The sequence below is a fragment of the Chaetodon trifascialis genome, chromosome 1 (genome assembly GCF_039877785.1).
Source record: "Chaetodon trifascialis isolate fChaTrf1 chromosome 1, fChaTrf1.hap1, whole genome shotgun sequence".
Lineage (NCBI taxonomy): Eukaryota > Metazoa > Chordata > Actinopteri > Chaetodontiformes > Chaetodontidae > Chaetodon > Chaetodon trifascialis.
In genome coordinates, this window is record NC_092056.1 from 30,666,610 (window position 1) to 30,738,698 (window position 72,089).

Genomic DNA, 72,089 nt, shown 5'->3' on the forward strand with positions numbered 1-72,089 from the left:
TGGACAGATCTCCTCTTTATCAAACAGTCAAGCACACTCACACCTACAGGGCAATGTAGATTTTCCAATTCACCTGAGCTGCATGTGTTTGAGCTGTGTTAGGACACAGAGTCCCTGAGGACTGCACCGTGCTGACCAGGGACTCTGCCCACGTGGACAAACTGCAGACCTTAAAGAGGTTTTAACTGCACCTCATGGTTGTGAGATGAACTAGAAGTTATATTGTCATGATTATTCAGAATGGATATTTTGGAGGGAGGTTAGTGCTACAAGTCTGTTTCTCTCATGATCATCATTTTTATATTTGAAAATGTTTCAATTGGCTGGATCCACTTAATTAATTCATCTTCTTAGCATCTTAACCACTTACCATATCCACAAAGCTACCCACCTCACTACCTGTACCCTCTCCCTCCACCATTAATGGTCAAACCATACACAAACATGATGTTGTTGTTATTATTAGTTGTTATTGTTGCTCCTTATTAGTGCTGCAACAAAGTTTTTAATTAGTGATTATTCCAAGTGACCTTTTTTTGTTCCTTTTCAATTCTCTCTGTGAAATGTCACAGATTAGTGAAAAGCCATTACAGTATTTCTGCGTCCTCAATGAAAGCTTCATGTTGTAGTTTGTACTGGCTTTGCCCTGTAACGGCTGTCACTATTGGGTTTATCCTCATGTGTATGTGCGGGCACTGTACAGTTGCCTCTCTGTAGTCCCCATATACAGTATAATACTATCAGGAACTGAGATGTGCTCCCAGATTTCAGACAGTTAACAAGATGGAGAAGTTCAGCCTTCTTGAAGCTCTCCGCTTGTGCCCAGACTGTCAAAATGGCTACAGACCTTCACCCACGCTGTGCGGCTTGCCTGAGTGTTGCTAACTCTGCAGGCCGCCTGTCAGTACTGCACATTCTTGCATGTGGAGGAGCTCCTCAGTGAGCAGACGCCCTCATGGTGCTCTAGGTGGAGGGCGGCTGTGACAGAGGGTGGGCTGACCAGGGCGGCATCCCTCTGGAAGACAAGGCAGTCAAGCTAAGGCAGCACATGTGAGGGGCAATGCAATGCCAGCAGAACAACCTACGAGAAGCCTCTTGGGCAGAGCCCCCCACTGTGGTCTCCCTTCGCAGAGCTCCAGCCCTTCAGGGAGGCAGCATGTTCTGGGCCTGGACGACTAAAAATGCCAGTGTCCAGGTACAAGCCTTTCACCAGAGTCCACAAAGACATGCAAAAATCTTTTCCCTTGTCCAGCCACTTGAGCAGAGCCTAGCTACCATACTTACACCTAAGGCAGCATTCTTCAGTAACAGTAAGCCGTCACCGCCAAGTCCTTGAGATCAAGTTTACGCTCTCTTTGACCGTTTGCATCAGTGTGCTGCTCAGATTACTGCAGATCAGAACAATGTAGCCCTGCAGTCCTCAGCTGTCTCCGCTATGGCCACTCAGCCCAGGACGTTTTTCCTGGAGCAAGCAACTGACATCAGGAAGGCTTTGACAGCTGCATCCAGGATTATGGGGTGGCAGACTGTGATGCAGAGAAATATTTGACTGCACTTATCTGGGCTTCCCCCTCTCTTCCAAAGCATCATACTGTAGCTCAACTGCATGACGCAACCGAGGACGCAGCCACAGCGTTGTCAGCAGCGCCAAAATGCCGCTCCAGGAAGAGGCGCCCTGCAGCTGCTCCTACAGCTGCGTCTCCACATGCACTTACTGAACATAAAAAACAAGGTGTGGCACCACCTCCTTCACCCTCATGACTCAGCAGGCAAAACCTGTGGCTAGCGTGCACCTGGTCTAACCCACCTGCCGAACCACCCCCCAGGCAAAGCCTGCGTCAGTGGCATTGACAGGATGCAGGGAGCATCGGCCTCAATCCATCTGAGCAAAGGAAACACAATGGCAGTTTTAAGGGGCAAACACATACTTTTATTGGTATTGTTTATGTTTTGTTTTGTTTATGTTTTGTACACACACACACACACACACACACACATACACACACACACACACACACACACACACACACACGCGCGCACACACACACACACACACACACACGCACACACACACACAGTTTGTGGATCTTGGTGTCACAGTAGTCATTGACTAAATCCATTTACTGAAGTACTGTACTTGAAAACAAATTCAAGGTACTTGAATAAACTTAGAGGCAACATTGCACTTCATACTTTACTGCATTTGCCTGACAGCTTGTTACTAGTTACTTTTCAGACTTCAATTTGACCCTTTCTATCCAGTGAAAACCACCAAACACCATGTGGTTCAACTAAATGAACTATTTAAACCTCTTGAATTAGCCTTCTATGACGTATTCTTATTGTGGGGGTTTATTGGCATAAAATGTCCAACATAAAACATATAAGCAACATATAAATGACATTGTGTGGCTGTGTGTGTGTACCCTCCCTCACCCACTGACGCATTCAGACTAACACACATACTCATCCACACACACACACACAGACACACACAGACACACACACACACCCCTGACTGACCCCTGACCTCCTAACTGTCTCTCAGCTCTGATTTGGGGATCCACTCTTCCGGACAGAGAGAGTGAGCTGAATTGCTCCATCGTGTTTCAGAAAAGGTTCTGTTGTCCATTTCCTGTAAGTAATAATAGACAGTAAAGTAAAAACATTGATTGTGGTCATAATTATGCATCTGAGCCCATCTCCCAAACTTTAGCATGATATTGCCTGAACCAAAGTGGTCAAACTACTCAATGTTGTCCTGAGGCAACAAGTCTTTAACAATCAAACATACTTCTTTGCCTAAATTTCTATGTAAAGATGTTTTATTAGTATGATCATTGTTGGAATTTTGTATAAAATGAACATTTGCACAGAATAGAGCTGACTATCATGACTATTGGAAACAGAAATAACTCCTTGCTGTTCATTCATTCATGTGGGCCAGCAGTAATCCAGGCAGAGCTAAAGAAATATCAAGGCTGTTTGCCCTCTTAGTGACAGTTTTCACATGCTGTTGAAACCTCTAAGGTTCCATGTTGTAATGTTTTACACTGCTACTGCACTATATGGGCAATGACAGTGAAGTTTCACTGCGGTGGATCATGAAGTTGTATTGTTCTGTATTTGCTGGTTGCAGCATCGTTTTACCCTTTACACCATTTTGTCTCCTACTGTCAGTGCTGTCTCTTAATTGGGGACTTTGAACTCACTGAAGGACCCTTGAAGTGTGTGAAGGTGCCAACTAGCACTCCCAGGTCAGTGTGTTCATAGATCCTGCAGATTTGTTTGCTCATGCATGAATAGCAGGTGTAGAGATGTGACAGGATGACGTCATCATGTTAAATAATACAGTGAGTGTGGAAGGGACAGCGGGAATAACTGATATTTCCTCATTGTCTAACGAAGGTGTAGTTACGTCATTCTGGGTGCAAACAAAGAACTGCATCGCTCACACAGAATCAAGCACGCTTTGACCGGAAGTGAGACGCATTGTCTTCACAATAAAAGCGCAAACCTAAAATGATTTTTTTTTTTTAATGAAAGAGCATTGAAATTCATAATATAACAAATGTGGTTGCTATCAGAATTGCCAATGAAATTATTATGGCACTGTCTATTGTGATGAGGCAACAGAAATAATTCTGATAATAATACATATTTTGCAGCTCAGAATGTAGCTTCATGATTTTCCCAATTTCTCTGTGATGTTCTCCATATTCACAGTATGTGTGTCTGTATGTACAATTTCCTACTGGATCTCTGCATGTATCTCACCTATTTTTGTCTCCTTTCAGCCAACTTTCATTTCATTGTTACAGCTCACATGCAACATTTGATTAAGAATTATTATTCTTATTATTTTTAGAAATTACATCCACAGTTTATACACTGAGGTTTCTCTTGAAAATGATTGAATGATTAATGATGATTAAATAGATATTGGAATTACAACTTTCTAAGCCTTTGCTCCGTGTTTTTGATTATTTTAACAGTTGTTTTCTATGACTGTACATTTGCCAAGTAGGGTTTAACTGCAAATCAACACCAAAAAATAATTTAATTTTGTGTCTGTGTGAGGTTATGGTAGTCTAGGGCATGTATGTAATTACAGCCTACTTTAAGTCAATTAAAATATAATAAAATATTGTGTGAGTGTTTTTCAACAAAATCCTTCAAATTGTTCTCAAAATCCACTTTAAAACTCTTACAATTCTCTCATGAATATGTCTAACATTAGAGCATTTTGCTTTACCTGATTGTTTGCACAGATCCATAAACCGGGTGACAAGGAAAGGAGAAGAAAGACTAGAAGACTGAGGTTTAGAAGAAGCAGTCTGTAATATTACTGGAAACTAACAACAGGGTATTTCAATTCTATAGGCTTCAATTTGATATCTATGCTAACTTAATTTTTTGGCAAATATTCAGCCTCATATTTTACCCACTATATCATGTCTACTATTATAGTTATACTATAGTCATTTTACAGATTAATATTCTTTACAAAGTGTACTGATCTCATAATATTCAATTGAATTCAATTCAATTTTATCTACATTGCGCCAAATCACAGCAGAAGTTGTCTCAGGACACTTTCCATTTAGAGCTAGTCACAGATCGATAGATAGAACTTTACTGATCCCACACTGGGGAAATTTAGTCAGGACCATGCTCTTGATCTACAGAGACCCAACAATTCCCCCATGGGCAGTTAAAGGAGCTCCACTCAGACCAGGTACAACATTTTATGATTAATGAATTACATATACAATTCAATACCATAATGTAAACTGATTTTGGTCTAAGAAGGACTATTCTGCATAATGAGCACCTTTATACTTACTTCTGTACCTTTACTTCAGTAACAGTGTGACATCAGTATTCCTACTTTTAGCAAAGTCATGACTACCACTTTCATCATTTCTAGTCGGGGGAAAAAAAAAAGAAAAAAAAAAGATGATTCTCAGGGGCGCCCCACTAAGGCTCTTATTTTGAAAGCGGAAACCGGGAGTGTTACTGTGTATTCTTTTTAGTTTGACATAAATTGGATTTCAGCACAGCTTGTAATATCAATTCACGGACAGCTCCTTCAGCACAGCAGCACAGCTGTGATCGGCGGGAGGCCGGGAGGAGAGGAAAACATCGGACAATGGAGGCAGTCCAGCCGGCTGGGACTCACCGGAAACATCAAAACCAACCGTGACACTAAATGTTATTTAATCAGCATTTACCTGTGCGCGTGCACGTGAGAATGCGCCGTGCTTTTGCGTTTTTGTTTTTTCTTGTGTAAATTGTCGGATGATTGGAAGGGTTAAAGTTTGTCTCTGTGAACCTTTTTTGGATGCTTGTGTTGGAGGGCTGCGCGCTGCGGATTCAGAGCCAGATGATGTTGATTCCTCTGAGTTCATTCTCCCTTTTGCTGGTTCTCTGATGAGAGACGTGCTGTGCTGCACCGATCAGATGATTCTCCGCTCTGATCTCAACAACTCAGGGTGAGTGGTGTGTGCGGATACAGGTGAAATCAGACTGATAGCTCCCTGTGCACGCGCCTGCTCTGTCAGGGGCTCTGCAGCTGCTGTGACTGAGGGAATGCAGGTGGGCTCAGTGTCAGCTGGTCCAGTCTGGAGGAGCAGGATGGATTCTGCTAGAAAGGTTTAACCTCCATTCTAGTCCTCGTTTTGACTTGTGCCATACAAACAGCAATCAGTTTGAACTGATCTGTATCTACAGTGTGACAGCCCCCTCCTGGTCTTTGTAAGTGAGCATCTCTGATTTAATGATGCTTTATTTGTCTCCTGTCAGGGCAAAAAACAACACATGAGCATTGAATTGGCATTTAGATATGTGTTGTTTCGATGTGCCAAGCATTTTCTGAGTTAGGACCCTTTCTGTAGGCCTGCTCTTGTCAGCCAGCAGCTATGGACCCCCTCCCTGAGTACTCAATGTTCCTGGTCCGGATCCTGGAGGAGCTGGACACTAAGCACAATACCATGTCCTACCAGGACCTGTGCAAGTCCCTGTGTGCTCGCTTTGACCTGGTGCACCTGGCCAAGCTCCGCAGTCTGCTCTTCTACACGGCCTGCCTCGACCCCGCCTTCCCGGCCACCCTCTTCAAGGACAAGATGCGCTGCTCCATGGAGGACCCGCAGTCCAAGAAGCTCATGGTGGCAGCAGACATTGTCACCATGTTCAACTTAATCCAGATGAACGGAGGCATAGCCAAAGACAAGCTCCCCATAGTGCACAGAGCCAAGTTCCACAAGAACCAGTCAGTAGAGCTGTGCAGGTCTGACAATGATGCCTATAAGTTTCAGGACCGTGACATTGGGGTTAGTTATGAGCACGTGGATCACCTCAGAGAAGGACACCATCACCACCATCATCACCACCGCCCCCAGCAGCACACTGTGGCTCAGAGTGCCCCTCCTTGTCCTAAATCATCTGAGTGCAACAACTGCCAGCAGTTTATTCCCACCTCAGACCCTAACTTCCTTCTGGGTGTCAGCAAGGACCTGAAATGTAGAGCAGCCTCTCTGGACAAACTTCACCATCTGCCCCAGTACTCAAGCGGCAGTCCGCCCTCTCCACCCTGCGAAATGCAGAGTACCTACTTTCCTATGGATATCGACAGTGAGTCTACTACTGACCAAGAGTCATTACGGCACATTGGCCATCCAGAGCCCTACACTGTCCACCCCTGCATCCAGAAGAGGAACATTTTTAAGGAGGACTTCCACAACTTAGCGGCCTTCTCACCACAGGTTTGTGTTTTTAGGATGCTGCTGAAGGACGTTAGAGAGGGAGGGCTGCGTTGATTCAGTGTTAATGTCAGTCTGCTGTTGTCAGGATTTGGATAAAAAGATGAGTGAAAAAGTATTTTGTTGTGTTGAAAAGTAATACAACAGTGTGTTGTCCTAAAGAAGAGATTAGACATTATTTGGAGAGTCTGAGAAATAAATTAATTAACATTAATTAATCATTTAGTATATAAGCCCAACATAATATTATATAACATTTTTCAAATTACATATTTTGTCTGACCAACTGTCGAACCCCCCCCCAAAAATATTCAATTTACAAAATAAGAAACAAAATCAAGCCATTCATACAGCATATTTGCAAAACTGTAAGCAACAAATATTTCCACTCAATCAGTGGCTTAATAATCAAAATAATCATTGATTCATTTTAAATGACTATTTTCAGCGCTCTTTGTTTTGCCAGTTTACCAGAACTGACAGACGTTAGTACAGTTAGTCTGTACAGTGGACCTCTGATGCTGGTTATCACTTAATTTGAATACGTAATGATGTGAAATGTTGCGTGACCTGATTTTACATTTCAAACAAAGAGTAGTTGTTTAAGGATGTACATCTGGCATTCTGGCTAGACTCATTCTGTTAAACACTGTTCAAATGTAAGTTCTTATTATGCTGAATGGCCCCATTCAGAATATTATAATATTAAACATATTAGATTAGTGGAATATTAATATTGATGCATCAACATCTAAGCATTGTTTTAATGTACATTATATGTGTATGTACTGTATTTTGATACATGAATCATTGTGTTTAAAACTAGCATCTAACAGCTATCAGATAATGTAGTAGAGTATAGTAAGTACATTTCCTTGTGAAATGTACTGAAGTAGTACAAAAAATGGAAAACTCAAGTGAAAAATAAGTACATGAAAATATGTTTTGGCACAGTAATTAAGTGTTTTGTTAGTTTCCACCACTGCAGAAAAAAGAAATTAATAAAATGTATGTAATAGACTGAATACAAGGGAGTGGCAACATATTTGTTAATGTGCAACTTTGAGTGTTAAAGGATATCTCAAAATATATCCCCTAACCCATATTTTATTCTAAAAAGTATTCATTAACAGTCAACAGCCTCTCACACAGTGTCTAATTTATTCATAGCTTACAGGAAAGAACGTGTGTTATACTATTTTGTTTTCCTGAAATGTATTATTAGTTCCTGCTACAGTGTATCAATTGTTTGCTCAGTTTAATCATCAATTTGTATTTTGTTTCTAACATATGATGCATGGCAGGCGCCACAGTTTTGTGATATTTTGTAGTTTGTAAGTAATGTTTGTTTAGGATTATTATGAATGATAATTGGTACCATTATTGCACTGTGTCTGCTGTGGTTACCATTGTAGGTCATCACCACTGAGTGCAAACAGGGCAGTAAAGGTGCTGACGCCTACCCCAGGAGGGAGCTGCACAAGCCTGCCACCTTCTTCAACCACAGCTTTGAACTGCCCTACAGTAACCCCTACTTTGAGCCGACACTCAACTCCCCTCTTCAGGACAGACGAAGGGTGAAGCATGAGAGCCTGGACGACTTACAGGCATCGACATACTTCGGTCCGACTACTGTCTCTGAGAGTGTTAGCAGCAGGAAGCACTGTAGCAGAGCGGGGAAGCAGCCACCATGGCCAGTGAAGAGCCTTAGTCTCAACACAGATGAGGGCCCTCCAGACTTTGAGAGGTCGTTTCTGAACAGCCGACCTCTCAAAGAAAACCACCATTGCAATATCAGCATCATCAGCACTGACAATGAGCAGCATTTTCAGAGTCCAAAGGAAAAGGTAGTAGCATCTCCATCTGGCTTTGCAAAGAAAACTAATGGAATAAAAACAAAGGATGCAGCACTGATGGCAAGTGGACCTACAGGTTTGGACAAAAGAGAAGTAGCCAAAAGGTTTAGAGACAAAAACATGAACAGTCCATCCTTTCAGGGAGGGGACAGCTCCTCTAGTGTTGGGACTCAAACGGAGCAGGCTGAGCAGAAGAAGATGAAGGAATACTCAGCTAAGTACAGTGAGAGAGAAAGACACACCTTCAAACACTCTGACGAGGACTCTGAGATCATTAGTGATGACATAAGTGACATTTTTCGTTTTCTGGATGACATGAGTGTTTGTGACTCTCTGGGTGTTGTCCAGCAGTCCTGCTACAACAGTAATGGGTCTCTCTCTCAGGTAACGCTGAAGTCTGAAGGAGACAGCTCCCCTGAGCACAACACGGTCAAACTAGCCAAGTCCAAGCTGGACCGTCTCTTCCATTCGCTGGAAAACACAGATGATGAGCTCAAATCGAGTGTGTGCAAGTTGGTGATGAGGATCGGTGAGATTGAGAAGAAGCTGGAGTCTCTGTCAGGGGTTCGCAGTGAGATCTCCCAGGTGCTCTCCAAACTCAACAAGCTGGATGAAAAGATCCAGGAGCCCGAGGCCAATGGGAGGCACGTGGAGACGGTGTCTGCGTCTGGGTCCAATGCCACCCCTGACAAGCCGCAACCCCATCCCCGTCCACATCCTAACAACACCCTCTCACCTCGTGTTTTCCAGTGCCACACCACTGGCCACAATGCCAAAATGGACAATGGCTCTTCAGTGGAGTGGTGCTGCTCAGATGAGAGTAACAGCGATAGCCTCAGGGTGAAAGCTCTGAAGAAGAGCATGTTCACCAGGAGGTCGTCCCGCTCACTCAATGAGGAGAACAGTGCCACTGAGTCAAAGGTCTCCAGCATCACCAACTCTCCGCGAGACTGGAGGACAGTGTCCTACTCCTGCCACCCAGGAGACGAGGGCAAGGACAAGGACAGAGACAGCAAGGACAGACACCGGAAAGCCAAAGAGGTACAGCTGCTATTATTGAATTCCCTTTTAGATTACACAGAAATACAGTATGTGACATTAAGTCTGGATTCAGTAATGGAATACTTAAAAACGAGTAGATGCAGTGCACCACATAACAGAGACATCAAATGTACAACCCCAAGTTCAAAAAAGTTAGGATGCAGTGTAAAACATTAATAAAAACAGGCAAACAAACTGTGTTTAGCAACATTAATGTTGTACTACCCTTTTTAAAATCATGTGTTCACAAAGTGGTGAACTTTGCTCCATCCTTGCTTGTGAATGACATTTTCGAGGATGGCCCTTTCATACCCAATCAAATTTCATACACAGACATAATGTCACCTTTTACCAATGAACCTGTTCACACCTTTAACAGTTTTTTAAACATGTCTTTCCCAGTCTTCTGTTGCTCGTGTCCCAACTTGCGCTTCTTCTTATGGTCTTTTGTTAAACTTGAGCTCTGTTCAGTTCTACACCAACTCCGGAGGAAAAATGTCTATCCCTTAAGCTGCTAAATGTTCACCAGGTAGTTGCTAATTGTGTCTGCTGTGTGGTGCTGGTCAGCTAATGGTGTGTTTATCAGAGCTCTGTCACTGAAAGCTGCTGTCTGTATGCTAATGGAAACTAGGCTGATGAGGGCATTGAGTCTGAAGCGAACAGTGACGTTTTGGCAATAGAAAAAATAACTATGAACTGAAAGATGCTAAAATGCTCTGTGCAGCCAAGGGTAAGTGTAGAGTTGGTGATTAATTTTATGAGTCAGCCTTCATGTTACACACAGTCATTTCATTCATTGTTAATACAAGAATACTAGAGCAACTTTGAAGCTGCTGGTATTGATCATTTAACTATAACTCTAAATTCCACATTAAAAAAACATCATTACCATTAAATAATCCTGCACATTGATTTGTAACAGCTGACACTCATTGGCTGTTTTAGGCTGTGGACATGACACGGAAGATCCTAATTGGTTAAGTGAGGTGTCAGTCGAATTGCCTACACATGAATACTTACTGGAGTTATAGCAGAAGCTTAGAACATCTGCCGGCAACTTTGATAACTGATGAATCAATCAGGTAGTGTTGTCAGCTTATCTGATTAGAAGATTTTCTGCTTTTATGTTGTTTGTAATAGTTGAATATTTGGGTCTCGGACTCTTGGTTGGACAAAACAACACATTTCGAGATGTCATCAAGGGTTCTGGAAGCTGTAACACTTGTTTTTCACTATTTTTGACATTTTATCAACTTCATGATCAATCCAGAAAAGAATCAACAACATAATTGATGATGACAGTCGTTGTCTTCTATTTCCACATAGGTTTGTATAATATAAGTTGAGTAACCCTTCACATGTTGAAGTTCCACAGCAGCTTTGTAAAAAGATGCCAGTAGATTCCAGTGTTACATCAGAGCTGAGATGTAAAAGATGCTGTGTTATTGCTGTGCCCCTTTGGCCCACATGGCATCTCTCACAGCCCAGAACATGTACTTTACTAAGAATGCAATAGTTTGGCTCCAAAAATGGAAACATTGATCGAAAACTACAGTTTATGATGCAGATATACCTTCAGTAAAATAAAAATGAACAAGTTGGAGAGTATTCTTACAGCTTCATATATTTATTTATTTTCAAATGGAAAGCTCAACATTTGGGAAAATGCTTATTTGCTTTCTTTCAGTGGCTGAGATGTTCAGGTTGATATCATTCTCATGTCTTTGTGTTTCAAGTATGACTACAGTCAGGGTGTGGTTAGCCTGGCCTAGCTTAGGAAAGGGACTGAAGGCAGGGCGAAACTGCTGGTCTGGTTCTCGCCAATGCTCGGAAATAATGCTAGCAACACCGCTGTTATCTTATTACCACATTGGTTCATGTATGTTTAGCCCAGATTATGAAAATATTTGCACATCCAGACAATTGATGACAACTTCTGTTACATATATAAAGAAGAAGAAGAAGAAGAAGAAGAAGAAGAAGAAGAAGTATACTTTATTAATCACGACACAACATGCACACGCCATGCTTCCGTGAAATTACTTCTCTGCATTTAACCCATCCTGGTAACCCTCCACCGTGCCACCAATTGATTTGAAATGATAATTACAAAGAAGCACAAAGTAATATAAATATAATTACAAATATTACAAAATTTACACATTGGCTTGTTTAGTCAAGACACTGTGAGACGCAAAGGAGCCTGGCTGAACATGAGAGCTCTCACAGGCCTTAAGCAGCACAATATTCAGCATTCAGGGAGGCCGAGTCGCATGCTAAATCTACCAGATGCTGCTGCTTGATTTAGCTCATAATGAGGGCCAGGAGGAAAGGCAGCATGGCATTAAGCCAAGAGTTCAAAGTTAAAAGAGAAGAGCAAAGCGGCATCAGAGATCAGACAAAACTAGTTAATGTTTGAGGTTGAAGGGGTGGTGACTGCGGGAGTTGACCCTTGTCACCACTTAAACCGGGGGTGAGGAACCTTTTTCTTACGAGGGCCATTTCAATTTTTAGAACATCCTTTGAGGGCCATACTGTATTACTGAATACACATATCACGCTATCCTCTACAGTGGCTGGAACTCCTTCTCTTTGGCAAGATGTCTGACGTCAGATGGTAGTGATGATGATGATGATGATGATGTAGTAGTATGTCGTTGCTTTGCAGCTCAGTGATTTCATGCTGTAGGTTGTCAGGCACATCAACTGGTTTCACATGAAATGGGAAATATGTGTAATTCCTTTTGTGTACTTTTCATGTCCTGAAACTCTCACCAAATGCCTGAGGGACTTTTCACACTCAGCATATTCAGATGTCACAGCAGACTTTTGTTCTTGCAGAGGAGGAAAATGTTTAGTGTTTCCTCTTTTCAGTTTAACTTGCCACAGCTTTGATTTCACTTCAGATGATTTCACATCAGAGAGCCGAGAAGCTGCTGCAGCTTGAGCAACAAGGCACTCCACAAATTTTTAAATAAGGTTTCAGCTTCTTAGCTATTAGCTCGCAACAAAACTTGCCTGCATAGGAGAGTCTCAACTCACCCATTTGAGCATATCTGAAGCTGTTTCAAGTGAGATTTGTCTTTTCCATCCCTGCAAATTTGTCCACACAAACTTGATTTGTTGTTTACTTCAACAAAAATAAATAACGCACCGCATCTGCTTTTGCTATCTTGACAGCCACCACGATGCGTTGATGCGAGATCAATGCTGTGCATGTGTTGGATTTAAGTATTATGTTGCAGGCGTGGTGCCAGGATTTCAATTTTGGGGGGGCCACAGTTACTTTGGGTGGGCCTCTTAATTACAAAAGTTAACAGTGTTTCCGACTGGTAGTCTCACTTATGATACCAGTCAAAAATGACTGTACTGGGAGAGCTACAATGACTTTTAACAGGAGAGAGCGTGGTGCACTGCGCTGTTCATTCATGACCTCAACTGTCCGTGAAGGTCATCTGAAGACAGTCAAGTCAGGCAGGAGTATTTAGCTCTGCCTCCTGTATTGTCTACAGTTTCTACAAGTTCTAGTTTTGATGGGAAATGCATTTGCAGGTTTTTTAAAAAGCAATATGATTTCCTAAATACACCGCTTCTACATAGTTGGAAAATGATGTGTTACTGTATTCAACATAAAACAGAGGCCAGAGAAAGCCAGACTAAAAACGAATGAAACCGTTGTTTAAGTGTTGTGTTTTTTCAAATGGAAACTTTTTTGTTTTAAGGGTTGTATTAAAATGCTGATACTAATCTTTAAAAATAAATGTTAAGAAAATTCTCCAAGTCATTTAGGGTGGGCCAGTTGTACACGTGGGTGGTCCCAGGCCTGTCAGGCCCACCCCTAACACCGCACCTGTTGTCTTCTTTATCACTGAAAAAAGTAGTTGCTTTTTTGCATTTATGAATTAATTTATTACTGGATCAAAGTCTCCCACTCCTGGCAAAACCCTTAAGGTTACACCTCCATCAACAGATTCTCTTATAGTCAAATTTGGCTATATGTAGTGTGTTGTTCCAGGTATAAATTAGAGAGTAGTTTTCCCCAAACCATCACAGGTGACTACACCCTCACATCCTCCTCAAAATCATCCTCCTCATATGAGGAGAGGGCCAGAGGTGAAGAGCTTAGTGATCTGGTTTTGGGGAAGCAGGGAAAACCAGGTCATATGCTGGAGACAATATGTATCAGTGTCTTGTATTAAGATATGTGTACCATGATATCAATGTAGCACAGTCCTAGTTCCAGCACCTCCTGACTCCACCTCCTTTTAGATACATTTTCAGCTTAATTGTTTTGTTCCCCACACAGCTCTGCTGCCTGGAGACAGGCTTTTAACATACCATGTTGAAATGTCAGAATGCCTCAGCAGGTGTTAAACATGCCAGTCATTCTCTGTGACCTTTCTGCAGGGAGCTCAATGGAGCAGATGTTAATTGAAATTCATCCTGACCCTGAACTGTCGTTATGCAGCCTTCTGCTGTGTCAGCACATCTCTTCAGCAGCTGTATACCATGTCACTGCTATGTAATAAAAGTGACCTGGGAGTAGTATTTATCACTTCATTTTCCCATGTTTTTGCATCACTTAATCGTCCTTTATCTCTTGTAGATTCCTTATACATTCAATGAAATAACATAGAATCCAAGTACTCACATGCAATTTAATAATTTGAACAGGCACATGACACTGTAAATCATAGTTCCTTATTTTAGTAATATCTTCTTATCCAAGATGAATAATCTCATCAAGCCTCATTTGCATTTCTGTTTTCCAGCTGGAGTTGACAGGGAACAAGCCTGACAAGTGACTTGCATGTTTGCAGTCTCTCATTAGACTCTCCATGGCTGGTAAACCCCCACCTCTTTCAAAGATAACACTTTGTAACACAGCTCTACCGCAACCTGAGATAACCCTAATTATGAAACATCATTAGGGTTATTTCGTTACTTCACAAAACTCCTCCAGAGCCACGGAAGTCATTATGACAACATTTTCACAGATAGAGTCCCTCTGAAGGTGAGCTCTGTGCTAGTTTAAAGAAAAAAATGACATTTTTCAAAGTTACTGCGACAAGTGAACCTGATTTTAAGATGAGCTGTTTTCAGGTTAAGTGTTCCAGTGTGTTGGAACACTTTAGTCAGTTCACTGCTAACACCTGCACAGAGTGTGTGGCCCTCCACCCTCCTCACCATCAGGTGACAAGAGGCAGAGGATAACCAATAGAAGAATTTGAGCTTTATTTAGTATATAAGGATATTTTAAGTAGTTTTCAGAACTTTCTGTGTTGTCCTGTTTTCTGTTCTATTTCAGGCTGTCTTGAATTAAAAGACACATAATCTTGTTTTAAGAACATCTCTATTGAATCTTGTTGAATGATGAACTGTCTGTCTGGTGACTTGTTGGTCATGATAGCGATGTGAGCTCATCTTGTGCAGGATTTTTGGGTAGTGAAGCGCATTGCTGTTGAGCATTGATGACTTTGCTTTCAAAGTCTGACACTGTGGGTCCCCCCTCAACTGCGATCATGTTCCATCCATCCATCCATTTTCTATGCCGCTTATCCCTTTCGGGGTCGCGGGGGGGCCAGAACCTATCTCAGCTGTCAACGGGCGGGAGTCGGGGTACACCCTGGACCAGTCGGCGGTCATGTTCATTTCACTAAACTTCTCCACTACTCTCTTGTCTTTGTTTTAAAAAATCTGGGGGATTTACATGCTAACCTACTGTAAGTCAGTGTGCCTGGTAGAGACGTTTTGCAGGTTGATTGCTTTCATTATGTCACCCTTCACTATGAATCACACACTGAGGATGAGCTGAGTCACTTGAGCCACTTTAAGTAAGCCCAGCTTGAGGTATTGTTAATCATATTTCTGATAAAACAAAACATTGTAGTTTCTACCTCAGGTACCTTAATGTGCTCCATGAGCTGTGTGTCACAGGCACTGCTGATTGTGTTGATGAGCAGGACAAACTGCAATAACTGACCTGCTGTTTTTATGTTCATGCAACTGTCCATGTCACCGAGTATCTTTGCTCACACCCCCTTTATCCTCCTTAGCTATCACTGGACAGTTTCCAAGACAGAGGCCATCTCCACTTTGGGATCCACCTTGCCTGTACACACAGCCATACATTTTTTTTTTTTACCCTCTGATTACAGTGCTCATACCTTGGTTCTCCTGCAGCTGGAAGTAAATATCCTAGTTGCATCATTGTTCCTGCTTGGGATTTGTTGACCATAACAAAATACAGTATGACATCAAGCACCATCTATCAAACAAACCTTTGAAGGTTATATAAATAACAAGATGATGTTAAAGACGCTGCACGGTGGCGCAGCAGGTAGTGCGCGTGCCTCACAGCACGAAGGTTGCCGGTTCGATCCCCGGGTCAGGCGGGGCCTTTCTGTGTGAAGTTTGCATGTTCTTCCCGTGCATGCGTGGGTTCTCTCCGGGTACTCCGGCTTCCTCCCACAGACCAAAAACATGCTCATTAGGTTAATTGATGACTCTAAATTGTCCGTAGGTGTGAGTGTGAGCGTGAATGTTTGTCTGTCCTTGCATGTGGCCCTGCAATCGGCTGGCGACCGGTTCAGGGTGTACCCCGCCTCTCGCCCATTGTAGCTGGGACAGGCTCCAGCCCCCCGCAACCCCGAAAGGGATAGGCGGTATAGATAATGGATGGATGGATGTTAAAGACAACAAACGCTGGTATGGTTTTTTCAGATACATCAATACAGCAATCAACCAAGCTCTGGTATGAGACACCACATCACAAACACAAGACTGTGATGTAATAAGGGCTTTTCAGTTCAACATCAACTCACATGAGCACGATACTTACACATTGTGATGATACATGACGTGATACCAGAGACATATCCAACTCCTAATTTCATAAAACGATGGAGCTGGCAGCTATCAGAAACTACTCATGTGGTCTAGGACTTTTGTTATTCACATCTGTCTCAACATTGCAGGTCATCAAATCAACATCTACTCGTCATCAGAATGTCTGTGGTTCAGTTGGCTGATATAACATAGAGTTGGTTAAAGGTCAGCTTTGTAGATGAGCAGGCTTTGAAGCTCAGGCAGGCCTCCGTCTGACATACATCAGTGGTCACAGATATAGGGCCAGGCTATCCCTTATGATGGCTCATGTCCTGGTTGTTCAGGAGCATCTTTTTATGGCTACCTTTGATGCCATTTTCCAGTATTCTAGCATTAATATGCTTGTGTGCTATTGTTAGACACATTTCAGTTTCATAGCATGTTATAGTTTTTTCGATCGTATTAAGATAAGCATACAAACTCACAAGGCTGTAGTTATTTTGACTAGACTTAGACTCAGACTAAGTCTAAGAGCTCTATTTTCGATTCTGATAACATTTGTATTTGGCGCACAGAGTTGACCAGGTCTGGGGTGGCGAGCTTTCAGCACACTTTTACGCCACCGGTGCAGACCAAAATGGACGAAAATCCAAATCCGCTGGCTGATTATGCCGACACTTCCCCCTACTGGGCCACAACGCCCATCCTGGCGCATGTCTGTGCGCCTCGGTTTACCAAAATACCAAGTGGGCTGCGTGCCTGCTTGCGCTGCATGAAAATACCACTGCGCGGGGTGCGCACCCTGCGTGTTGTGCTCATGTCAAGTCTGAGACAAATCCAGTTTTGAGATTTGAGAGTTAAAATAATTGCCAATTTTCACAAATTGCCAATTTTCACTGTTAGAAGCCAAATTTCCCTTTGCAATGTTAGATGCAAATCATGAAAGATATCTTTCCATGCATTTGGACATGAAACTATGTTGGAACTGAGGATGCTTTGTTGTGACCTGGCGAAGGTTTTGTTTGTAAAACAACAACAGCCAATAATTCCGCAGCAGTATTGAAATCACCTATTTGAATTGTCTTACTCTGATGAGCTGGGTTTGTTGATCTACTTGCAGGTGTGTTATAAATATTAATTCTGTACATTACTGAATATACTGTATTACCTGGGAAACCTTGATACAGAACGCACAGACTAATAGAAACAGAAATGACACCAGAAAAAACATCATATGTTTACCAGAGGAACGTAAATGTAAAAATTGTTAAACATGCCAGATATGTTAAGTCACATCAGGGTATTATACGAATCTTATCAGGACCAGAAATAGAGTTGTAATCCTGAAATGTTTCACACAGTCTTGCCAAATAATAACACATCTCCAGCTGCCTTCATTACATGACATTCACATTAAGGCTTGTTATTTTTATGCACACTTAATGAAATGAGCAGCTCATTCATGAGTGTCCTCAGATTTGCGTGAGCAGCTGGAGGTAAATATTTGTGATGAGGCTGATGGATGGATGAATTTTTGGAGACAAAGTCCAGTTAAACTGTGATTAGGTTCATGATAATCACTAGCTGAGATGGCTGCCAGAGGAATAACCCACACAGCTCATTATTTTTAATTAAACCCCCCCATGCAAAGCATTACCTGCCCTCTTATATGACACTTGATATTGAAACATGTCCGTGGTGCAGAGCAGCCTTTCCAGTATTGCAAGAGAGATGCCAAAAAATAAAATAAAATAAAATAAAATAAAATAAAATAAAATAAAATAAAATAAAATAAAATAAAATAAAATAAAATAAAAAATTAAACAGTGCAATGAAAACTGAGACAAGTCAAAAATGAGATTGGGATAACAGACTGGAGCTGAGTAAAATGATTTATCATATTCAGGAGTCAGTCTGTCTTTTCATAAAGCATCTCATGAATCGAGAAACGAAGTCATAATAATGCTTAACTGGCAAATATCAGTTATGTTAAGTGTGCCTACAAAGACGTCATCACAGTTAATAACTTAATGTGTTTATGTGCACTGAAGTGATATGATTATTTTCCACTTTCCACTGCAGAAAACTAAGTTAATAATGAAGTTATATAGACACACAGATAAAATTTGATTATGACTCATGCTGAAAATCTGGTAATGCATCTGTATCCTGAACAGTGCAGTTTGCATGCTGTTGGTCAGTAATTAGATTCTCATCCCACTCTGTGCTATGTACTGGGAATTTTGATCCAATATTTTATGTATGTATTACAAGGAATCTGGTGCTGACATTGCTGCTTTCAGAAAATATTTTCTTAATTAAATAATTAATTGATATGAGGCACACAGCCTTTTTTAGTACATGCATGTGTAGGAATTTTTCCTCAAGCCTTGTGTTTATTGGTGAAAACCTAATCATTCAGTGGTTTAGCAGTTCAGTTTGGAACTGGACGATCAATATAGTGAAGATCAGTTTTAGTCAGACATACATCTGAATTATTTTGCACTCACTCTCTGAGGATGCAATAGAGCTGTCTCTAGTCTGCTTCACTGTGCTGAACCAGAACCATTTTTCCTGACAAAGAGAAGACATTTTCTCCATTTTATTAGCGTTGTTGATGTTGCCAGTTGGCTGAGAAGCTACAAATCAGTAGTGCACTGAACACAATAAAAATAATCACCAAGTGAATGTACTCATTACACTCCGAAAGGGCCATTCATGAGTCTGTGATCTCAATCTGAACCTCTCCAAATCTGATGACAATCACAGAATTTGGACCTATAATGTCACAAACATGCTGACAGATGTGATACATCCTTTACAAAACACCTGTCATTCACAAGCAGGTAGCCGTATTATTGTGTAGACCAGGGGCTCTCACCCTTGTCCACATTGTTCTCTCTCATTGGAAAATCCAATATGAATTTGCAAATGTATTGGACATGAGATGTCTCCTATTTCAGTGGAGAATGTGTTCTCAATGTATGTGCACTGAAGGCTTCAGGTTACCCCATTGTATATGTGTCATTTGCATACTGGACCATGATTAGCTCCCAAACTAGTTGTGATATCACCAAATAATGCTTTTATGTACACCTGAAATTCAAGGTGATCTCAGAGAATTTCCCACTTCAGAAGGTGATTGTGAAAACAACCATCCAATGTCAAACTTTGCACATCCATCATTTTACTGAGGGAAGCTCAAACATCCAAATGAAAGAATAGTAAGAAAAACACAGCCTGGACTGGAGAGAGACTTTAACAACCAAATGCATCCAGTCAAAACTAAGTAAAAAAATAAGATTTTATATTTACGTCATTAAAAATCACAGCTGTCCTGACGAATGTGCCAAAGCCACTGATCATCATGAGGAGACAGAGAGAAACAGAAAGTACGCTGGTGTGGCTGAGTGAGAGCGAGGCAGCATGTATTTGACAGAAGGAAATAAGTGACAAACTGCAGATGCCTCGCAAAATCAAACTCAGGACTTGATGAGAAATTTAGGTGCATTCACAACAGCTTGGATGAAAAGTATGAAAAATCAGTGTGTCTTTTTTCAGTTTCATCCCGACTCATTTTTTTGAGTAGCACTTACATGGAAATATAGGATTGGGAGGGGCAGTGAGGTTTTCACTGCTGATTGAAGGTGGAGTCTCAGCTTTGCAATACATACAGTATGAATGCACATTTACACTCACTGTCATTCCTAATCATCAGGCCTTTATTGCTTCCACTGGCAGGAAGAGTTTGGGGCAGTGGAGAGTCACTGGTTTAGATGAGAGGCATGAAGGAAACTTGCAAGATCTAACAAGATTATTCATCTGTGTGCTGATTACCAAAGGATTAATTCTTGTCTGGAGGGGATTGTGGGTAAACACTAATGCCAAAGCTAATTTTGAGGAGGTGCACTACATGGAGGCTGCAATAACTGACTTGTCATTTTAGTAGTGAAGAACTGGAAACTTTCCAAACTTTGGCTTTGACTCTGTCTGCTGCATGTTAACTACAACTGGAGTACAGATTTTCTGTGTAATAGTTGGCTTTAATATTACAATGAAGTATGTCCACTTGGGGAAACCTGGCTTTTGCACCCTTACGTGTAATAATTTGCATTGGCAGATACATTTTGGAGGAAACTTAATTGCTGGTTGGATTACATTCACTGGGAATACATTGGTACAATGCAGTAACTATAACATCCTTATTCACTAACAACCTTGCATAGCTTCAGCCAAGCTAGAAGCTACAGAACTAAAAAAAACCTTAGTGATTGTGTAATTGCCAATAGCAGATACTGTAGAGAAACAGGTGAAATACATTGACAGTGAACACTGTGCAAATACCTCCACAATAAACATTTTTTTTATTTTCTCGAAACCAAAACATAACAATCAATACATATTAGTTTTCTATAAACAGACTTGGGAGACGGGGTTGGACAGCAATACCTTGCAGCCTGCACTCAGCTGGTGCACTTCTTCTCTGCAAATTCTCTGCTTTTTTTTGTACTTTGTTTCAGCTTCTGTTGTTCCCAGCTCCCCTATTTTTGGTTTGCCCCTCATGTATCTTCAAGTCTCTTGCTCACCTTCATCCTCTCTGCAGCTGCCCTTTCTTTTTATCTGTATGGACTGTCAGTGACAAAGCAAAGCTTTTTCTCTACAGCTCAGGCCATATCCACACCAATACAGATCAATTGGAAAATGTAGTTTACATGTCAAACAAATCCGCTACTGAATCTATTTTACTTCCTTAATGATTCAAATTAAGTTTAATCTTCAGAATTTGTACGTCACAAAGGTTGTGAATAACTTAAATAACAGATTCTTTCTAGAGCACTAATAGACCAGCAACAAACAAACAACAGAGAAGTGGTTCAATTAAGATACATTTCAATTAAAAAGAAAAGAAAAGAAAAGAAAAGAAAAGAAAAGAAAAGAAAAGAAAAGAAAAGAAAAGAAATCCCCCTCTGTTGGCAAATAACAAACATATTTCTTGCTGCCATCTGGAGAGAATTATTCATGGGTGAAAATGTGTGTTTTATCTTCATGTATGTGCAGGAGGTGGTGTGAGTGCTACATTACTACCCTACAACCACACAAGAACATTGATATTGGACAATTCTGCAAAACCAAGGATAACATCCAATGACAGCAATAACATTTTTTAAATGATTTCTTTTTACAATATCATTGTAAGGCAACAGTGGTGTGGTAAAGAAAAGTTTGTGTTTGGTCTGGATTAGAGGCGTGTGAAAGTTAAAGAGGCTGCAAAACATGCACCAACACATTACCAAACAAAAAAATAAAAATAAAAATACTACTGTGGCACTGCAGTTTGGCATTGGATGAATTGTACATTGTTAATAGCAATCCAAAGGGCTGCAATATTCATTTGTATCTTGGTGAAGCACATGGTTTATCCTGCGATATTGTAGGGGTGCTAACTTATCTTACCGGCTCAGAACTTCTCTCAAGCTTTGTCAGGGTGAAAGAAAATGGCTAAAAAAGGGAAAAAGCTTAGATAACAATGGTTGGGACTCAGCTGCCACAGTTAGTTCCTCTGCCAATGGACTGTAGCATCAACAAGCCCACCAGCTGTAACTCCAAGATGAGCCTGCTATTTAGGGCATTTTCAGAACCACAGCCTGGCATGTTGTCTTTGTTCTGAATCAGAGGATACACTCCTTGTTTTCTTGCATTTACACCTAAATTTGGTTAGAATTTAGGCAAACTCCAAATTGAAATATACCCCCCCAAAAAACACCATGCTTGCTGTGATGGATAACTGTTCCAATTAAGGTATCAAAACACCCTAAGACTCATCAGAAAGCCATCAGTGCCATTTCTAGCTCCAATAAGGCAATGCCAACATTAATTCAATAAGGCCACTGCTTTGGTGCAGTGGGTCATGACACAGAGAGCTTGAATAAAACTAGAAGTAATAAAAATAAGTGACAATCATGAGTTTTAAATGATATTATGACTGTGACAGTCTGCAGTGTTGTTGATGAACACATTTAGGACAACATTGAATTTTTAGAGTCGACTGGGTGAAATCACAATATGTGCTCTTCTTTGGCAGCCCTCCAGCTGGTGGTGTCCTGGGTAACTGCCAAGGTCACCTATACCTAATGGCCCCACGATAAGTGAAGTAGTTTCGGTCTGAATTCTTGTAATACTTCCTAATTGCTTTTTGGTTTTAATGGAATGGATTGTTGTGAATGTGTTCGTGAATGTGTTGCAGACTGTAGAAACAAAAAAGTCACGAATGTTCTGCTTTGAAACCACTTTATCCCTCTGCAGTATCTCTTAAAACTCCACTGCACAGCCGTCCAATTAACACAGGCTGCCGGCTGCTACCTGAGAGCCACTTTAGCTTTCCTGCTTAATAAAGACAAACACACACACACACACACACACACACACACACATTTATATCACCTTCATTGACTCTGGAGACAGATGTTTCTCATTGTGCTTGGTATTAATGGCAGTTGCTTGTAGGATCAATGCAATCAATACTCTTCCTTCAGGAATGCTTTATTCTTCATTAGGATTCAAACCCTATTGAGCTTGTGCTGGTTTATTATTATTATTTGTTGTCTTTTGCCATCGCTCCATATGCCATGAGCTGGAATGAGCTCGAAACATGAAGCTGTGGCACAGTATTTGCAAATGATATGCAAATGCTTCACAAGAATGCAAATGCTTAAAGCGCCACCTTATGGTGGCAGCCATAAAGTGGAAACTTTCAAATACCAAGTCCTTCACACCATGAGTCTGATTGACTTGACAGTTTCATATTTATTCGGGCATGTGGATGTGGTCTATCACATACTGGCTCATAACTCAAGGTGTCTTGGTTTGTCATAGAAACCAAGTTTCAGGAGTAGAGAAGGGGAGTTGCACTTTGAGTGAGCAATTATTGAAACACTGCATATATTGTAATGGTGAAAAAAGTATGTGAATGGTGTTAACTCCTTTAAAAGTCACTGGAGTGACTTTGCTGAGCTTTGTGAAGTCTGAAACCAGGTAGTGCTGCTTGTGGTTTGAATGTTCGGTCACAAATTGCTTCTGTTGACCACAGAAAGGTCTGTACATGGAATTGCCATTTGTGACTATATTTTTGTGTTTGAGGCTCAAATGAGGGAATGAGAATTCATGAGAATAAGTGAAAAACTGCTCTGTGAAAGTGAATTAAGTCTGTTTTGGGTAAGTAATGTTATTTGTGTCAGATAGATACTGTATATTGAAGTGCAAAAGTATTTTTCTTTGTGGTAGATTCTCTTTCTATGCTATGAAGGGAACAATTAGAATGCATTTTTAAGCTACACTGAAAAAAATTTGGAGTGACATTTACTCAAAAAAAGCTAGGCAAGTTTTTCCACACAGAAATCCCTTGTAATTTTTACTCAGGATAATTCTAAGTAGCATTTACTTCCTAAAAACACCTTTTCTTTACAAAAAATACTCAAGTAAATCTCACAAGCGGTACACACCTATTGGAAGTAAATTTTACTCAATTACCATTGCATTTTAATTGCAAAATCCAATTAAATATTTCTGGTGGTTCTTACTCTTATTTAACTAAGATTTTCATTGTTTAATTCTATGAAATGATTAAGTAATATTTACTTGAATTAAATTTAATTTATGACTTCACATTACCACAATAAATTTGTTGCCATTTCTGTGAAGTGAATAAATAAACATTTTGAATTTTTCAAATGGACATTTTATTTTCCCATTTGCATATGTATGTCTACATAACATAACCTTCCTTTGGTGTACATGAACAAGGATTGAAACACACACCTCACACACACCTCTGTCTCATTACAGACACCCACTCACGCACGCATGTGCATGCACGCACACACACACTCCTGTCCACAAACAATAGGGCTGAGAAACAGTGAACATCTTTTAAAATCTAATAAACACAGCCTTTATATTGCAGGTGAGGAATCCCACATACTAAATGGAGAATTAGTGTGAATATCCTCTTTAAAAAAAAACATGACCTGCTGCTGACACTTTCTTCCAAATGTTCACAGATTTCTAAAAATCGGGGAAGAAGTGTCCGTCACAGAATAATAGTTTTTTACACTTTCAGAAACGACACACACATGCATGCACACACACTGTGGCAATTTCACATATGTAGGGTATTCCTTTCTTTTAAACCTCAGAACAATGAAGAGGTGTCACTGCAACAACAGCAACTTAATCAACTGTGTACTAACACTGGATCGCTGTGATCACAGAAGGAAATGTGAGAAGAACAAGAACTAAAAACCTTTCCTTTCCACATGGATTCAAAACACTGCACCACTGTACACACTCATGCTAGTAATTTCCTGTGGAGAGCCTGGACTTTTGAAGACATTTTGAGAGCATCAAGCTCAAGAAGCATTTTCTGAAATACCTCAAATGTGTATTTGAGTTTCAGTGGGTAACTCAGATTGACTGCATAAATGACACCCATGAGGAGCAGGCAAGCATTTGCCACACTCCTGCAGTCCTCCAACACCTCTTTCCCCTCTATGACTACAGACACGTAGCTGGGGTCTTGGCGTTCCTGTTCCAGGTTCTGACGGATGACGATGATTTTCATCAAGTGTTGACTGCAGTCCTCCTTCACTGCCTCTTGGCTGACATCCTGTGAAAACATGTACAACTAGAATTAGAAATCAATGGCTGAGTCTAGATTTCAAACAGTTTATGAAAGGAAGGTTGAATAACATGGCCCAACAATGGCCCCCTCTTCTCCGATTCAAACCTGCATATCTTACACACCCATCTCATGTTGTTGCACCTGAAAAATACAAATTCAAAACATAAAAACTTAACCTGTGTTCTCTGTTCCTAATCATTACGAATTTGATCTTACCTTATCTCAGCTGTGGACTGGAAGTTGCCAAGTGATGAGCAAATGACCTTCTAGGTTCTGTAAAAGGGAAAAAAGTGTTATCTATGAACTTTTTAAATACATTTCTATTAACACAGCCACAGTCGACCCAGACAGACAGACAGACACAGACAACACGTTTGTACTTCTATCTCCATGGGGACTCTCATTGACAAAATGCATTACCTAGCTCCTTACCCTAAACCTAACCAAAACCCAATTCAAACATAAACTCGAAAACCAAGTCTTGATCCTCACAAAGAGACAGTTAGTCCCCACTAGTATAGTAAAACTCAGAATTTTGTCCCCATGTGGATGGAAAAACACGCACACACACAGGCGGTCCTGGCTAGTTTTGTGCCCTGGGTGAACCACCCATGGTACAAGGATGTACCATATTACTCTTGTATAATAAAAAAATGTCTAGGGCCTGTTAGAAAAGTGCAATACATAATCGTGTTCTTCACAATTTCCTGTTTATTTTCTGTATATTTGAACAAATGACTGACAACCTGCAAGAATAAAGCTCCAATCCTCTTATACAGAGATACTCTTTAAGAGATAGCTTTAGTGGTGGCTCGCATGGTAGCTTTTTTTTATGTTATTTTATTATTAAATACAAAAGTTAACAAGAATAGATAAATATGGTAACAAAGCCAATACATCTTTTTCAAATCTGCTATGTAACATACAGTGAATAATTTTAGTGAAGGGAGAAGTATTAATTAAGGGTTCATCAAAGGTGTTTCCTACTACTGTCAAACCTGGCAACGCAGCCCGCTAACAGCATTGTTTACAACACTGTCACACTTGACTGCAGTGCAGCTTGCAGCCAGGGTTACAGTGTGAGATGCCTCACTGTGATCGAACTACAAATACAACTTGAAGAAAGGACATGCATGCCAGCTTCTGCTTGTCCCAGTATGAAGGTAAACATGGAAAAAAGAAAACAATCAAGGCACCGAGGATGGTTGTAATCAAGATTGTCTGGCCGGCCAGCTTCATCTTTTTCGTCACGTTTTTACTCGTCCGTTTATAATGAACAGAGATTTTAGTGTTTTAGTTGACAAAATTAACACTGCTCACAACCTCTGCAGTTGTGAGTTGATCCCCCTCCTGTCTCACACAACCTGTATACACGACTCTCGGCAGCAACATACACACACGCGCGCGGACGCGATATTCCTCTCAAATGCGGGTATCCGGTTTTGCACTTGTTTTCATCCAAACTTTGCAAACATGGACGGGAGTTGCAGAAGACTATGGGGCGACACAGACACATTAAACTTACAAACAAGGTTGGGGCAGAGGACTAGTTGACCAGTGGGATCGAACGGGCGGGCTGCGGCTCGCGCTCGAGTTTTGTAGGCACGTCCAGTTTGAACCCAACTTTGAATTTGACCAGCGAAAGTGGGGGTTGGGTGGGTCTAGGTCATACCAGACAGCATAATTAGGCTACATTCGCTCAGCGTTAAAGTTATATCTGTTAAACGTTTATCATACCATGCAAGCCAGCCATTCCACCCAGCAACACATCCAACTTTGATAAAACCACAGCTTCCAGGCAAAAACGACAAGTGCGCTAGCTAGCTAACATTAGCAGAAGGACCACAACGAAAAACGAGCCGCACCGGCTTACACAAAAATAACACATAAAACGGACCTTACAAAGTTTGTGTGCTTGTTAGGTTTTGTCGAGACTTACCTTCGCGGTTCCATGCCGACTAAATCCCACTGCTGGTCCACAGTCTCAGGTGTTCACATGTGCGAGGGAAGAAGCACTACACAGCACAGCCTGCAACGAACGGCCTCTGACGTCATACACCGAGTGCAAAGGAGGTTGCCAGGTTCACTGATATCACCCAAGTACATTTTACTTGCACATTTCAACTAATAAAGTTAATAGAGTCGTTTAGTGAATAGTACTTGAAATAAAGAGTAAAATTTATATGCAAAATCGAGGATACATTCTGACAAACAAACACCAAGTAACAAACCATATGAAAACCGACATTTTAAAGTAAAAGCACTCAAATGTTATTTGTTTGTAGAATTATATACATAATTGAAGTAATAATTACAGGGACAAAAAATCATTTTTTTCAGTGTAGAACAAATTGAATTGACTGAGTTTTATTATATACATGAACAACTCCTATGCCACTCATACACAGCACACATGTATACACATCAGATTTAACAGCTATATGTGTTTGAAATTCATCTTTTATACAAGATTACAGATCTTCTTCTTCTTCTTCTTCTTATTATTATTATTATTATAAACCTTAACCCATAGCCTCTGATTGACCCGATTACATGTCAAAAGTTTCACCCCTTTTTCTTTGAAATCTTAAAAAATGATGGTAGTATATGTCATCATTGCATATGTTCATCACAGCAGGACACGTTCAGATAGCAGACTGCCTCCATGTGCCTCACCAATGTGCACAGTAGCATTTTACTGTCTCTCCCCAGGCATTTGCATCAGTGGTCTGATGATATTAAAAATGTAAAAATAAACCCTCTGCTCTATAATACCTCCTGTGCTGCTTGTCTTACAGATTATCTGTTCTACTCGCTGAGAGTTGTGTAGTCTGGAAAGGCTCAGGTCCTGGCAAAAGGCCCTGGTTGATCTAGAACGAGTAACTCCCTCGTTGGCCGAAACTAAAACACTACTGCAAAAACTACTTCATTGTTTTTCTAAAACAGAGTCTCACAAGACTGAAGACACTGAATGCACTGGTAGAAACTTCCCTGATGGCCTTTGTGTTTTCTGTTCTCAATTTCCAGGCAGAGCGAGAGCGGCAGTACGAGCTCCCCCAGGCACACCGCCCCCCTAAGCCACCAAAAGAGCCCTACCTAGTGGAGCAGGTTTTCTCACCGCACCCCTTCACCCCCTCTATGAAACCCCATGTGAAAGGCAGCCCCCTGTACACCGACCTGAGACTCACCAGCCTGTCAGATGGAAAGCGAGGCCAGCCGTCTTGGACCATCGAGGAATATAAACGCAACTCAGCAGAGAAGGGAAAGCAGCTCACAGCTCTGGACCTGCAGGTACTGGACTCTGCAGACTCTCAGCACAGTCACAGGAGGTCTGTAGAGTGAACTGAGCATAGCTGTCTGTAGCTTTGTAGATATGTAGACACCTGTTGCCAGGGACTGTTATGTTGTGTTCATATTGCCTTCTCTTCTGGTATTGGGGCCTGTTATTAGAAGCTTCTCTGTGCCTTCAGGAGATGCTCTGATGAGGTTCCTAAAAGGTGATACCTGAACAGTGCTATCGTCAAGACATGTTCAATGGACATGCTCACCATTCTTCAAGTTGGTCTTGAAAAAGCACTGAAACTGGTTTTGGTGTAATCATTCCTTTCACTCTGGCCAGAGCAATATCCTTTCCTAATGTCTCTTATTGCCAAGTATGTTTTCACATACAAGGCATTTTCCTTGATGTTTTGGTGCATACCAATGAATATCAAGGTAGGAAAGTAAGAGGAAGTAGGAAATAGAAACAAAGATTTTAAGTAAAGAAGCATAAATAGAAAATAGGAAGTTGATACGAAATCTCAACAAATAAAAAAATAATGTTAAAAATATGCACAGTAAGACTGCTATAGAAATGAAAGAACTGAAACATTTTTTGCAGGAATGTGCAAAGTTTTGACCAGGGACTGTTCAGAAGGGAGAGTGAACTCAATTGTGATCCAGTAGCCAACCGTAGTAGATTACATGACAACCAGTGGTTGGTGTATGGATATATATCTTTGATCTGTCTTATCTATTGAGGTAAGTCCTGAGCAAACTGCAGGTCTCTGAATGCTGACCAGTGAAATTACACAGCTGTTTAATTTCACACACACCATAAATCTGCCAACCTGGAAACAGCCGGTGAATTAGTGGTGCCACTGACAGCAAGAATCCATCCGGCCTTACAGCAGAATTACAGTGTTGCAGTCCATCTCCAATGCCACTGTGCTTTGTTGTTGATCAAAATATGGAGAAGCACAATGAGTCAGCTGAATGAGGCAGCTGGGCGTGCTCTGTCAGTCTCATTAGAGACACTTTCGTCTGTGTGAGGCTCCACAGGAGCAGAAACTGGCTCTGTCTGATCGATTGGGCACTAAAAGCAGGCTTTGACTATATTTGATTGAAAAAGGTTTTCAAGGCTGACTGGAAAACTCAATCAATACTAGTTGTTTGACTCCACCAGTTGAGACTGTAACTTGCCCATATTTTATTTGCCACTGTGTCACTTCTCCACATACACACACACTGATGTAAACCACACTCCAGCATTGACTGTTATGTGTGACCTGCAGGGTTTCACTGATACAGTGCTTCTCCCCTTACACGTGTGTCTGTGTGGTTTCCGTACGACTGCAGGGACCCTGTTAAGCTCTGACACGGCCACTGAGGTGCATTATTGATGGTCACTGTATGGCCTTCAGAGTCACAAGTGACCCAGAAATCAATTCCTATCCCTGACAAGCCTCTGGCTGTAGCTGAGATGCATCTGAGCCCTGTGACTGCTTCTTCAAATGTCCTTACATTGTTCCCTTTATGGCTACAAAAGAGCTTTCACCTACTGTACCTACTGACAATATGGGACATTTTAATTAGTGTTTCTGCTTCAACCTCCATTTTTTAATATCAAATTAAATCAAAATATCATCTTAAAAATTCACTTAAAGATTCATCATCAACAGAACATGAAGAAGCAACATCTCCAACATTATGTCAAAGACATCTATGTACTGTGTTGCAGAGATTTCACAAGCTCTTTTAAGTCTATTAAACAAGAAATGTTGAGAAAGGAATTATTCTCACGCCCATTTTCTTTATTAAAGAGAAAAATATACTGCTGGCCTTCTGAATTCAAGTTTGTCTGTTTTTACTAAACTAAGATGAGCTTAACTTCAAATTAACAGCATAAAACATCCAAACATAACAGAAACAAAATGAAACTCACCAAACTCACTGTATTTGTTATTCCACTGTTCCAACAATCACCAGCTCTAGTTTGAGCAAAGTTATCGTAGAGAGAAAATCTAAAATTGTCCACGTCAGTCCATCACACAAAGACGCACACTCTCCTCTATCAGCTGTGAGTGCACAAGAAATCAGTGAACCATGCTGTGGTGCGAGAGCGTTCAGCAATATGGACAGTGCAGGCGCCTCAAACAGCAACTGCAATCACATCAATGCATGCTGGACTCTTTTTTTCACAGCAGCGCAACAACCAACACAAACAACACTCCATCTTTGTATTTTTGTGACCTTGAAAATCCTGTCTGTAGTATTTTGGTGCCCTATGCAGAGCACACAGTGCACAGGTTGGGGGAGACATGCAAACTGCAAATGAGGCAGCACAAAACAATTTGTTGGTACTTTGGTGGAAAATAGAGTCTTCAGAACGTCTGTTTCTGCTGCAGTCACTCTACTGCCAATCCGTAGATTCTGTAAACAAGCAAAAACACAATACTTGGAGCAAAAACCATCCCCAGCCATTGAAATCAGCATCAAAAATTAACATTGAATGCAGTTAAAGCTGGAATATCAATCGATCAGTCTGCGTTTATCTATAAATGATCCTTCTGCAGCTGTTTAACACTGTGTATTGTTAAACATAACACACTGTTCATTAAATCCATGCAACCATCATTGTACTAATTAACTGTTAAAAACCCGTCTGCCTGCAGAATTGTGGATTGTGGTGCTGTGTGTTCAAATTGTGCCACTCTGCTCTGGAGAAGCTGATTATTTGAAGAGAAGTTGTTATATTTCACTGTGTTTCAGAGCAAACACACCATTAACATGACTCTCTCAGGGTGTATTTATTAATCACCACAACGTCTCATTTATATTCCACTTCACTCACACTTTTTGCTCTTTGCACTGCTGCACATGCATGAACTAAAATAGCAGGTGTACTTGTAAATGCTCACAGTCCATGCACCCAAGATGCTGGTGGTTACGTACGCATGACTGAAATACAGCCTTAACAGAGTGTAAGCAAGACAAGTTGACATCATATGACCTTTATATTTACTTATATTTACTGGCTTAATCCTAGTGAGAAAAGCAGTTGACTGAGCACTTGGATCTATCTGACCACATCTTCCAGTGAGGTTTGAACATTTGTTTGAAGATTAAAAAGAAGATAGTTGGCCAATTAGAGAGCCAGTATAGTCTGTGTCCTCCTCTTAAAATGAGTTGGTCTGAACAGGAGGAAACACGAGTGAATGTAATTCATTGAGATCTTAATATATAACAAAATAGAATTATGAGGCATTTATGATTTTTTTTTTATATTACTTTACAATGTAATATCTGGAGTACTTAAAATATAAATTAGTGTCAAGACAGAGAGTGAGAGACAGTGGGCAGAGAGGAGGAAAAGGGAGAGAAGCAGGGTAGTTGGCTGAAAGGTCAAATTGCAGGATACTAAAAGCAGCACGAGAGCAAGGGCAGTTTCAAAGGCACTGTATGTCACCACTGAACTCTGCTCCCCTCTGATAACACCAATTACCAGCTATGACCTTAATTGTAAGGCAGTGGGTTTCCCATTTCCTGTTCAGGAGAAACCTTACAATCTGACTGACTGTAACATCTTTGTTGATTTCAGCAGACTAACGTAAGGCAGATTGTTAAACATTTCTGTTATGCTTAACCATAGCAGTGACTAACAGGGATATATACATTTATGGCTTCATGATGATTGACAACAGTTACCTGCTTTTTATTCATAGGCGAGTTGTATTCATATGTGCTGGCATTAAATGAGACATGACAAAAGTTAGATGTAATGACATTCCAGACTGAGTCAGTTATGCTGCCTGTCCATTATGGCAACATCATACCATAGGTGTGTTCACTTTTTACCTTGAGATGCAACCACACTGATATCAGTCCAATACTGATTCAGATGGATGGGGTATCTGTGACAGTGGCCTGCTGGTATCTTTATTTTAAAAAGTAACAATTTAGTACATTTATATTTATGTATTTATGTGTTACATTTTGTTTTACAAAGTTAGGAAAGCAATGTTTAAGTGATCCCAGTCTGTTCCACACACTGAGGCATTTGGTTTTTTGTTTTATGCATACATATATGCGTACTTCATTTGGTGAAGACACAACCATATAAACTTTTCCTCTTCAACCAGTTTTTCACTAGCATCTATCATCCACAACAGCTAGTCTGTTCCGTCTGTTACTTGGATATAAGATGGCGCTGTGTTAGGTGGCAGCCTGTTGCAGTAGGTCCGTTGTTTTCGTTTGTTTTTCTTCATTTAGTGTGTTTTTTCCGTTTCTTTTAATTTCTATTTCTTAACTGCGTTTTTAGAAACTGTGTCAAGATATTCACACACAGTTTTACAACTTTTTTGGTGGCCTTTCTTACTTTTTACACTCTTTGTAATGGAGGGCCGTACAGAGGGGAGTGGGGGCATTGTGTACACACGTGATCAGCTGATCGTGTTGTGTAAACCCACACCGCTGCCCACAGAGAGGATTGTAGTCCGAGACGAGCTGAATGACAACGTCGGGGCTGCAGAGCCGGAGCCAAACGGAGGGTTGATCACGGCTCCAGTGATCATCACGGGGAACATGAGGTCCTTAGCAAGTAAGACAGACGAGCTCATCGCGCTTGTCAGGACTCAGGAATAACGACAGTGCAGCCTTATGACGTTCACTGAGTCTTGGCTTCACTCAGACGTCCCAGACTGGACGGTAAGGAGAAAGGAGGAGGGATTGCGCTGTTTGTGAGTGAGAAGTGGTGTAATCCTGGACATGCTACCGTTAAGGAATGTTTCTGTAGCCCAGACATTGAGCTCCTAGCTGTGGGGATGCAGCCTTATTATTTGCCTCTGGAGTTCATGTCTGCCATCGTGATCACAGTATACATCCCTCTGCAGGCTGATGGGGAAACAGCGTATGACGTCATCCACTCTACCATAGCGGAGCTACAAATGCAGCAACCAAATGCAGTTGTAGTCATTACTGGAGACTTTAACCACAATATTTTGGACAAAACTCTGCCAACTTTTAACCAGTTTATCAACTGTCCCACCTCAGACAAAGCTACACTAGGCCTATGGTATGCTAATGCAAAGGATGCATACAGTGCCACTGCCCGTCCCCACCAGGCAGAGCTTATCACAGCCTGGTGTTGTTAACACCTCAGTATGTCCCTCTTGTCCCTCAGCCTGTGTCCCTGAGAACAGTGAGGAGGTGGACTCAGGAAGCTAATGAGTCATTAAAGGACTGCTTTGAGACAACAGACTGGAATGTGTTGTGTGAGCCACATGGGGAGGACATCAACAGCCTGACTGAATGTATCACAAAGTACATCAAATTCTGTGAACACACCATACTGCCAACCCGGACTGTACGCTGCTTCCCCAACAACAAGCCCTGGATCACCAGTGACCTGAAAAGTCTGCTGAACAAGAAGAAACAAGCTTTCAGGTCAGGGGACAAAAAAGAACTGAGGAGTGTTCAACACAAGCTGAGGGAGAAGCTGAGGCAGAGCAGACATGCCTACAGGAGGAAGCTGGAGGCCAAACTCCAGCAGAACAGACTGAAGGATGTGCGGGCAGGAATGAAGGAGATCACGGGCTCAAGGCAAATTACAGACCAGCAGCCGGTAGCCATGAGAGGGCCAATGAGCTAAACTGATTTTTCAACAGGTTTAGCTCACAGCCAGGAGTGGCCATACATTCCCCCGCCCCTTCACACCTCCCCACTATCCACAACGGCCCCCACAACTCCCCTCTGCCCAAGCTTTCTCCCTGCAACCCTCGACCCTCCCTGGTGATTCCTCCCTTGGACTCAACTGCCATATCCCAACCATCCCCTACTAGCACCATCCCCTGCCTGACTGTGGGCCAGGCCAGAAGACAGCTGTAGATGCTGCACCTGGGCAAGGCTGCTGGCCGTGATGACATCAGTTCCAGAGCCCTGAGGACTTGAAAGACGCCCTGCATGATTCCTGTTCCAAAGAAGAAATCTCCATCTGGCCCCAACAACCACCAACCCATTGCCCTTACATCGCTCATGGTGAAGGTGCTTGAGAGGCTGGTCCTGGCCCACCTCCGACCACATGCGAAATCATCACTGGACCCTTTACAGTTCGCCTGCTAACCCCAACACCACCATACAACTACTGCAGCATGCTCAATCCCACTTAGATTGTACTGTTAGGATCACTTTCTTTGATTTCTCCAGTGCATTTAATACCATTCAGCCACTGCTCCTGGGTGAGAAGCTGCAAGTGGTGGGAGTTGACGCACCCACAATCTCCTGGATTACTGACTACCTGACAGACAGACCGCAGACTGTCCGACTGGGCAACGTTCTGTCTGTTTTTAGATTGTAATTTTTATTATATTGTTATTAACAATATGTATTATACATTATAATACATATTATATAATTATACATTTAGTTATACTTATTTCTATTTTTATTTTTAACAAACTGCTGTTATTCCTGTTTTTGTGACTTTTTTAAACAATTGTTGCATACATTCTGTGTTTGTCTGTATGCTTAATTGCTACTGCAACAAATAATTTCCCAAATTGGGATCAATAAAGGAGCAGTCTGAAGTCTACTCTGTTGTCTGTCTTTACAGCCATCCAAAGGTACACAGCAAATTCTGGCCTTTGGAATAAACTCTCAGTGAGTTCAAATCAACTCAATTTGAGTGTACATGTGAGACCATCAAATTCACTCTAGGACAGAGTTAACGGAACTCCTTTCTAGGAGTTGATCTTTCAGGAGTTAAAACTGAACTCTTGTGGAGTTAAAACTATATCCCATATAGAGTAAAATAGAATTCTCACCTTGAGTTAATTCTAATGTGAACTCTTTTAAGTGTTAAGATTCAACACTTAAAAGTATGTTTTATTTAACACTTATGGAGTTAATATTTGGCACAGTGGAACAGCAGGTAGTGCGTGTGCCTCACAGCAAGAAGGTTGCCGGTTCAATCCCCGGGTCGGGCCTTTCTGTGAGAAGTTTGCATGTTCTTCCTGTGCATGTGTGGGTTCTCTCCGGGTACTCCGGCTTCCTCCCACAGACCAAAAACATGCTCATTAGGTTAATTGGTGACTCTAAATTGTCCTTAGGTGTGAGTGTGAGTGTGAATGGTTGTCTGTCTGTATATGTTGCCCTGCAATTGGCTGGTGACCGGTCCAGGGTGTACCCCGCCTCTCGTCCATTGACAGCTGGGATAGGCTCCAGCCCCCCGCAACCCCGAAAAGGGATAGGCAGTAGAAAATATAGAAAATGGATGGATGGAGTTAATATTACAAAACACTAAAAAGGTTTTAGGAGAAAATGTCTGCAAAAACACACCATAATGTTTAGTACAAATATTTATTTCATAAATTTGCATACAGTGTGTTCAACAATCCATGCTGCATACTTACTGGTGTGACAAGTTACATTTTCAAGTGCAAACAAGTGTAAACATACATTACAGCAAACATTCACATTGAAAACACTGCTACACACTTCTGTTTGGCTTTATGGTGCCATGTCATCACTGTATGGTAAAGTGCTAGTTTGGTGACATTAAGTCAGAAAAAGAAATATGGATGCAATTAAAATGCAATGCAGTAACAGGGAACAAGAAAACCACGCTCAAGGGGAATGATCCCACAAAGACAAAAGAAACACAGAGACTTAAATAGAGGGGAACTAAACAGACACAGGTGGACACAATCACAATCACAATCACACAGGTGGGAAACATACATGAAGTAAATTAAAGAAGACACACAAGGGAAGGCTACCAAAATAAAACAGGAACAAGACTACCAAAATAAAACAGGATTAACACACATGTTAAGTGATATGTTGATAAAATAAGAAACACTGCTAGCTAAGGTTTACTGACTTATAATATACACAGAAGGATAAGAACTGGAGAGTATAATGTTAATTTCAATCATGTGTGTCTAGTGAGATACAAGAAGCCATCGAGTTAAATTCAGCACAGTCGCCAGTTTGGGGCCAGCCTCAACTTCGGCAGCTAACTTAGTTCGTCCGAGCATTACACTGTCAGAAAGCCCATCACAACCTAACAAGGTTTGAGAAGTAAAATAGCACTTTTACCTGTCCCTCGACAAAGTCCAAGACTAAACTGGTGGGTGCGGCAACAAAACTGTGGACCACTTAACACCTGAGAAGTGTTGAATCCAGCCCCTCAACACCCAGAGAATGAACACTGTCATGGGGTGTCTTTCCAATCAGTTTAAACACTGTAATCACAATACAACAAAAAATATGTGCATTATTAAGCAGCATTATCAAGCAAATAAACATACCACAGCAGTATCTATGCAATTAGCAGGGCCTAGCTAGCCTAGCCACGTAGCTAATATGAAGAAAACACAGCTAACCTATAGTTAAACGATAAGCAGCAATGAACTGTTGAGCTAGCTTGACTTAGCAACGCATTTAGCATCCAACTGTGTTTATATTCACAGAAACACAAAATAACTTGACGCCCTCATGTTATTGGATGAATAATATTCACAGACGTTGCCTTAGCAAAGAGGAAAAATGAAGAATAACGTCTTAACCGAGGAGCTGACAACTGCTAATGATGAATGTCTCAACACGACAACTGACCACCACATGGAAAATTTCCTTCCTGCTTCCCAGGATGCACTGCTTCTATGTTGCTGTGGTTACAATAATAAACAAATCACGTTGAACTGTGTTTCTAATGATAAACTTATTTCTAGAGACATAACAAACACCGAAATGTTACACCAGCAAGTATCTCCAACATAAACTGTAGTTTAACTTAGAAAATAAACTCCAAAAATCTTACTCTTTCACACTTTTTTGTCTAACTCCAGATTATTCCACTCCAGAAATTTGCTGTGTATCTGTTCAGCCTCCTGTCCCTTATTTGAGTGATGTTACACACAGTCAAGCCACAATTATGCACATCAGGTCAGCAGCCCTAATCCAGGCACACTGGATACTGACAGTGAAAATAGTTCTCAAAAGAGAAATCATAGATCAATTAAAAACCTCTGCTAATATCTCCCGCAGGACTGCCAGACCAGTCTTGTGTTGTGTGAGACACATCACAAACACTGGCTAATCAGGGCCAACAGCTGTGTGTCTCTTCTTTTCTTTAATGAGTCTGGCCAAAGTATCGCCTGAAGCTGTGCATTTTTAATTATTGTACAGGCAGATGTGTGGCTGTGATCCACAGCATAATGTGATGAAGATTGCTCAGGTTGAGTTTGTTGAGCATCGTGTTGATAAGTAAAATCATGTACTATGATGCACAGAAAACAGGACGATCACAAGGAAAGTAATAAATGAATTCATCTTTAGGGGACATCATCAGCTCCTGGCAGTATATTTGAACTGCTGTATTCATATTTGCAACCCAGAATTTCCCAGACAGCAATAAGTATGAGTTATCATGACTTTTCCTCTGATTTCCTCTGAGGAGAACTAATGATTGATGATCCACCTGATTCCAAAACTGTCAATGCATCATGTTGTTTAAAGAGGATGAAAGTAGCGAATGCATGATAATGTATTTTTTCTGATCTCACTCTGTAATCAAGTGTGCCAGAAAAGCCTGACCATGAAATTAGCCAAGGTGTGTTCAGCACGCCCCAGTGCACACTGGGCAGTCAGAAGTGACAATGAGGCTCATTCATAAATGTTCTTCCCACAATTATTTTAATAATTTTCTCTATTAAAATATTTCATTACAACAGAAAAGACAAAAGAAAACAAACATCTGGTCCAGAAACCACTCTGAAAATAGATGTTAGCACAAAGCTAATTCTGCCACTGTGATATGTAGCTTGTAACAACTTTGAAATTAGTTTGACTCTCAAGATTATTCTGCCCGAATCGCTTACAAACTTGGTTGTTTGCCCACAAATTGAATGTGATTTTAGTCAATTAGTGTCAACACATTTTCATTTTTAAGATAACACCAGCTGGTCCAAGTCTCCTGCCTTTCCCTTGCTTTCTAAATGAAAGTGGAAGAGTAACTACGCTTCTGTGTAAATATGTAAAGTCCTCTTAGCAAGGTTAGCACCAGCAGTATTTTGTTATCCGTCACTGCACAAAATCACCTCATGTAAACAAAAAAGATAACACCAACCAAGTTACCAAGGTAACCTGGTGTGAGTCTGGTGGTTAAATCCACTGCCTCAGCTTTTATTTTGAAACCAAAAGGAAGGATCTAACAGAATGGCCTTTTACTTCCAGGTCAAATTGAAATGGTGACACTTTTACACTCAGGGGATTAAGACTGCCAAGTCTTCTTTTATCATTACAAATGAGAGAAGCCCTGTGTGCTGGCTCAAATGTAGTTACGCAGTTCCTCCTGTGTTCACAGTGATTCTGTCCTCCCCTGTGCGCAAATCTAATTCTGTTCTCACAAATCTGTGCCTGTTCGTTCTTGCAGGTAAACTTGCTGACTGAGTAGTGCTGGAATTTGTTTTGCTCTCTCAAATCTTTTGATGTCAATATACTTCAATAAGAGGTGACAAGCAACTTCCAGCCCTGGTGGACCTGGACCATAAAACCTTCTCAACAAAGACCTGAAAGAGGACAAACTCTACATACTCACTCGAGGCCAAACTCAATGACAACATTCTTGTTTCTTCTCACACAGAGGAGAAGAGACAGTATGCTGAGAGAGGGTGAGGCAGATAATTGCAAACATCACATGAAGGTGTTGTTGAACCTATAATTATTAAGATTATCAATATATTACAGCCCATTTTGATTCTATTTAAAATCAGTAAATATTCATATATTTAATATATTTGCATTCTGTTACTGTCTCTCATAGCACAGAGAAAAGTGTTAATGCTTGAATTTACTCCTGCATGGGATTCAGACTGCACACTCATACAGAAAACCATGCAGCAGTTGTAGTGGACATGAAGCAGAGGACAGCATCTGATCCTGAGTTCAGTAATTACCGTGTCAGATGACATGACTGTCTTGAGTTATTTGTTAAAACATGAGCCGCTGAATCCTCTTTTCCCAGGTTTTGTTGCACTGTAAACAGACACACCATTCGTTCCTGTTCTGTTGCACTGAGCTTCTCACTCTGGCACATGTACATGCATTTAAACATACAGCTGCAGACTGTCTTTTCACACACTGCTTTCTGTGTGGATGCATTGGACCACATGTCCCTCACTGAGCGGAAATAAAGTTCAGCAACCAACTCTAGTACACTGACCAGCATCTAAAGACACTCTGTGTTGTGAAAACATGCTAAGTCCCTCTCTCCTTGTGTCAACAACAAACTGACAATGAATGAAAATCACATGTAGACAAATTAGGCTGTGCCACACAATATTTCAATGTGAAATATGTCCATCTTGTCAGTGTAAATCAGGAAGTCGGGCAGCAACAGAAAAATTGACATGCAGCACTAGTAGGAAATCTGACGTACAGAAAGAGAAGAATAATTTAGATGTCTCCTAAAAAGTTTACACTTTACTCCGCCTCCCATAAAGAACAACGCTACATCCACAGTCGACTCATAACACAGCTTTTCATACTGTCTCCGGTTTCATGCACACACCACACAGCATTTCATCGATCTGCCTGTCTGTGTCTGGCCCCATCGTACCCTCACTCATGGACAAGACCCTGAGAGACTTGAACTCCCTCACTTGCGATGAGTGACTCATCTTTTGACTCATCAGACAAGACAAAACAACAAGAGGAAGATAAGAACAGTAAGAACAGTAAATACAGGCTGATTAACTGAGTTTCATGGGAAATAACAGAACAGATCAAAAATCTACACTGATACTAAAAATAATTAAATGAATCGAAGAAAAATGTGTGCCTGAAAGGGTGACTAAATGTAAACATATGAGATCAACAGATGAGAAAGAGAAACAATAGTAAATACACACACTCATATATATACACTTAAATTACTACAACATTGGAACATATAGTCTTCCATAGTTTTATCTACCCATTTATAATGTATCATATTAATGTGGAACATGTTCCTGGTTTGTCGCTCTGCCTATTGCGCCTTCTATCATTCTATATACAGGAATCATTTCAAATATCAATATGCTGTTAGTTGCAAGTCTTACAATGAAGAATGTCTCTCCTGCACTGTATTCTGCAAAGCCATTACAGAGCAGATTGGAAAAACAAAATCAATCTTTGTTGCAGAGCCAGTTTTTTGTGGATATAGACTCTTGCACTAACTGTGTTCTCATCACATCCAGGCTCCAGCGAATGTGTCTCCACTCTCCGCCTTAAGAAGAAAATGTTAGCTACACATTATTGATTTGGAGATGGTATAGCTTAACTGACTGAAACTATGCACCTCAGAGCCTCCTTGGTTGTCCTGGTGTTCCAGATTTAAGATGCTGATGGTGTAATGGCTCAGTTCCTTCGGGGGACATTCGTTGATTGTTTCATGCTGTCCCTCGTATCTCACCTCATTTCCTGTCTGCTCTCTACTGTCCCTGTTAATCGAAGCAAAATCACTACAAAAAAGAGCTCCCCGGTGGCAGTCTGTACAGTCATTAGTTTTTTCAAGATGCAGAGTGCACAGTGCCATCAAGTGCACCGTGCAGAGTGCACAGAAACCATGGTTGGTGGTGCAGGATGAGATTAGGAGGAATGCAGGATCATATTTTATCGTTGGTTGTATTAGGAGTCAGTCATTGCCAGTCACAGTTACTCCTCTCATCCCTCTGTAGGCTCCTCTCATTAGCACACAGCCAGAGCTCACCATCTGCTCTTTGTTTGGCATTAAGAAATGGCCAGATATTGAGATCATTTACTTTTCTTTCAAAGCACCTGTTTTTTATTTGTTTCTGAGATATTTTGTGTGTGCATGTGTCTGTTGTTGAGATATATGTAGCTACAATCAACAATCTCAACAAATAAATAATGTGAAGCTGAGGAAATCAATCAGAATTAAAGCACATTGCAACTCGTCTCCAGTACACTATGCTTCATTGACCTCACCATACTTTTTCAGCTTTTTTGCCTTCACCAGTGTGGTAGCTCAGCCTTGGTGCATGGTGTGCTGGAGAGGAGCTGTGTACGTTTCAGTTTGCTTACGCTGGTTTAAACTTCTCTGTTTTTGCATTCAGCATTACAAAAAGCTTACAAATATACCATAATGTGCGTTCAACCACACTTGTATGTTTTCTGTTTTCTCAGTATTTGTATATTCTAGGGATATTGTTAATTCTTAAATGAGGCTCGTATTCAGATAATGGCCGAGTCAAGCACAAACAAGGCTGGGATTACTTTTACAGTAATGGCTTACATGGTAAATTCAGCATAACGTATATTTCCCCTACACCAGGGGTTCCCACACTTTTGCAGCTCCAGACCCATACTTACCAAACTACATTATGAATTATTGTAACACCTCCATTTATTATCTTCTAATAAAGAACACAACAAAAAAATGACTTTAAAATGTGTATGACAGAGAGGATATTATCATTAAAAACTGAATCCATTTCTTTTCTGCTGTCAAAACATTCTCTCTTGAAAGTCACTTCTTTACACAGCAAAAATTTGTTTCACTTGCCTCAAAATAGTAGTTGCTGGATGTAACTCCAGTTCTCTAGTATGAGCATGGCCCTCTCTTCTATTTTAATCAGGACAATGAATTCACGTTAAACCATTGTTATGCATTTTACTCAAATTGACGACCTAATAAAAATGGGTTTATGGCCTATTTTAGGCCATGACCCAATGTTTGGGAAAGGCTGCCCATACATATTCCATCAGAAGAGCAACAGTCATGTCATAGTCACCAGTGTGCTGCAATCAATTTCTTTTTGAACAGAAACTGTTTGCATTCACCAATTAGTTAACCAGTTATTTATGCTCTCCTGTTTTTTCTAGTCTTGTTAAGCTTCTTTAAGTGAAACTTAATACTTCATGCGGATGTTTCAAATACAAAGACTACCAAGAATGGGAGGATGAAGTCCAATGTGGAACCTTTGTGGATTTAATGTTTCATTGCTGGTAGAAATGACAGAAAAAGAGTAACATGGAAACATCTGGAAATAATTTGGAAATAGAAACAATAGCAGTGAGAAAATTAAAAAAAAAAAAATAAGTAAGTGTCTCAAATAAAGGCCTACCTCTCTCCATAGTATCTTTTCCTGTTAGAGGTATGCACTAAAGGGAAAGGCACAGGTCACCTCTGTATATATTCATATCTCAGATGGTCTCTAAATAGTGTTCAAGTGTTTAAACAATCTGTCATGCTGTGGCTATGAAAATCTATTTTGAAACAAGACAAGGTGCAAAAGGAAATTGAAAACTTCAGAACGCCTGGCTCCAAAGTAGAAGCTTGTGTTTTGACCATGTGTTCCTCTGGTCAAAACACAGGTAAAGGTTTTAACTTCCTTATCATCAAATCAGGAAGTGTATGTGTTCATGTATTTTCCTCATAGCCAACTGTCAGTTTTTATTAAATGTGCAGCTTTTCTTAGACCTGTGCATCCTCTTATTTATTGCATCTGTGTGTTTTATCAGACCCAGGAGTCCCTAAACCCCAACAACTTGGAGTACTGGATGGAGGATGTGTACACACCAGGATATGATTCACTGCTCAAGAGGAAAGAGGCAGAGTTCAGGAGGGCTAAGGTGTGTAAGATTGGAGCGCTGATTGCAGCCGCTACCTGCACTGTGATCTTGGTCATCGTTGTCCCAATTTGCACCATGAAAACATAAAGAGCCAAGATGGAATGACTACAGCAGCTGAAGGATTTTTGTTTTTAATGCAGTATTTACTTCTGGTGGACTTTCTTGCCAATATAAAATGATTAGGACAGCTCCTGTACAATAGAAATGAATTCAGCAAGTGCATACAGTAATATATACTATATATCTATTGGTTTAACAGTTGTAGTTTATTGTATTGTAATAAACTGTGCGAGACAGTTGGAAGCTCTTTAGTTTAATTGTCTATCTTAAACAGCTACAGCAGATGAACACTAAAATAAATTGGATTTGTTATTGTAGCCAGCGAATGATATTTTTATTTTTCGTATAATTACTGTACAGTGTATTTTGATCAAAGTTATTTTTGATGAATTATCTGGTTGAATGTGAGAATTTATCTTTATTTTATTATCTTCAATAACAGCAAGCATTTTAAGTAAGGAAATTTGGGCACACATTTTTCTAATTAGAAATATATTGAAGTACTTTAGTTTAAATAGAAGTGTACTTGTACATAGATTGCAGACACAGTGTGACTACACAGCCAATCTGAATGTATTGATAATGTTAGCCTACTCACTTGGAAATGAATGACTTGAGATGTAACTTGAATGTTGCTGCCCTCTCATTTTTCTGAATTATAACCAGCCAACAGCACATACCTGCTCCTCTTCCTGAAACTGTGGATTTGTTCTTTTCTTTCTAAATGTTTGCTCAGTGAATACTTTGAGTTCTGCATCACTGTACTCTAGTTAGGCTCACCTGGCCGGATTGTAAGGCTGACTGGGCCAGCTTCCCTCATTAATACAAACTAAACAGAGCAGCATCTCTCTCAGAGTAGGTTTGTCCATCCATTCACTGCTGCAGTCTCTTTAAATGCCTTAAAGTATAAGCACTTCTGTAGCTCAACCGGCCCACCTATTACCATGTCCATTTCATAGCCTGGTAACATTGTGTTTATCCTCCATATAGAAAATTTTTCTTACTGTCAACAAATCGCACCAAGGTGTTTAGTCCATTTCTAACACTTTCTGACTTCCTTATCCTGACTGTGGCACTCATTCTCAATCCCATTGTCTTCGACATAAATCTTTAATCAGAAATGCATATAAGTTTCAAATTTTCTTTTTTGTACAAAGGCTCAATAATCTCCTACTTTGTTTTAGCAAATATGACAAACAAACCGTGTTGAGGACTATTTTCAGTGGCATTTTAAAACACATTTGATGTTCATTGATGAATTCGTCAGCAGCAGGATGGTGAGCTGTATGTGGTACTGGGTCAACATGACTGAAAAGTGTGTGTGTTCATGGAAGGAACATGTCGCACAGTGATGCTCACTGATGTGTTTTTAATTGTCATTGGACAATAATGCAGCTCTATAGCACAGACTAATAAGATATGCAGACAATACTTGTAAGCAGGATCGTTTAATTTTTGGTTTGGGTTTGCAGGTGGCATTTGTTGACAATAAGATTAAATAAAGATACAACATGTTATTCTTTAATCTCTATATAGCCCTGGTGCCCTCTTTACCCTGTTCATCAGGCCTGCAACAAATCCTACTTTTATGAATCACATAATGTCCATGAGAGGAGTTCAGGCAGCTGTTGTGAGTGGTGCTGTGCTACTGGACTCCATTATGTTAAGAAATGTTCAGGATACAGGATTAGTCTGGTTCCAGACCCCTGAATTGCCATCCATACACTCTGATTTGCAAAGCAGGTCTGGTTTTGTGGTCATTGATGGGTGTCAGCCTGTTGGAGAATCAATCAAGCAATCAGAGCTTTGTATGCTGGTTCAAGAATGGGAACATCATCTTTCTATACATAACTAGCTTTCTACCAGGCTACACCAATGAAAAACAGCAACAGACACATGACCACAAAAATGAGAATAGCTGTGCAGTCTGTTAGTTGACAGAAATACATTTTGACTGAAAATCATGTTGGGTAGTGAATTATTTGGGCAAAACTAAAGACAATTAAGCCCGCCTCCCAACCAGAAAACAACTAACAAGAACACAATGTTACAGTGAAATGAATGCAGTGAAATGAAATGGCATTTCAGTCTGATGATCAGGCCTTTATAGCAATTATAGCAATGACCTACAAGGTCTAGTATAGTAAGGTATACTAACTTGATGGGATATGAAACCATGATTTTATATTTGTTTATTAAATTGCATTTTAATGTTCATTTAAATTTCTGACATGCATATGCATTTTTGTCCTTATGATGGCTCCATGGAATCCCATAAATTCTTGAAATGCTTTTTTGTGTCCCAACACTTAACATATACATTTCTTTAAGATAATGCTCTCTCTTTTTGCAAACATGTTTTGAATTTTTACTTAATGTAAGGTTTTGTGTTTCATACATTCTTTGCACAATACTGTAATCAGTCAGATCACTAAATTTTCATAAGAAGAGCTTTAGAAGGGTCTTGATCCGATTTGGTAATAAATCTTATGGCTGTCTTTCATAGTATGAAACCGGGTTTTTATGCATTTGATGATGATGAATGGAACAACAGCTGAGCAGCAACACACAGAGCATAGAACATGTTCTGATTTGACAGATCCTAAGCATTTCATAATAGTCTCATTGATGCTAATTTGACATTTTTCAGCATCATTTCTGCTACATATCACTTAAGCAAAAAAAAAAAAAAAATTGCAGCTCATTTATTTTCTCATATCCACCACCACCACCAACTACAGCCCTCTCAATGCACACTGAGTGACAGGATACAACCCCGGCTGTGGATTAAACTGCATCTCTTGTGACCATTATGAGGCACCCAGTAATGTTTACTCCTCCCCACTGATTGATTAAAAGCTCTCTCAGCCTGTATGCCACATCAGTGCTGTACTGAGGTCCTGCAGTTGACTTCACAGTGTCTAACAGCAGCGATACTGAAGGGTGGATGACATGTTATTTTAAGTACTGCTGGCATGTAAATGCATTAATACTGACTGCTGAGGTAACTAGTTTTACATAATTTAGGTCTCAGATATGTTGAATAAAAAAATGCACAACTGAAAAAGTATGGATGTAAGGAATGAAAAGCACTGTGGTACGAGAGGAAACTACACCATTGCTCTTCTTCAATTTGAAGACGCAGACTTCACACAGTTCTTCATGAAGTTACTGTCATAAGTTCAGTTCATACATGATCTAAATGGAGTCAGTGAGGGTTGATTTCACACACTGATCCTAAGTGTGATTGTTCTGAGCAGAGTGTTCGGCCTGCAGCCAAGCTATGTCCACCTAAACCCTGCAGCAGGTTACAGTGTTGGCTGTAGGTCTCATTAGCTAATTAAGAAACAGATGGGGCTCTTTGTGTGGGATGAGCCTCAAATCGCATACAGATGAAAGGTGGACTTCCAGTAGTCACACATCATATTTATGATTTGTATGTTGTTTTTTTTTTATTACTTTGGCACTATACCGTAGATGGATTGTGTTGAGCTAAAGTTGCATGGTAGTGCATATCACTATTTTTAGCTGCCCAGTGTCCCCAGGAGTTACATCCTCTTTACTAAACCTCATGTTTTATATCTAATGCCAACTTTCAGTGCCAACGCAGGACATAATGTGCCACAGCCGCACTCTTTTGTAGCTTAACCATACTGTAGGTGCCATGTGCAGATATTGAAGAACTGGAAATACTGGCACTGGAGGAAAGAAAATCATGCATATAGCACAGGCCTTTTCAGAACTGCTCTTTTGTGGCGATAAGGCTGATTTCTCGGCTTGCTAACACCTGAGCAGGAACAGAATAGATCTCATATATGGCTTGCTCTCTTTTTTTTCCCAACTCTATCACCAAAGATCTTAAGAGCTCACTTTAAAACAAATACTGATTAGGTGAAAATCATCCCTGATGGACTGGTGCGCTACGTCTGCCCTTCAGTATGGTGCCCGGTGCCTGATGGTGACATCATTGTAATAGTGCAGTACATCTCAGTATCGTTCCTGTAGGCAAGACTGAACATGCCAAGGAACAGGTTGTGGTGGCTGATGGGAAAAGGCTGTGAAATGAAATGGATCCTCTCCCAACAGATCCCTCTTACTGGCTGCCTGACCTCCTATTCTTGGTTCACTTTTTAATCAGTAAGTCAAATATCATTGTTCAGGATACCAGATTATTTGCCTTCTCTTAATCACAGTACTAAGTACAGTAAGTGCTTCTGGTTTAGATTGTGAGTCTAAACCATGAGTGTCTGCTGTCTGTAATGAAGACAGATGCTGAACCCAGCTGTAAGCAAAGAGCCACTGTTAATGTTTCTGGAACTGTTCACCATCCACTGCATTGGATCTGCCTTTAGTACAGGGAATGGGAGCTGCAGCACACTGTGGGAGTCTGTAAATAGTTTCAGGTTGGAGGCACATTGTGGAAGCAGGTCTCAACTGGAATATTATGATAATAAAACTGTATTGTTCTGACTGTTAATGGATCTGTGTTTTTTATGTCTTGTCCACTCCAGCCAACTTTCCTATCTGTTATTAGAGAAGCTCGTGCCGCCAGCCCCTGAAAATTCTGAACTGCAATCAAGCATCATTTTTCAGCTGAACCAGAAAATATTGCTATTTCTAGTTATCGTCATCATCTTTCATCCAAGTCCGACATGCTTCTATATCTTTAAATAAGTTACATTTTAGGTTACACTTTCTGGGCCAGTTGCATCCATGTTTGGCCAGCTGAATGCTCCTGATAGTCTAAGCACTGACACGTAAAGTGGGACACATCACACAGAGAGATACTGAGAGAGAGAACTGTCAATGGGAATAAAGCTGTTTGTAGCGTGGTCCATCTGCATAATAACTGGAGAAATCAAGGTTGTTAAGGTAAAGCCTGAGAGTAGCTAACGATTAAAGGAAGACAGGAAAGGCAACGCTTTTGAGTGATAGATTGCCCATCAATTATGCATTACAGTTTGACTGACAGAACTGTTAAGCTGCCAGCAGCAAATGATCAGAAGCCACGTCCTTCTGAAAATGCAGTTTCACGATGTTGCTGTTTCTCTGACAGCCAATTCTACTTTTATTGCTGACTGTCAGCCCCAAGGTGCAGTGAACACTATTGATGCAGCTTTTTGATGCCGTAGCTACAAACAGCAAGGCAGGGCAGAAAATCCTGCAGTCTGCTGCAGAAAGGTATATCCTCAAGAACTAAACACTCACAGATAGATGGATAGAAAGGATAGAGATACTGCACCTTTGCCCATGCAACACCTGGCAGCTAACAGTTTAGATGAGTCCCAAACATTACGCAAAGCTTTAGAGGAGGAGCTGACTGGAATGACAATGCAAAAGGGATAAGCCCCCTGATCCACTTCTGCCACTGTCGCACAATACATTATTATTATTACATTATAGATGCCACCATTGTGGGTGTCATGATAAGAAATGTTTCATGGTGCTTTGTGTTTGTGTGTTTTTGATCTCAAGCAGTTCTCGAATAAAACAACAGTATATGTTGTTCGTCTGTGCCCTTTAGAACAACATATAGAAGCATTTTCTGATCTGACACCCCTACTGGCAGGATGACATGATTTGTCAGTGCCTTTGAAAGCTGTTGGAAAGAAAAGCCATTTTATAATGTGACAACACTATGGTTATAGCTCATTTAGGTGTAGGCACAAAAAACCCCAATGTTGACTGTTGGGAGTCAGCAGGAAATGAACAGCAGTCTCCTGTGTTAAAGGCAATGTTTTGTTGACTCCTTCATCCAGCCCAATCTCCTCCCTGTGCAGACTTTGTTACTATAATAACGCCATCTGAATTCCACCTTTGCTCTCCTCACAATTCCATGAAGCCGGCTTTGTCACTTCACTGTCAACATATGTCATTTTGAGACATTTGCTGAAATGACTGACGCCTGAGGTCTGCATGACCAGACAGTTCCAATTTACATGTGTAGCTGCAGTGGTTGTGTATTGGACTGAGCTCCTCTGGTGCACAGTGGTGGAACAGGTGTGACACTGACGAGACTGAAGCTGCTGCGACAAGACATGCTGCGCTGAGAACTGTTCAGTTTGGCTGAGATCTGGTGACTGTGGAGGTCAGTATGAGTCAGATCATTTTCATCCTCATCAAACAACACAGGGACCCCTTCCATTCTCCATGCTTCAACATGTATATATTGTTATGAGCAGCATCATTTTGCAGTGATGAAAAATTGCAAAGCTGTGACTGATAAGAGGGAGCTTTAACAGAAAGCACTCATCAATAAATGTGGCCTGAATGATAATTCAGAAATAAAGAAGGAACAACAAAATTGGGTAGGATTTGGCACATAAACATTCGTTAAGTGACTAATATAAAGATGTAATAAAGGAGAAAAAGAAATTATCTCCACAGGTCATTTTAATGATTTTAATCCCATATTGAGCGCATATGTGGATCATTTTTCACCTACCTTAGTGATAATTACAGACACAATTTCCCACTGTTTTTCTGTGATCTTATGGTCCTCTGGCAAATTAAATCCCGCCCAGAGCAATGTCCTTGTATTTTAATGTGGATCTCTGATTTTTTGTGAATTTGCTAAACTGAAAAAAACATTAACACCAGCATGTAATAAGTATTCAGTGAGTAAATATAGTAGTGTGCATAGTGCATATAAGTTACATAATGTCGGCTATAGGTTGGTACTGGTATTGTCTGCTACAGCTACAAACTACATGCAGGCTTTTAAACAGCAGCTAACAGTCATTTGTGTTCTTTCAGTCAGTGTGATTTTGAAAACTGTACACTTCTTTCTGACAGCCAGTTTGCACTGCTGTTTGGTTCTATTATTAAGTGACTCCATGCATAATGTCTGTACAATCTGACTGCTTATATCTTGAATGTGCATGTCAGCTACAGAGAGTTAAGTCGATTTTTGAACTTGTATACTTCCATTCATCTGATACAATGTTATCACAATAACAGAATAGTGCCGAAACAGAAATAAAGGTCCAAAACCACACTGCCACACAGCTGATTACAAAGACAACATTCACTCTATGAACTGCAAAAAATCAGCTCTCAGAAACATGACCAACTGCAGTAAAATGGGTGAAATATTACAAAATAAGGGGCTGCGTGGTGGTGCAGCAGGTAGTGCGCGTGCCTCACAGCAAGAAGGTTGCCGGTTCGATCCCCGGGTCAGGCGGGGCCTTTCTGTGTGAAGTTTGCATGTTCTTCCCGTGCATGCGTGGGTTCTCTCCGGGTACTCTGGCTTCCTCCCACAGACCAAAAACATGCTCATTAGGTTGATTGGTGACTCTAAATTGTCCGTAGGTGTGAGTGTGTGTGTGAATGTTTGTTTGTCCTTGCATGTGGCCCTGCAGTCGGCTGGCGACCGGTTCAGGGTGTACCCCGCCTCTCGCCCATTGTAGCGGGGATAGGCTCCAGCCCCCCGCAACCCCGAAAGGGATAGGCGGTATAGATAATGGATGGATTACAAAATAAGCAAAATAATCAGTCAACAGAACAGGAAAATTTTACCTCTCAAGACTTTTATAAAAATCTAGTCTTAGTGTTATCTTAAACATAGTGCTTCTAGACTAAAAACAGGTCTATTTGTTTGGATGCAAAGAAGTTCGGAAATCCGATTGTGCATGTTCGTGCTCAACAGCTTTATAATTCTGGAACTTGAAACAACTGTAATGTTCTCACATAAAAGCTGCACAGTCAAAAGATATGTCTTGCCAGACAAAAAAAACAACACATACACATACATACATACTACCTTGATTCAAGACACTTAATCCTCCTTCGATTTCACTTTTTGCAGTGTGCCGCAGTTGAGTTTGCTTGACTGTGGAGCTTCGTGCTTTGACGTGTGTGTGGAAAGTTCATGTTTTTGTTTCACACTATGTGAGCAGAATAACATTTACAGTAAAAATGTGTTGCATTTCACATCAGAAGGCAGCATCTCTCAGCCAAAGCAATCCACCTGAGACAGGCATGAACTGATGCTCACTCTGCCATGCTGTGTGTAATGCGTATGTATTCAACCTGGTGTCACGTCAAAGTGTGTAATACACCCACAACTCAATGACAGTCCACTGTGTCATGTCACATTTTGTGTTGCCTTCTCATTTCATGATCAGGCTGCATCATCTGCCACTGAAGACGCTTTGAAACAGTCCGATTCAGCAGTGAGGGTGAGGAATGTGATCTGTGGCCGTTTTTGCTGCAGGTTGAAGAATCTGCCCTCAGAACTCTGCTGCAGATTTTTAACCAGTATTGCATAGCATCCAGTGACTTCAACTGCTTCTCCACTTGACTTCAACAAGGAGGGAAAATGTGTGAGCTCTCCCTTCTGAAGATGCAAGAGGAAGAGCTTGGATTTGTTGTCTGAAGTAAACACAGCTCAGCCCAGGTCAGGCAGCATTTCTAACTTCCCTTGCAGAGGGTTCAGTTTGTTCAAATGACGCAGCGCAATGATCAGACCAAATCTGAAATCCACTGGAGGTCATAAAGCTGAGGACAGGAGTTCTGCCTCTCTTCCAGGAACATGTTCACTGGTTCAAAAATTCAAAAACCAGGAAAGCATCTCTCAGAGCAATAAAGCAGATCACTGAGAGCATGAGTGCAAGTGTAATTCACATTTTCCAGGATAATGAAGTGAAATGTCCAAAAATCTGGAAACAGTCATCATCTTTACACAATCCTACAAGGACATTTGTAAATCCCAACATAGCTTGCGTGGTGTCTGTGGCTATTGCTGTTGGTTTAATTAATTGCATAAGAATAATAACTGGCTTTCTCAACAACTGTCATCAGTATCCTTTTCGGATTAATGCGACAGGTCCTGTGTTTAAATGGAGCAATGTCGAGTAGCTCTCTAATTGTGCAGTCTTCTGATACAGACTGTAGAAATATTGCCAACTGTGACTTACCTTGCACATGGAAATAGCAATTCTCAAAATGTAATAAATGTAATTGTGTTTAACTTGGGTTGTTAATGTCTGATATTCTCTGTGCTGCGTGCATGTGTTGTCCTGAACGCCTCAACTGTCCTGTTCAGGACAGGGGATAGCAACATCCCTGAGGCACAAATTCACAGATTCCACTTCACAGTAGAGCTTTTTAACATGAGCAGTGCTCCATAGCAGCTGATATATGAGGCCAGTGTCACTGTGTCTGAGTGCTTCATAATTCATAAAATGCTGAGACTGCTTCTCTGACTGATGTTTCAATGCATTTTCCTTGTGCTTGCGCAGTTGAAATTGTGCTGGAGATTTGAAGCCTTAAAATGAAACAGTGAAGTCTTGCATATTAAGAAGAAAGTTCTCCATTCACATTCCCGGTTCCATCAGCTTTAAGCTTTCCTCACTCTTCCATGGCAATTCATGGCCTTGCAGATTTTCCATCAAATGAATGCGAGAGAGTATTACTGTATGCTACATGCATGACCCAGGAGAGAGTCCTTGATAAATCACATGACAACAAATGTACTTTTTTCAGATATTTCTAAATCTAAATGCATTTTGTGTGTATTGAATTTATTATTTACTATAAATCCATTTTGAAATATAACAGATAAAAGAAATAAACTTGAACAAATGATGTAAACAGAACATAGAGATATAAGAGAAGTGGTCTAAACAGGAACAGGTGAAGAGCTGCAGGTTGGCCCCCTCCTAATAAGAGGATTCTTATTATTTCCCATAGTATGAGGTTAAAATCCGGAGTGAACGTATAGGCCGAGTAATATGCAGCACAAAATATTTAAAAACCAAATTGATTATGCTGCTGCTGAATCATCCTTGGTCCTGTCTTGTGCATCAAATTAATACTTATGCAAGTATTAGCTTGTCTGCCATAGTAGTGCCAGGCCTTTCTAACCACTTGATAGACCGTGAAGGGGACATAATAACTTTCCTAACCATGGGAAATGTGTGTGTGTGTGTGTGTGTGTGTGTGTGTGTGTGTGTGTGTGTGTGTGTGTGTGTGTGTGTGTGTGGACAGATTCTGTTTTGTTTCAAACGAAGTTACATCAGTAAGGGACTGTTGAGCTGGGAGAGAGGGTGTCCCATGCTGTGAGTGTATTTGAAACCAAGCCCGGATCTCATCACACTTACAGATCTGCCAAAACACACTCACACACCAGGACAGAGAGATGCATGTTCAACAAACTCTCTTTCCTTTGTTTGAGGAACTGGACTGAGGGAGTGGGAGATCCTGATCAGTCCTCACGTCCTGTCTCCACCCCCAAGGCCTGCTGTGTCCTTGGTTACAGACTCTGCTCATAGAAAGTGTACTTCGCATCAATCCAGAGTGACAACAAAATTAACCTACCAAAATTTAATTTGTGTTGATGGGGAGACCTGTAGCTGTTGATAGACAATGTTTTCTTCATATTAACTATATTTAATCATGATCATACCCCATTTCATCCCTGTAGAAAAGCCTGCTCCCAAGTAAACTGGTAATGTTCATCAAATGTTCTCTTAAGAGTTGTGTTTGGGGATATTGTTCGTAGCCTTCAAAGAAAGTTCCAGGAATATTCTTGGCCCCATTTCTCCAACAGCATCTCAAGTCTATTGTGATCGTAACATCCATGAACCCTCTTAAGCTTAAGAAGTTTGAAGGTGGTTTGAGACAGCGACTGCTCCATGGCAACAGAGATGTGCTCTTTGAATACATCTGAGCTTCTTACGATCCTTGAAGTCTGTACAGCGTGAATGTGGTGAATCCAAGTTCAGATTTTTGAGAGAGAACTGAGTGAACCATCTGATTTGCAAAATCTCTGGGACAAGAAGGAGGCTGACAGGACGAACAATAGAAAGCCAGCTGGTGATGTACCGTTTCATTCATTTACAAGCAGGTCGTGAATGGCAATGACCTAGAACTAATGATGGATACTTGGTAACACTTTAGAATAAGGGTACATTAATTAGCATTAGTTAAGGCAGTAATGAGCATTAACTAGTAAGTATGTAACAGTTAACTGATGAGTCTAGTATCATTTACCAATGGTGTTCATTTTAACTTACATTACTGTCATTGTTAAACAGTTTATAAAGATAGTATTAATGTTAGTTAATACAGTGATAAGTATTAACAATTAATTCACAGTAAATTCATAGTAAAAAGCATTTATAATGGTCAACAAATGTTTCTTATTAACATTTTAAGGTTTTTCATTTTCATTAAGGTACTAATATTAATGTATGGTTGATGGAGATACTAATATGTTTGTCATGTTTACAGCTAAGCCATTTCATTAAGAGAGAATTTTGTTTTCAGAAATGTTTATTTAGGGGAAACAATTGTTCACTTACCTCACCATCCTCTAATTTACTTATTCTTGATAAATACTGAGATCAGCGGCGACACAGTGGACACAACCTATAAATTATTGTGCATGTTACACACTGTGTAAACATTACCTAACCATAATTAATGCTTTTTGGGACCCTTTTTGTAAAGTTAAAAGCATGTATTCCTTCAGTAACACTTTATTTATATTTCAGTTTGAAACTTGATTGTTTGTGTGTATGAACCATTTCGGTCACTGCTTATGAGTCAAATGCTTAGCAGCAACCTCCAGAATTGATATTGAGTGAATTAACTGACTATCATTTCTCCTGTTTGAAGGGTGGTGCACTGAGGTTGTTATTTAGTATAAATACTAATTATTTGTGATTGCCTGGAGTGAAAGCTGAAAGCTCTGTTGGTTGAACAGTTCTGTGCATTTTCAAACATTTTATTTAAAACATTCTTTCAGAGTTAATCTGTGATAACTGTTGGTTCACATTCCAGTAAATTACATTTATATTTGCACTCTTTGCAATTTGAGTTTGCATGTTCTCCCCGCGTTCACCTGGGGTATCCTCCTTTAAAAAAACCCACTAAAAACATGCAAGATGATCACCACCTGATCAATGGTGACAAAAGGAACTGGGTCCCCGGATGCTGCTGTCGGCAGGCAGCGCACCGCTCCTGGTCTGCTGCAGAGGAACGACTTACCAGGATGGGTTAAAAGCAGAGAAAAAAATTTCACTAAAAGCATGGTGTGTGCAGTTTCCTCGCTGTAACTCTGCATGTAGTTGTAGTCACTAATAAAAGGGATGTCTTCTTATATAATAATTATTATAATTAAATAATCTATTTCTGTGTGTGCAGGAGTATTTTCACTTTGTCCTTGAGAACCTGAGCCTGAGAAGGGTTTGGAGAGTGCCTTTTGTTTGCTGATAGAGGTCTAGTTAAAACACAGGAGAATGTGGGCACATCCAAGTGAACCAGTGGGTCAGGTGCTAAATTAAAGGCCTCAAAGTAAAAAACAATGAATTACCTGCACACTGACTCATTCTGAATTCCTCTACAAGGTATCATTTACTTGCAACGATGCACACTCAAGCAAATATCCAGGTATTGTGAGGCTTAGTGAGGCTATCTCTAAATCCCACCACTCATTCTTGTTTCATCCAATCAAAACCTGACATGCTTGCCTTTAGCCAATCATCTGTAAACTGTCAGACTTTAAATGTGTTCTCTCTCTGCTGTCATTCAGCTGTATGTCAGCACTGTGGAAATGTCACCATGCTGCCTCACCTCTGCATTGCGTTTGCACATCTTTTCTTATGCTGCTGCATCCTCTCCGCTTGCCAATGTAGGATTACAAATCTCAGTGTCTGACTCAGTGTGGCTGTAGATGGACCAGGAAATCTGACTTAGAGACTTAGACTTAGACCGTTACTTTAGTGATCCCAATTTGGGAAATTATGACGTTGCAGTAGCAGTTAAAACATACAGACAAACACAAAATATATACAGAAGAATAAGAATGAGAATGAAAAAGAATCTTCTCAAAGAATATAACTAAGCATATAAACATGGAATAACAGAAATTCTGAAAATAGAACTAAGTATATAAACATAAAATAACAGCAATTGTTAAAAATATAGCTAGGTATAACTAAATATATAGTTCTATAATATGTATTATAATATATAATACACGTTATATAATATAATAATCTAATAAGAATACAATATAACTAAGTATATAAACAAGTATTTACAGCAGTTCCTAAGAGAGCGAGAGTGAGTCAGCGTTATAAACTATAAACCAGAAAAAATGTGTGCAAGTTTCAGATGATAAATAAATGTAAACAATAAACAGCATGTGCAATCTTGCAGTAGTGCAAATGATATGTCCAAATCCACATCTAAAAAGAAGACCCTCAAATGCATGTAGACCTTCTAAATCCTCATCCCAGTCATTCCTGCTGCTCCTACAGTTCCTGAAACTTCAGCACCCACTGCACCCTGATGTCTTTCTAGCCACTATGCAGTCTCTGGTGAGAACAGTGCAAATGATTCATGCCATGTAAGACTATCTATGGCACAGACTACTAAAACGTTGTTTTACAATAACACATTTAAATATCTGTATTTAAACACAGATGCCTTTTGTTCAAAACGCATGTTCTAAATTAGAACACTTCTCTCTTGACTCTGTTGCATGCTGGTTTAAAAACTGTGGTTAGCATACGCTCCTGTTAGCATCATTAACAAAAGGTGGGTGTCTTGTTCGAAGGCTAACCCAAGGCTGATACACGAGCTGGCTAATTAACTCCTTAACGTCTAAACTAACAAGCCAGGTATGGTGACTGCAGACACAGATACCTTCTAATTAGTGCTAACTTGTATTCACTTTCAAAACAATTAACTGCACATCAGCCTCAATATTTTATATCTAAAACTCAAATTGACTCAAATTCACTGAGGTGATGCCTCAGTGCTGGAGGTCTGTGAGGTCCTTCAGGGCCTTCTCTGCGGGTCCTTTCATTTTTGAGTGGTGTAATTTTTAGATAATGAAATATTACAAATTAGTAATTGTAAAGCTATTGTCAAAATAAGGTATCATGACTTAGCAAATTATTTATCTGATTTATTATGTTTTACATTTTAATCATCATAACCATATACGCACTATGTGGAGCTGCCTGTGCTTCTTCATACACCTGTCTCCACCCCCGAGGCCTGCTGTGTCCTTGGTTACAGGCTCTGCTCATAGAAAGTGTACTTTGCATCAATACAGAGTGACAACAAAATTAACCTACCAAAATTTAATTTGTGTTGATTGGGAGACCCATAGGACCTCCAGGTGATCATCATCGGGTCATCATAGATACAGATGGATGGAGTACTTTATTGATTCCCTAAAGGAATTGCATTATCAAGGAATCAAAAATATCAAGATATTTCTTCTTGCTCTGAGTGTGCTGGGAACCAACAGGGGCTAAATAGGAGCTCAGTGTGATGATGGTGGTGCTGTAATGGCATCTGGGATTAAGTGTGTGCAGGCTCTTATTAACAAATTGGTCAATGTTCTTACATGCTTGGTTGTTACTATTTGTGCATGCACCACCTCAGTAGTCATTCTCCAGTCTTAAAGGCATCAAAATGTACAACAGAAAAAAAACTGGACAAACAAGATTCTTGGTACTGGAGTTGATCTCAACAGAAAAGTTGTTTCTTCTTCAGCTGAAGAAAGACAACAGACTGCACAAAGAGGTGATCAGTCATCTTATCACAAAAGAACAAATCACGGATTGCCTGGTGGGTCCTGCTATATTATTTCATTATCTGTTTATCTCTAGATATATGGTGTAATTCATACACTTCAAGAATGTTTTCCATTATTGTTGTTAACAGCTAAGAATGCATGCATTGTTTCTTATGTTGTAATTTGATATTGTTTGTTTGTCCATGAGGGCGCGCTCTTGGGTGATTCTCGATTGGGTGGTTACATTTGCAAAAACTGCAAGACTGTTAAAGCCCAGGGATGGCTACAGTAGCTGAGGGAGAAACTAGTGTTCAGCTTCTTTCGCACTGGTTTAAGAACATGAGCTAACAGATGTCAGAAGGCAATTGTATAATGGACACTATTTTTATATTGAATTAACAACATTGTTTGCATATTGTCTCAGTTGCTTGAGGCAATAGCTTGCTGGCGATGAGTGTGCTGTGTGTGTGTGTGTGTGTGTGTGTGTGTGTGTGTGTGTGTGTGTGTGTGTGTGTGTGTGTGTGTGTGTGTGTGTCCACACAATGACAGATGAACTTTAATCATCCGTAGAGGTTTGGCCTCACTGGCTCACAGTATGTAGCTCATATTAGAGTGACTGGTCTCATTTCCATTTCAGTAGGTTTTGCTTTTGTATTTGTTCCCCTGTGCAAGCTCTCTGTTAGAATTCCTGGCAACTGTTGATCATATTGCTCATTTGATTTTAAGCTCTTAATTGAAAATCCCCAGTTGAAGTGAGTGAAAACATAATAGTAACTTAACAGCAACAAACTGCCACCCTCACAACCTCCAACACACATTTGACTGTTAATGACAGTGCGTGCTGTGCAGAAGGCCAGTAGTTTGTGTGGCTCACCCACACTCCTCCAAACCAGTGATGGCAGCTCAAATGAACTGAGCCACTTTCCTGTTATTATGTTGCAAACCTTCGTGAGCTTGGCTTAATGAGAAATTCAAACCCTTTGTTTGTGATCCTGCTAATCACATAATGGAGTAATGCAATAATACCCTGGCCAGCAGGAAAACAAGCTCCAAATTAAGATTAAACATTAAATTGAAATTTATAAGGGTAACTAAAGAATAGCATAGTGGAATTTGTGTGCAGCATCTCAGTGAATTAAGTATATTTTATGTGTTTATATAATGGATTGGACTGTTTTTCTATTTTTCCATTTCAGTTTTAATAGATGAGATGGGTAAAGACAGAGTGGAAATAGAGTGGTCATAACATCATTGCAACTGCGCAAATGTGCTTCATGTTTTGGCTGTGTCAAGGACAGAGAGGGTTATTCTGGCTCCACTGGTTCTGACGAGTCAGAAACATGGATGAGGGTTTCTGGTCAGGGTTTTTTGACACATCAGCCATGTAGTCACAGATGATCAAGATGCTTTTCATTAAGCCTGTATAGTAATTTTTGGTGTTTGTGTTTTTATAAAGGCTGATTGGATGTTATATATATATTTGGTGGCATTAGTTTATCTTATGTCTATGTCCCTAAAAAATGAAAAAATATAAATCATAAAATACATGCCTCCTCCTTCTCTATACAAGGGTTCACCAATCTGTTCTTTTGTGCTGCAAAGTCAGTCTTAACCTGTTCTATATGAAATATGTCAAGAAATACCTTTTGTTTTGGTTTGGCGGTATTTTTTTTAAAAATAGAATCATTCCCATTCCCCTGTAGGAGCAAAATTTATGGTATCACAATTTATTTTATTACGCTTTTCAAAAGAACAACAACAAAAGATATTGCCAGCTATGGACCATCTAGAGGAAGTGATTACATAAAAAGAAAAGGAACAAAGCAGCTTTGGCTGAGAAAGTTAAGAAGGTTACTTATTAATTTCGAAGGCCCCAGAGGACCCCATGGAATTGCCCAAATAGATATCAGTGCAGAGTAAAAATGTTGGAAGGTAACTTCCTTTTTCATTCCAGCCCTTAAAACCATGAATTCCTCACAGAATATTTCAGAGCCGGTGTGAAATAATGAACTCAGGCCTCGCATTATAAGGACAATAGAGCTGTAGAAAAATCCTCAGCAGCAGAGGATATTATTTCCTCTCTTCTCCTCTGGCTAAAGACTTTTTGCACTTTGTGTCAAGTATTGACATTATAAGCATTTAATCCTCTTTTTCTTTCTTTCACACACACACACACACACACACACACACACACACACACACACACACACACACACATTCACTTTCACCTTCACCTTGAGTTTACCTCACTGCGTCAGGTTTTTTTTTTTTTACATATCTGAATGAGATGCATACCTTTGCTATTCAGCGTCATGACTTTGCCTTTGGCTGACAGGAAACTGTGTATCTGATACACTGTGATAGGAGAGGGGGAAAACTGCATTTTGTTTTTATTTCATTTCAACTTTTGTTTTTGCTGCTCTTGCCATCATTCCAATAAGTTAGGGTGACGCTGAACTCGCCAATCTCGGAACTCTTAAAAAAACTGTCAATGGAAGTTAATTAGACAAATATGTCAAAAATTACTAAAATGATATGTCAAATTATATAATCAAGCTGTGAGTGTTTATGCTAATGATACATTTCTTTAGAATATTTCCAACCTCGGGCTGCACGGTGGCACAGCAGGTAGTGCGCGTGCCTCACAGCAAGAAGGTTGCTGGGTCGATCCCTGGGCGGGGCCTTTCTGTGTGAAGTTTGCATGTTCTTCCCGTGCATGCGTGGGTTCTCTCCGGGTACTCCAGCTTCCTCCCACAGACCAAAAACATGCTCATTAGGTTAATTGATGACTGTAAATTGCCCCTAGGTGTGAGTGTGAGTGTGAATGGCTGTCTGTGTATGTGTTGCCCTGCGATCGGCTGGCGACCGGTTCAGGGTGTACCCCGCCTCTCGCCCGTTGACAGCTGGGATAGGCTCCAGCCCCCCGGCAACCCTGAAAGGGATAGGCGGTATAGAAAATGGATGGATGGATTTCCAACCTCATTTCATAGTCTTTTAATTATTACTGTATATTAAGTCACTCACCACAAGTCATTTCACCGTACAGTTTTACACATGTAGCGCTGATGTTCTTCATTAAAAGGATCCCGATCTGCTTCTCTTGATGCAGTTCCTTGTCTCATACTTGCCAACCTTGTGACATCAAAAATAGGGAGAATTTAGAGACCGCTGGGGGAGACAACATTTGGTGTAGCTGTATTGTTGTGGTGGTTAGCATAGTGCTGACTAACACACACAGACACGATAAAGCATATTTTGCAGTAGGACTGGTATCAGCACCATCTCCATCCCCTGCTTCAAGTAAAAAGGGCAACACTGACTCCAAAAAGAATGAATGCTTGGCACCTTCACTGAAAGCTTCATTGGCACTCGCTTTTCACAATCACCCAAAGACACAACAGCATCATCTCAAAATCATTATCGTTTTCTGTTCACTCATAGGAATCACATTTTTAAGTTGCCTCAACACTTCTAACTCAGAAAGACAAATCAACTTCACCAGCTGAACAATGTTAAAATGGCACATCAAATTACAAGCAGATTCCAAATTCCACATTAGTCTGCTTATTGCCTTTTTCCCAGTTCATGAATTCCTGATGATAAGTCCGTCAGTCACACTTACCACTGAATATGCCTCTTGAGCCCAACCAGTAAGGATGCACTGAAGCCTTAAAGTTCTGTCTGCATTCAACCCATTTTCATTCTCAGAATGTCAAATACCAGCGTTTTGTCACAGCACTTGGGGTCTCATACAGATACACATGGATTTGAGATGCACCAGACTTTCAGCTAACTCCGATGTAAACCCTTGCGAGGCAATATTTGTTGAATATTAATTCTAAATAAGTAATTAGAAATACAGAAAAACACATATATAAGAGAAACAAACCAACATATATACACAAGTACAAATTGTTAAACAATTGAAAAAAAGAGACACCCTACTCTCCCTACCTATTCACAGAAATAGGTAGGAAGGCACCTGGATTGTGGAAGACCACAAGGTCACAAGAGATCGCAAGTTATGTGCTTGAGTCTGAAATACGGTGGTTGGGACCAGCAAGACAAAAGAACAGTTCGTTTGAAAACGAACTGTTTGTTCTCTCAACTGACTTTAGAAAGAGTCCTACTACATGTGGTTCATTGATCTGATTGGTTGCAGTAAGTCCATGATAGACGGTAATAGACAGGTGTTTTGTCAAATCACCTACCAAGTATTTTTTGAAGGTGCCTGTGCCATTTCCTTTATGCTCTGTGGGTTTGGAAAGCAGGGTGAGGAGGCAGCACCTGAGGAGGTAGCCTCTGTCATCTGCTGGTTATAACAGAAGAGATTGATTGTTAGAATATCTACATTATTAACTTACCAAGAAGCTGTATGTTCCCTACACTGCTATTCATCAGGACAATATTTGTGCTGATTACATTTGGGAAATCAGACATTGCACCAAATTGTCTTTTAAAGTTGGCACGTTCTCTCACAGTGAAACCTGATGTATCGATTACTCATAGGACTGTAGGCATTATTGCACTCAGGTCTGCGATAACCCAGATCTAAGAATAGAATTGAATAGAATTATAATATTCCAAAATTGGGCTTTAAGTGGAAAAAAAAGCATTATTTATTTTCAATTATATTATATTAGTATATTAGTATTATTACAAACGCACACCTTGCCAGAAAGCTCAGAGTACCTGTATTTGTACCATGATGGTGTGGTTACATAGGGTTGGTTTGTCTAATGCTGAATCCAGCTCAGCACATAGATCCAACATCATGACTCTGGGAAATCTAAATCAGATTATTAGTCGTCATCATTGGTCAGGAAGTCTCTGTGGTCCGTGATCACTCGTTCCCTCCTAATCCCGCCATTCACCTAGTCCTCTAGCAGTTCAGCTTCATCTATCTGCATTATAGATGTATTACACACAAGTGTCACTGCAGTATTTATATGTTTACAGCAATCACACTGATTGCTTCACACCTTGCCAAAATAATTACATGAATGGTTTCCCCTACTTGGGATATTATGTGAAGATGGGAGTTTGATAGGTGAACATTTTTGTTTGTTGTTTATGTTATGGTGAACTTGGCTGGCATTATTATTAGGAGTGACAATGAAGGAAATATAATGATTGTGTAAGAGCTCACTGTCTTTATTTAAAGACTTTCCTAATTTTCACAATCAATGCGCAGGTGGTCAATATGTGATGGTTGAGGTGACTGGAAAAGGTGTCTGCCTCCGGTGCGCTTGACAGCACAGTAGAAGATTTTTTAAAAATCTATAAAAACTGCAATTCTTTCGCACTATTTGATGTTATCTTGCATTCTACAGCTGATGATAATTACTTCATTAGGTAGTTAGCAAACAGTTTGGCCATCTCATCAGCACTTTCTCATGGTAGTGCTGATGAAATACTGAATAGACTTTGATTAAAGGTTTGAGTTGACGTATATCATTTTAAAAAAAAAAAAAAGTTCTTAAGGAATAAGTAAGCACAAGTACAAATAACACAGCTGCTTTGACTGTTTATCATAACATGGATGTATAATTTATGTTTGATATTAAGTGAAATTAAATGAGAGGGTGGCTTCAATTCACGGCCTCACCATCTTGCATCATCCTCTCCAAAATGTTTGTACATTTGCATACATTCTCCTGTCAAGCTTTTTGTCAAGACATCACAGCTTTTGATGATTTGGTCTATACCTCTTTCAAGGCCCATTTTGTGCGTATGCAGTGGTTAGAAATGAGAAATCAATTAGACATGTTGAGACTGAGTGATCAGTTATATACAAAATAATCATTGCTAATAATAGAAAAGATACTGGACTGTACAGTACAGAGTACCTCCACTCATAAAACCATGCAAGTATACCCCCACACATGGTGCTAGGGGAAGCAGCCGAGCTAAAGGATAAAGGCAATAATAGCCACTGAGCTCCAGGCTGTTTTTTAATTGCTTTTATTATGTGATATAGGAGCAACAGCCTTTAGATCACCTCTTTGCACCACACCTGGACCTTAACACACAAGGTTTATACAGTCATCTGACCCTGACAAGGTTTAAAAACACACACACACACACACACACACACACACACACACACACACACACACACACACACACACACACACACACACACACATACACACACACACACACACACACACACACACACACACACACACACACACACACACACACACACACATTTCTGTCTGCCAACTGAGATTATGTGACAGTAGAATATGTGCACAGATGATATTTGCCATCTACGCTCTGACCTTGTCACTTCCCTGGACAACGCACCAAGTTCAGCACAGCAGGGATTACAGAGACGATGATAACTTTGCCCCATGGTAACATAGACTCAGTACAGGTCGATGCTGGGTGGAGGCAGGCCTTTTGAGATGCTGTATGAACACCAACTTCAGCAACAGTAGCAGTGAGTGTCAGCAGAGCCTTACTTAGCAATAGCAACACAAGGGTCAAGATTGTACTTCCTTTATGTCACACAATGAAAACCATTTCTTGTGGTTGAATGTGGGGGATGAATGGAGGAGTTTCACAGCCTGAGGAAGCAATCTGCTCTGAACTCTGGAGGTACAGCAGCAGATACTTCTGTATTGCTTGCCAAACAGCAGCAGGGTGGACAGGATGCCCCTCTGAAAAAGTTAACAAGAACCTGGCATAAGAGTTTTGTTTTCTGAAGTGTCCTTAAGGAATTCAATTGTTTCTGAGTTTTCTTTACCAGGATGGAGATATGTTAGCTGAGCACACAGTTTTATGAGGCTCTGAAGTTCATCCGTAGGGTGGAGGAGGTGTGACTGCCCATCTGATCTAACGGAGGTCTCTTTGTGAGGATGTCCAATATCCAGCTGCAGAGTGTGGGACTCAAGCCAATAACTTTCAGTTTCATGGATTAGATTGTGTTGGATGCTGAGCTGAAATCAACAAAGAACTTTCTAATATTGGTGTGTGAAGACTGAGTGGAGGGCAGTGAAGATGGCATCCTCTGTGGATCTGTTGGTTCTGAATGCAAACTGGTGAGGGTCCAGGCTGGCTGGGATGTTATCTCTGATGTGCTGGAGAACCAGTTTCTCAAACCACTCCATCAGAATGAGTGAGTGCTACAGAGTAGTAGTCATTTAGACACTGCTTGATCTATATGCCAGGATTTTTTGTTTAAACATGTTGTATTGCTCTGTCTGTGCAGAGCATGGTCTGCTCATCTAATACAATAGTTTGGTCCAGGGTGTTATGATGGACCAAGTTCTCTTAAAGATCTGGGCACAACAATCTCTGATTTTCCTTTTCTAAATTAACCTGTGTCTTCTTTCGTTAATTGTTTCATTTTATTTTCCAGACACGGGACACTAGCCAGAAATAGGCTGGGTAGTCATAAATACTTGACAAAACAGTCAAAACTCTCTCTCTTGCTTGTTTTTTAAAACTATATCAAGCTAAACTTGTTCACATGTGTATTGGTGTGATATAACTAACAATCTGTGCAGCACTGTGTTTCCCTAATGATGCGTCATATATATTTCTTTGCCTTGCTCACTGATCTATGTTGCCAACCATCCTCAGTGTTGTTTTGCTGATAGATCAGACAGAGGCTTGACAAGGACAAATGTGACGTGACTTGCCTCATACAAACTCTTAAAAAAAGTCAGCAGCAGCCCACTCAAACTTCCAGTTTTCATCCTGTGAGACCTGTTCCTGACAGGCTTCTGACACTAGCAAGGGAAGACAGAGATGAAGGTAACACCCAGCCGTTGCTTTATTGTTGCCAGCACTGAGCTAACAGTGCCTTTGGCCATAAATAGTAATTCCTCATAATGGCAGACAGCTGTGTGGTTCACTTACCAATTACATGAGAGATACAGAACCAAAAGGACTGCAAATGGCTGGGTATAGTTTGCAGTAATCCATCATACAGGATTTCATCCATGTTATTTCACAGTATGATGCCTCTCTCTGCTGTTACTGCTTTCTTGCAGAAATCATCAGCTCCACTCCAGTCCTGTAGTCTGTCTTTGCATACCTCCACCAACTTAGTATGCTGTAAGTTGAGAGCGAGAAAATCAGGTCATGTAGCTTTTTGCTCTGCAGCATCTCTTTCACTTAGAGACGTGGTGTTGGTGCAATCACGCTGAGCCCCTGTTGAACATTAGTACACAGCAGTGATTATGCCTCTTAAGAATGGGGTGTCTCTGGCTGGCATTGCCCTCATAGCCTGAGGGACTCAGTGAGCAAGGTCCCGACTAAATTCCCCTCCTTAGTGTAAAGCTCCTTAGTCCCAAAAGCACAGGCTCCTCTGTATGCAATGGGGAGCTGCTCTAGAAGGGATCTGAACCTGTATTAATTAAATGTCTGAGAGTTAGAAATCACTCCAAACTGGCTTAGAAATGATCAGAGTGGGACATTGTTGGTTCTTACTTTAGGAAGTAAAAGCATTCTGTCAACTTTATAAAATATTGCTCCAATAATTTAGGAGAGTCCAAAGTTAGGAGTTGCCAGATGACACTTGGTGTGTGTGCGTGTACATGCGTGCATGTGTGTGCCCCCCGCTGTTTAGGAAGAAGTCTATAAAATGGATAGGAGAGAGAGAAAAGGTGGTGGCGAGCTAAGAAAAACAAAAACAAGTGAACATAATGCTAATACTAAGACTACCTTTGCCACCATTTATACAACTACTTATTACGATCTGAAAGATCGGGTAAATTTGGTTGGATCCCCAGGGCAGACAAAAAGCACAGAGCTGTTACCAATAAACAACGGTTTATGACCAACAGCGGGTACAAAACACGAGAAAGCAGAACCAGAGAAAAAACGTAAATTCAGCCAAAACACAAGAGTCTACTACACTGTGGCGAGCGAGTACTAAGTGAGGAATAAAGGAACAAAAACACGAGAATTAAACTAGAAAACACAAAAACTAAACAAGACTCGCTCAACAGCAGCAGAGGAATAATCATAAGACTAGGAAATTCGATGAGATAAGGTACAGGCTTGAAAAGTCTGACGCACGGGCTCAAAACAATCTGGCAGCGAGGCAGAGCCGCCACGCTGCTTAAATGCAGGGGAGAATTACTGATGAGCAGCAGGTGCGCCGTCCGCCCTCTGCTCAGCCCGGTCACACCTCCCCTGCGGAAAACAGACACAGAAAACACAACCAAACTCCGACAGAAAAGAACACAACAAAACAAACCACAAGCCAAAATATAACACTACTTCTATGAATTCTACCTCCACCACCACTAACAAGAAAAATCACAATAATAAAGCCAGAGAGAAAAAGTGCTTGCAGCATGTCTGCCTCAGCCAGTGGCAGCAGAACCATTCAGAAGCCATGCGTGCTGGGTCAGCAGTATTATGTTGTGATTGTTAGAATCAGTATCAGCTCTGTTGATATTGATTCCAATAATCACAACATAATATAACTCTCTTAGTCCATCTTTTGGATTGTCCTCAGACCTTTATAGGAGGAAGCTGACGAACAGGTAGTGCAGAAAACCAGCATCCTTCATAATGCAAAGTATAAGATATAGGACAACAAGGAAATAAATGCTAACAAAGAACTCCTAAAAACATTTACCAGTGAGCATGTTGTTAACCAGAACCCAAGACCTTTCGCTTGGGAGGCATCAATTTAACCAATGATCCAATATCCTGCAGGGTGCAGGGGGTGAGCAAATTGCGCTATTCCCAGGCCTCTCCCCCATTTCAATTTAAGGATCCATCCTAGGTGGGCATGCCCATCCTGCTAACATAGCTGTAGCCATTTGAGCCCTACCCATATCAGTAGTAACAGGCTCTATCCCATGTCTACCCCAAGTGTTCATGCAAACTACCCCAGTTTTACCTCAATAGGTCTTGCTCCTGAACTGTTACAGCCACAGGCATTGCAGTGGCTGTTTCAGCGACTGAGCTCACCCCCTCCCCTTGCTGTGGTAGCAGTAGCATGAGCAGAAGGCCCTGTCCCCAGTGCATTATACAAAGTGAAGACAGTTGATTCCTGGTGCAGTCCAGCAAATAATGAGACACAGTTATCTAACTGACAAAAGCATGAATCAGGGAAAGTGCATCTATTATTAACTAATAACCAAAGTAATATGTACAATATGCATCATGCACACTCAGATCTGTCAGAACAAGGGCAGGACACCATCTCAAGCCCACAGTAAAGCTAGTCTTAGCCTCTGAAGTGAGTGTTTATTTTCATGTGGCCACTTCCAGATAATACTATTTTCTACTACTGTACTTTCTTACAGGGGATCATCATTTGGCCTGGTTTTAATTTGGTCAGTGAGTCTGGAAGCACTGCTAAAGAACCTTACATATCTTGCCTATGCACCTTCTGGAAAACTAAGGAGAGAACACCCCAGAGAGCTGCTCCAGATGTACTTCTTTAATTGAACCCAATACAGCTCACTGTGTCACATGTCGTCTTGAAGAGGCTTGTGTGGAATCTCATTCTTTACCTCTGGGGAAATCAATGATGTTTCAAAACTCCTCAACTTCTCAAAGAAAGTATCTCAGCTGTACCCCTATGAAGCAATTCGTCACCCCAGATGGTTCAATTGCTACTTTACCGTCGGCACATATGATATATCTCAGCATCGCTCTCCCTTACTCCTTCATAATCTCCTCCACGATGTCTACTCTGTATGAGGCAGTATTCAATTTAAATGCAACATGCTGTGTAATGTCTGTGCGCTGCTGGCATTTCTATTCAGGTTCTCTCAACGCTACACCAGCCAACAGATGATGGTGCTCCATCTTTATTCATGTGCCTTGCCACCAATTTGGCCCTCCTACTGCTCTGCCACCTTACCTCCACTCTCACTCCTCCTCCCACCGCCTGTTATATGTCTGAAACAAAAGGTTATGACCTTTCCAAATCATTAAGACTTCCTGTGAAGCTGTTTTTATGGCTCATCAGACTGTGCAATACAGAGATCACTTTCCCTCTCACCACACTTGATAGAATGGTTATGTTTCTCAACTGGAGATTCTTTTATAACCAGCTCTGATGAGTAATGTCAAAATGAATATTTGCCCTTGAGATGCTGTAATTCCGCAGACATCTCCTTCTGGAGTTAATTAATGGAGCATGTTGGTGATAAAAGTGTCAATGTTGCTTCATTAACCCTTTCAGGCTTCATTTGTGTACAGTAAATCATCATAATAACTGTACCAGCAACATAATAGCAGCAACACTGAAGGCCCACACACACAGAATGCTGCGTGGTGAGGAGCGGCAGTGAGTCAGTGTTTCTATCATTTTCCACATGTAACATGTTTCTTTCACAGATTAACCCACTGGGATAGCAGACATTACAGGTTTTTCTGATACTGATATATGTTACTGTCATCATAAGGAAACTCTTTGGCTTCATCGTGCTGTCATGTAAATATATATGAGACGCTTGTGTTGTTTATTTTTATTACATTGCATGACAAAATGAAAAAGTACAACTCATCCAATCCACTCATCCAAAACACAAGCACCTTCTCAAGAGGCACTGAAGACATATTGCACAACTTCTGAGGCCAATAACATGTTAGTTATTGGTGTTCAAAAATAAGTGATATTCTGCCATTTTTGCATTGTCAACAAGTTATGAAAAGACCCAAACGAACACTGCTATTTGCGTATCCAAAGCCTGACTTACTTCACTAACATTTCCTCATACCTAAGCAACTTAAAGGGTTGAATGCCAGTGACTCCCAGAATGACAAACTTGAACAATAGAGTACCCGTAACAGGCGTACCGGATATTTGTGGTTAAAATTGTCAAATAGTAACAGCATACATGACCTAAGTTCACATTATGCTAGTTAAAATTAGTCAGTGCTGTCTTTTGGTTTCACTTAGGACATGAATAGCAGTCTCCCAATCATCCATCATCCAGTCTCTTCCATATACAGACTCTGTACTATGCCACCAGACTTCCTCCTTTGTTCCCATCATAATCACTGCAGCTGCTACAGGTTGCAGCCTAACGCTAAATTTATCATGTGTCATCATAGGCTGCTTATACCGAGACCTGTTTGGCTGTTTTTCTGGTCTGTGCCATAGAGCTCCATCTCTGTCCATAAACAAACACTGTGTCCCAGAAATAAAATTTCTTGATAATAATAATAATAATAAATTACATTTATAAGCACCTTTCAAAGCACTCAAGGTCACTTTACAGCCAAGGATTATAAACGACAAATGGAACATCAAGATACCAAAGGAAAAAATAAAAATAGAAATGAATTAAACAATGGATAAAACAATAACAGAATATGCCAGTTTAAAAGATGGGTTATAAGACACGATTTAAGAGTCAGAAGGCAGTCGGTATTACGGATGTCTGGTGGGACGGAGTTCCAGAGGTGGGGGGCAGAGCGGCTGAAGGCTCTGTGTCCAAAGGTAGACAGACGGGCAGAGGGAAGAGTGAGGTGAATAGAGGTAGAAGATCTGAGTGTGCGAGAAGGTGTGTTGATATGAAGGAGTTCAGAGATATGTGAAGGAGCAAAGTTGTGGATGGCTTTGCATGTGAGAAACAGGATCTTAAAATCAATGCGATAGCGGAACGGGAGCCGGTGGAGCTGTTGAAGGACAGGAGTGATGTGGTTAGGGGATAGGGTTCTGGAGATGATGCGAGTAGCAGAATTCTGGACTAGTTGAAAATTATGGAGTGTTTTGTGAGGGGGACCAAGAGGGGGAGTTACAATAGTCAAGACGGGAGGTAACCAGGGAGTGAATAAGAATAGCAGTGGTGTGAGGGATGGATGGAGGCGATGGAACTAAGCAGGCCGGGTGACGTTGATGTGAGTCTGGAAAGACAGAGTGGAGTCGAGGATTTAGTGCTGATAAGTAAAATTTCAGTTTTAACATAACAGGTATTAATGGGATGTGAATACATACACATGGAGAGAGGGAGGAGAAGAGCAGGAGCTTAGTGCATCAGCAGAAGTTCCTCAGCAGTCTAAGCCCAAAGCGGCATAGCTAGAAGCTGGTTCAGGCTTGCCTAACTGTAAGTGTTACGCCCCTGTAAAGGGGCAGACAGTCATTACAGAGTCATTACATTATGACACGCTGTTGCTCTCATATAGCTCTGTATTGAATGAATTACATTTTCTTTCTTAACAAAATAAATCATGAATTATTAACACATTATCAACAAAAGACAAAGGAAATATCTTCCTGCAACAATCAAGATATCTAACTATAAACATGAACTCATGTTACTTTCAGTACCTTTAAATCAACTTCAATCTCTATAACAATTATATTCTTTTTAACAATTACAAATATGCTTTACTGAAATCAAAAATCATGTCATTATACCTTCCAGTTAAATAACATGAAATAAAAGCAATGTGAATATATTTAAATCAGTTTCCGTTTCTCTAATAACAATCCATTTTACTAGATTTACACACCAATCTCTGAACTCTGAAATGACTGTAGCAAGACATCAGCTTTAAACTCTGTTGTCTACTGTTTCAAATGAAACATTAACAGGAAAATAACACACATTACACATTACCTTCCACATTCAGTTGCGTTTGGTAAACTAGGCTACACAAGAATATCCCTTGGACAACCGCTCGGTGTGTTAGAATCCTGTTTTATTTTGGTAGCCTAACTTCTTGTGTCTTGTTTAATTTACTTCCTGTATGTTTCCCACCTGTACCCACAAGTCTCTGGTTTTCTTTTGTCTTTGTGGGATCATCCCTTGCATGTGGTTTTCTTGTTCCCCGTTACTACTGTGAGTTTTCTGGCTTCGTCCTGGTTTTCCATTTTTTTGGTAAATGGATTTTTGTTTTTTTGGGCTTACCTTTTGTGTTTTTGTGATTTTGTTGCTGACTGGGTTTTGTTGGCCTGACCTTTTGTTAATAAAACTCTTGGACGTTCTTTTGCTCAACCTCTTTTGTGTCAAGTCTGCACTGTTGGGTTCACTCCTTGGTTTTGGTCCGACCACAACCGTAACACGGTGTTCCGCCTTAACTGAACGTAGCTCGGCCAATATCGTGCGATACAGAGGGTGCTAGCATACAGACACGGAAAACGGCTAGCCTCACTTTGCTCAAAGTAAGTTTAAGTATTTGTAACAACTCCTGCTGCATGTAATTAGCATTTACATCGTCCCCCACAGGAAGCTCTAGCTCCTTTAAAATAAAGCAACTACATAAACTGGTAAATTACCATGTAGGGGAATTAGTTTGTTAAACCTTTGGGTTTAATGTTTGCTCTTATTAATATAGAAAGGGGCACCAACCTTCGTCAGCTCAGAAGGATTTTATTTATTCTTTTCTTTTAATGATTTAGTAATAATTAATGAATTAACGGTAGATCAGTCTCATCATCTGAAGCCTAAGCTGTCGATACAGTGATCATCTATTTCCAGCTCAAAAGGACACTA

At 40.6% G+C, this 72,089-nt stretch overlaps 1 protein-coding gene across 1 annotated transcript; it reads left to right on the plus strand.

Moving 5' to 3' along the window:
* The first annotated feature begins 5,034 nt into the window (after nucleotides 1-5,034).
* Nucleotides 5,035-45,799, plus strand: minar1 (membrane integral NOTCH2 associated receptor 1). The gene is made up of 4 exons (XM_070968728.1): nucleotides 5,035-6,764; nucleotides 8,177-9,658; nucleotides 28,191-28,454; nucleotides 42,951-45,799. The coding sequence occupies exons 1-4, from the start codon at nucleotides 5,922-5,924 to the stop codon at nucleotides 43,146-43,148; spliced, it is 2,787 nt and encodes a 928-aa protein (XP_070824829.1). The 5' UTR covers nucleotides 5,035-5,921; the 3' UTR covers nucleotides 43,149-45,799.
* The last annotated feature ends 26,290 nt before the right edge of the window (nucleotides 45,800-72,089 follow it).

What these genes read in the sequence shown, in the direction of transcription:
- minar1 (XM_070968728.1), top strand. Translation starts at nt 5,922, where the DNA reads ATGGACCCCCTCCCTGAGTACTCAATGTTCCTGGTCCGGATCCTGGAG. An exon ending in TAGCGGCCTTCTCACCACAG is followed by an intron (nt 6,765 to 8,176) that starts GTTTGTGTTTTT and finishes TTACCATTGTAG; the next exon opens with GTCATCACCACTGAGTGCAA. An exon ending in TCACAGCTCTGGACCTGCAG is followed by an intron (nt 28,455 to 42,950) that starts GTACTGGACTCT and finishes GTGTTTTATCAG; the next exon opens with ACCCAGGAGTCCCTAAACCC.